Source organism: Dermacentor albipictus, chromosome 1, assembly GCF_038994185.2.
Source record: "Dermacentor albipictus isolate Rhodes 1998 colony chromosome 1, USDA_Dalb.pri_finalv2, whole genome shotgun sequence".
Classification (NCBI taxonomy): Eukaryota; Metazoa; Arthropoda; class Arachnida; order Ixodida; family Ixodidae; genus Dermacentor; species Dermacentor albipictus.
This window is the reverse complement of record NC_091821.1, coordinates 185,474,531-185,546,619: the sequence shown is the minus strand read 5'-3', so window position 1 is coordinate 185,546,619 and position 72,089 is coordinate 185,474,531. Positions and strand designations below refer to the sequence as shown.

The following is a 72,089-nucleotide window of genomic DNA, read 5'->3' as shown; positions in this document are numbered from 1 at the left end:
GCTACACTTTTAACGTATCAGTGTAAACATGGCTACTATCGTTGCCGCTCGCGATTTGTTGCGTGCCCACGAGTGCAGATGAGACGAACCGAAAGACGCCTTTTTTTTGTTGTTGTTGAACACAACCATTATAAAGCCTACACATAATAAAGGCAAGTTTGGTCGTACCTCTTTTTGTCATGGAAGTGCGGGAAGGGATGAAATGAGGCATCTACTTAAGTATGCTTGGTGCGTGCAGACCGCTTGGTTGAAGAGTCGTTCGCGTTGCATACGACAGATGATAAGCGCGATCATTATTAGCTAGACTTGGCACACGACATATCGCTGCGGCAAGTTCGGGGTGCGATCATTACACAGGAAGTAAAATAATCGAATTTTAACGATAAAATTCAGGGGTGCAATCATTATGCGAGTAAATACGGTAATATAAGATTGCTGTACGTAAGTCGGCTGTTATCAAGTACAGCATACTTATTGCTTAAAATTGCAGTTGTGTTATCAGATGCGTGCACCCTTTATTCTGTACGCATTACGGCACACGTATCCCACAATGCACAGCAGTGGACTAGCTGTTGTATGTGCGTGAGTTTGCAAGTAAGTACCCAGAGTTGTGTGGTCTCTCTGTCAGATAAAAAAATTCCATGAACTAGTGGTGCCTTAAATGGGTGCCAGCGCCCAAATATTAGCACCTCGCGTGGCGACAGCAACACGCTGTACCAATGTTCTTAGACACACTTCATTTCACGACCTGCTTCAGTTTCACAGCTCCACGCGGAAGTTGGCCGAAGTGGTGGTCACGCGAACTAGCAGCGCTGCGATCGCGTCTTTCGTCACTTTTTGTTTCGTTTCTGATAGAAGTTGCTCCATTTCTGGTAGCTTTCCGGTTTTTATTTTGAGAAGTAGTTATTTCACAGTTCTTAATTTTGAGCCTCTTTGTAAAAATTGGTCATATCTGAGCTAGGTATTGTAAATGCGTTTCAGGTAATGAACTTGAAACTTGACTTCTGCTTTCACTTCTGGTTTCATGTTGGTTGCGCTGCATCGTCTGCCGTTATCCTTCTCCGTTTTGCAGGTGTTGTGTGATGTGTCGTGATTTGCTCTCTTGAAAAGCTTCTTGAAGAAGCGTTTCCGCGTCACATGACAGCAAGAAGTTCCCTATGCCGTGCTGTTTTGCCCCCGGCTGCACCAGCGGCCTGAGACACGATGCCGCTGGTCACCATTTTTTCGCACCGCCGCATGCTACATCGAAAGGACAAACGTCTCACAAACAAATCAAAAGTGTGTGAACACCACTTTTGATTGCCACTTTTGATGGCCGAGGACGACGACATTTTGAAATACTACAGGCATGTTGTGGGTAACAAGGAAATATTGATTCCTCGTGGGAAATGGATGCTTGTTCCAGGCCCACTTATTCGGCTCTTTCCTGGGCTGCCTGAGCACATCTCAAAGCCAAAAAATGTGAAGCGAAAGCGTCGTCCACCAAAAGAACGAGCGCAAGTGCCGGCAAGTACATCGGGTGAAGCTTGTAGTGACGGCGCTTCAACTGCTAACTTGCTGTTGGGCTTGGAAGAAGGAACTTGAGAAATATGCGCTACACACTTGGTGCTCAACGAGCTCACAAACGTGACACTGCCCTCTGCGCTCTGGAAGTTTGACATTGAAGTTCGACATTGTTGAGGACGACGCAACACAGAAGTGATGCGGAGTATTTTATATGAGGCAACTGGTAGCCGGGCACCTGCGCTTGAAGAGGATGGTACTTACTGCGTAAACGGCTGCAGCAAAATTCACAAGAGGCTATTTCGAGCTGCGACTAGCATTGCAAGTGCGGAAAGAATTCTGAGAGAAGCAGACAGCTTGCACTTATGTGTGGGCGTGAAAGCAGGCCAGCGTGACACGGCGACATCAGATAATATGCACCACAAGCAGTGCAATGTACTTAGAAAGCAACTAGTCTGCGCGCGTTGTCTCCGTCTACAGAGGAAACTTCGACTGAGCATTAAATAACAGAATCGAGGAAGCGTTGGCCGAACTTCCGCCTTTACAGCGACTTGCATTTATGACATCGTTTAAACAGTTGAAAGCAAAGTCTCCGTGTGGCGCGCGGTACAATGCGGACTGGCTTTTGAATTGTTTAATGCTGAGGGTAGCGAGCCCTCCAGCATATAAGCTTCTTTCTGACATGAATATGCTGCCCTTGCCCTCCCTGAGCCGTCTCACACAAATTCTGAAAGGAATACCATGCAAGTATGGTTTCAATCCTCTCTGTATGGAAGCTATTGGAAAACAGCTGGGCAACAGAGCAGATGGGAAGAAATTCGGCACACTGATTTTGGATGAAATTAAGTTACGTCAGGCGTACAATTTCAACAAGTCAACCTTCAAACTTGATGGCTTTGTGGACTACGGTGGTATTTCAAATAAAGGAACTGACCAACTTGCAGATCATGCGCTCGTGCTGATCGTACCACTTCTGGAGAGCTGGGTGCAACCGATTGCCACCTTTGTCATGAAAGGTGCTGCGCCTGGCAGTATTTTAGCAGAGCTGGTGTTGCAAGCAGTAATGCAATTGCATAAACATGGTGCTATGGTGATCGCCGTAGTCAGTGACGGGGCTGGGAGCAATCGCTCGATGTGGCAGCAAATGGGAATCAGCGGCAGCGTAACCTCACCTTCTCACAAAATTCCACATCCATGCCTGCCTGAGCGCGCGTACCTTTATTTCCTGTGTGATGTGCCACATGCCCTGAAGTGTGTACGCAACCATTTGCTCAAGCACAAATATGGACAGGTGAGCTAGCGTAGTTTATTTCATATATAACCTGTGCTGATTGGCGTCGATAACTCAGTGACAGAGCAGGTACAAGCAGCCAGAAAGAGGGCAAAATTGCTTTGAGCAAAAGTAGCTCAAAATTACTTTTTTGTGCACAAAGTAAATAAAAAGTGCCACTGTGTTTGTTGTTTGTTTTGTTCGTCAAAAAGAAAATGAATTAAGCTTTGACATAAATATGTTCATAGTATTTAATTTCGCCCTTGTCACTGCTCACAGATTACTTCCAACTCATTTGCACGTCCCATAATATCCTGCTGTTAACAGCGCAAAATGTAGATGAGAGACGAGACAAGAAGACACCACAAGCGCTGCGGTGTCTTGTCTCGTCTCTCGTCTACATTTTGCGCTGTTAACAGCAGGATGGAAAACCAACAAGCCCAAGCTGCTATTCTACCGTAATATCCGCGGACGACTACAAAAAATACATGTGTAAATTAAATTTATTAGGCGAAGAAACGTTGACGAGGGGGGATCAATTCACCACAGCGTTGTCTCAAGCGACTGCTGGGCGTGATGCGTTAACGTCCCTACGTCTGCACAGGCGCTCGCCGTCTTTAATTAATACACATCTTAAGAATAAGCAGTAAAAAAGCCCCTGCTGAAGGGAGCACCGTGGCGCTTTTATAGGGATAAAGTTGGTTGAAAAGCGGAATCGCAGTGCACGACCGCTCATTTGCGGTGTAGTTGCAGCCTCTAAAGACTAGCTAGACATGCCATTCAAAGGTCCTTGGCATAAAATACTGTTCGGGCAGCCAAAACACAGTCGTCAAAGAGCGAACTGTACAGGCCAGTTGGGGAAAACGACCCACCGCAGAGATGACATCGCAGGAGTAGACGAAGCGCGCTGCGTGAGAGATACGTCACTACAGCGCCGATAGTGCACAGACTTACGCGCGCAGGTTACTTACGCGCGCAGGTTTGTCACAAAACTCAGACTGCGTATCTAAAGTACATTTACCGACGGATAAGGGCCTACAGGCCTGTTGGTGCAAACGACGCGTCGCAGCAGGAGCAGACGACGCGCGGCGCATGACGAAAGACGCGACTGCCGGTAGTTTCAGTGACACCCGTTGCGGCCACGTCGGCCAATGGGCTCGCATAGGGAGCTGCGAAACTGAAGTATGTCTAAGAACTACAGTGTGCTAGATATTCTAGTACACTACTAAGAACGTTGCGCTGTACTACGTGTAACTTGGCTTGGCTAAAAAAAAAAAAAAATCCCGACTAGATAATGACCAATGCAGTTGAATAGGAAACCACAAAAACATGCAGCTGTTATTGTAGAAATAATTCGGAAAACATGAATCGCAGGACGTCGGCTTGGTTAACAATATGGTTTCTCACAGCTACGGGAGCACTTGTGGTCTACTTCCCACCATGCTGGCGTATAATCGCTATCGCGCTCAGCTATCACTGTTTTCAGCATGCTTGCAGCGAAAGACTACATCCTCACTGTAGATCGAAAAATTGATAAAAAATTGAAATGTTCCACGGCATTTTTCGTATTACCACTTCATGATAAGACACTCGCCAGTAAGCTTTCTATTCACCATAAAAAAAAAGTACAGTGAAAAATGGTTGTCCGTCTCTAAAAATACAGTGCTCTTTTAACGATAAACAGTAAAGTAGATACTGCCAGAATAAATGACGTCATTGCAAGCTGGCCACCAGTCTCACTTTTATGCCTTTTTTAGGCTTACCAAGCCTCCTCTCACAGCATTAGTAGTGACTGTTCTGCTATTGCGGTTTAAATTATTCACACCATTTAATATTCCCGTTGATAGTTCATTTAGAAGAGTACTGACGTGTTCTCTTTTTATGCATCAAATGAAGCCCCAAACCGTTTTAGAAATGTAAAAAAGAAATACAAGTATCCATGCCATAAATGTTTTACTATAATACTTTTTTCTATCAACCTGTCTCAGGATTGGTATCCATTATGTAGATGCGTCATGATTTCAGAATAGTACACAGGCTTGCTTTGTTCCTGAAAGTGCTGTGGCTGCCATACGAGAGCAGTCAGAAGAAATGCACACAGGGCTCATTTATTTTTGAAAAGTACTGTCACAATACTAGGCATTACTGCTACAAGATATCGGCAAATTTTTGTGTGTCGCGACTTCACAAAAACGTTGATGACGGGCCTCATTTGGAGATCTATCAAATTAAAATATTTTGTCTGCCACCTTCATAATTCATGTCATCCTTATTCATGCAAGAAGAATGTGGTAGACTTTCTACAACTTTCAAAATGTGTCAGTGCTCTGCCTAGGGAGCTTTGGTAGTGCTTTGGCTTCATAGTGGAATATCATTCCTTCCTCCATGTGGAATATGGTGGTGGCCAGAGCTAGGTGCACCCGCTGGATAGAGATAAAGCACTTAATGAAAAGTGTCTGATGACTACAATAGTCTCTAAAGCGAAATTTGGGTGCAGCTCGACATCTGTTTTCATTTCGCGATCAATATATTGAGGCAACGAATTTCAGACCGAAATCACCACACCGACTGGCAGTAGGCCAGTGTCATCAACGCCTTCACAGGGGGAGCTGCAGTATGGGAACGCTGGCATGATGTGTGTCATCGGAGCCAGCTGTGGAAGACGTCAATGACAAACGCACGAGCAGTGGCACATGCGTGGTTACGCTGAGGGACGCCGACGCTCAACCCAGGCATGAGTGCCTAAGAGCTGCACTCTAAACATATTGGTTGGGTGAAAATACCCAGCGATACCACGCTGTTTACAATGTACGAATCGGACAAACCTAGAACCTCCTGTGCAGCACTACAGCAGGTCCTTTCGCTTGGTTCTATTTCTTTATCAGTTGGTCACGGTTAGCTGATCACTGTAATAATGTAAGCTGAGCTCCGCTTGTTGCTGCAAACATAGCACCCGTTGAGTAGCTGAGGTCGAAGAGACCACCATTTTGTAGTGTTTGTCGGCGGCAGACCTCTGGTATAATTGGCCAAAAGGTTCCAGAGAACAAGCACTTGCACACATGCAATAAGGAGATTGCGCAGCAGCCGCACAGCTATCACGTCCCTTGCACACACATCAAAAAGCCATTCCTTCCCTCTCCCCTCCCGTAAGTGAGACGTCTAAGACTATTGCCATCTCCTGACGGGACACTAAAAGAGCTCTCTAAATAAGTTTAGACAGATAAAATGTTTCTTCAGAACTCTCTCTGCACTTATTTGGCAAAAAGAACAGGCAGCAGTACCCATTTCATGATGACTGTCGCTGGTAATGCATTAGCCTTGAATAAATATAGCAACATGACATATTGCCACTGTCGAAACAAGTGATGTATGAAGCGTGCACTGCAGTGAACCTCCTCTTTTGCAATTCCCTGACACTGGGCGCCATCTACTGCCGCCACCGCAAAGCCTGCACATGGTCTGTGAAATTCATGGCGCACTGGTGCGTGCGAATGCTCACGTCATGGAGCAACTAGGCTCCTCTCTCGCGCTTCTTTCCGGACAAACTGCACCATCTAGCGGCACTGCCGAGAAGTCCACACGCGGCCTCCAAGATGAGAAGCGTGGCACACCGGTGTCTGCAAATGCTGAGAATTGTTCCCTCACTTGCCTGGACACTCAGTGGCACATACTCGGTGACCCAAGTTGGCGAGAGGTTTATTGAAGAGGGGCACATGCATTCATGATGCAGCTCGCTAAACTGTTCGCGTAAAAGGCGTTCACTGAAAGTGACATATGCCCAGTGCATTTGAGGCGCACTCTGCTAATGCATCATGTTGCCGTTTTTGAGGAATCCTTGCGATGTGGATTTGATACCGCTCAGCATCGGAGAATTTAAGGGATCTTTTTCGTCATTATAGAGCAGCGCATTCCCTGTGGCACATACTTAGTTACCCAAGTTGGCCTCAGCTTGTTCATTGAAGAGTGGCACACACCTCCCAACACATACCCAGTGACTCAAGTTGGCATCATTTTGAGAACCAGCATAATCAAGTGGCACACACCCATTGCGCCAAATCAACATCAAAGAGTTTCTTCACACAGCGGTCCTGTACAGTCCCGCATTTACAGCGACCCATGTGGGTGTGAAAGATGTTCATTGAAGAGTGGCACACATGTTCACATTGGCACATACTCATTGACCCAAGTTGATCCGATGGTTGGTTTTGAACACTGCTCAGCACAGCAGGCCAATGTGCTAACCATTTGACGACAGACAATTATGAAAAATTGACCCAGGTGGGCAGAAAAACGGTTAGATACATAGGTAGTCTTAGGAAGTGTGTGAAGTGCCCGAAGAATACTAACACATTAAAAAATCACGAGCAATAATGGAAGCCAAATGTCTGTCAAAGAGACGTGATGCGTAATACTGCCGCCACCAGCGTGCGGCTTCTGTAAGCAACATTGCATTGCAAGTGGTACATTACGTTTGACACAAGTTGCTGCTTGGTTTGGCATTGAGGTGGACCTTCAGACCACTGTAGCAGCGTTGACTAGAACAGTGTCTCCATCACTATGTTCACCAGGAAACACTAGCAGCAGAGCCCACTTACGACTTCAAGGTACTGCAAGTGCATGCAACAGACTACCACTACATCATGCTCAATAGCTCTGATGGTGAAGACATTGTGGTGTTCTGTGCTTGAGAATGTACCTTTGCCTGGGACGGATGTGAAACTACCGAAGATCCCATGCAGTGTTTTTAAAGAAGCCTTTAAGAGAGAGTCCGAGGAGACCGAATTGAAAATGCGTTCGGTGAACATTTTGCAGTCAGCCAACTGCATTTATCCTCAGCCTAAGTCTGCTCTCATTCATGGTCTACCAGAGCCAGCTTTGTAGCAGTCTGAAATGGAGAAATCGGCTCAAAACTTCACTCTAGACATCCCTTTATTCAATTTTATGTGAAACCACAACGTCGCGATATCTGTGGGACGTGGATTTCAAAGCGTATACTTGCATTTGGCCATTTCTGTGCAGAAAAAGTTTGAGCTTTCTCGGTGCAGTCTGGTTTCTTCAGAATGCAATGAAATCCTTCATCAATAAATAATTAACTATTATGGAGACGGTGCTGTCAAGTCATGGGTTGCTGCTGTGGAACTATGTCACCAGCCTCATTCTTCCATCTTCCTTAGGTTACCAAGCTCTTGTCCTCAGTACAATTCACATCCTCAGTGTTTGAGAAGTACACTTTACCAAGTTTTAAGGGACTGCGATTATCATGATACTCCCCCCCCCCCCCCTTTTGTTTAGTGCAATGGAAAGTTTACCCGTCAACAGTGCCTAACAATGATGTGCCAACTTTGGAAACACCGTGGAATGTTATCAGAATTTTTCTATCTGCAGTGAGGATGTAGTTGTTCACTGGAAGCATGCTGAAAACAGTAATAGGCGAGTGTGATAGCGATTATGTGCCTGCATTAGTGGGAGGCAGACAAGTGTGGCTGTAGCTGTGACAAAGTACGATTTTGTTTATCAAGCCGATGTTCCTGGGATTCATGTTTTCCGAATTGTGAAAGTATGTCTGCGATAATAGCCACGTGTTTTTGCATTATCTTGTCCAAATGCTTTAGTATTTAACTAGTCAAAACGAAACCAAACGTATCAAAAACAAACTGACACCTTTACACGTGATAGAGTCAGCGTGTTGCCGTAGCCACGCATACGTTTTTGAGTTCCAAAGCATAGAATAATGTGCGATTGTATAGTAATATACCACCTGCAATATTAAGCAATAATTATGCTGTACTTAATAATAGTCGACTTATGTACAGTAATTTCATAGACTACATCCGAAGTATCAAGATTTCACCACCAGGCCTCGCCAGTTACTGGCTTTTGATACTTTCTTTGCCAATTTAAAACTATCATTTCTACTTAAATTTCGAACAGCATGTTCGATTCTATCAGTATAAATCATGGTAATTTCATTTTCATGAACTTCTCACAACACATTCTGGCCAGTTGTCAGTCCCTTTAACTGTTCCTCTTTAGTGTCCATTTAAGCAATCAAGTCTGCGTCTAGGTGGAAAGAGGTGGGTTGCAGCATCTCTTGGAGAAACTATTGGGCAGAATTTGTGGACACAAAACTACCAAGCGACAAAACACTACACATTGTTTGATAGTGCAGCATGCGACGCTGTGCTTGAATGTGAAAATGTTGTCCGGAGTGCATTAAAGCATAAGCAATACGATGTGCATACACAGCCTACGTCGGCAATGTTGGTTTGTGCGATAGACGAAGCCAAACGTCTGCAACATTTTCTTCATGCCAGGCTTGTATCTTCAGTAAATATAGACATGGTACTAAAAAATTAAATTTGCATGAGCTCCTGTTTGTTGCTGGAAACCTACAACGCAAACAATGTAGACTTATTCAACTAATAGAAGGTTTAGTTACAGACGGTCGACAAATACTGTGATGAGCCCGTAAAGGCAGTTACAATAGAATGTCACGTTTGCCTGCAGCGCTGTCCAAGTCTTGCATGCAGATCGATCATCTTAACTTTCAGCTAAACAGTAATTCTTCAAAATTGTCTAATTACACCAAGTCATGTTAACATGTCTTCCATTGTGGCAAAAAAGCAATTGAGTAAATTGCTTATATAATCTCGCATATCTTAAAGGGACACTAAAGAGAAACATCGAATCAGTTTAGATTAATGCCCTGGAATAAATGTGCATAGATGGGCGACAGAGGACTTTGGGTGAATAATTTGAACCACCTAGATAGATGGAATGACAATGTAACGTCTATAGAGATTCCAAATCGTGTCCTTAAATAACGCACCCAGTATACTCTAACCCATTTCTTTGGTTTCACAACATGGATGACTATGGGAAACACGGTAACCAAATTCCACGCTGGCTATTTGCTGTTGCCATCTTCCCATCCATAGTGCCCCATAGCGAAAGCATGTATTATCGCAGACATCATGTACACACGATCCTCTGTGTGTTAGATTTAGTGCACTATGGTAACAACTGAGAACCTATTCTTACAAGTCACCACACTGCAGTCATCAAGGCATGCTGGAGTCTAGTAATTACCGAGCTGTTCGCCCATAGAATTAGGGCAGCAGCCAGTAAATTCAATGCGTACGCTCTTTGGACTTTGTGTCAACCATGGTAAACTAGACAGCCATATAAACTCCTACATCACTTTCACTACCGTGAATGTAGCTCATGCCTGGTACCCCAGTTACGATAAAAGCTTAATGTCAAGGTTACTTGCAATTATTAAAGGAACAAGCAAAAGTGAATAAATTTTGTAAGAAACATTGAAGGAAGCATGCATGCAATGTAGTCAAACCCACTTATAATGATATTGGTTTTAACAATATATCGGATATAACAATGAGCAGCTGATGCACTGTAAAATATAAGCACTTACTACAATGCTCCAATGCTACAATGCTATAATTAAATCTGGCTACTAGGTGTGTGTGTGTATCAAAAATGGCGAGTTGCTTCACCACAGACACCTTTGTGCTGCACTCAGAGCAGCACGCTTTAGTCGCATCACCAGCCCTCGTGCACCCCTCAGGCTTCCATCCTGTCGCTGACGTCCATGGGATGGACGGGAGAGGGGTGACAAACGAGTCATGCCGTGCAGGGTGCCTGGCACAAAAGTGGGAGTGGCAAAGTGGCTTTTTCCCCCCAGATTTGACTTCTTTTCGGTGCAGACACCTAGCAGTCAGATTCAATCGTAGCCAATAATGCGGCGGCATGGGAGCATTGTAGCGTAGTAAGCCGTTTATTTTATCGTAGAACACACAAGTTCATGGTGCCACAGCTGCTCCTCGTTACATCAGTGTTGTGAAAACTACTAATGCTACAAGTGGGTTCAATAGAAATAAAATGTTTGAATATGTGTCTATTCTACTTTTTTCATGCAATCTGGTTATAACAATTACAGGTCACAACAATGGGATTTTCTTGGCACTTAAATATCCTAGGCCCCAATTGCTGTTGCATCCTTTGCAAGAAATACGAACAAAAAATGACTCGTTACCATGTCCAGTTAGATTTACAGACAGATACATCTAAGCAAGGCTGGTGTGAAACATCTCTAGTGTCACTCTTCCTCTGGGAGCAGCTGCTGTTAAATCTTGGCATTTCTTGAACTTTCAGCAAAATGCTGAAATTGTGCTTTATGGGCGACTAGGGTTGCCACCTAGCCAGATTTCCACCGGCTTATCCAGTTTTTTCCTCGCGCAGCTGGCTACCAGTTCAACCTCCACACCATTCACCAGTTTTCCCTAAATCGGCACATAAGCAGCACTGCAAGCGCTCTGTCGAGTGTTTATACATAGCAGACAACTGAATTGCCATAAATGAATTCATTCCCAATTCCTTAAACTTTCCTTAACCCTTTGATGGCCAAGTTTTTTTCTCTTCTCAACTGCTCCACAGCCTCTGCCAATCATATTTTGTGTTCGTTGGTTTAGTGGACATTTTGTTACTTAAAGATGATATTTGACCCTTTCTTCCATTTCTATATTTGTGAATAGTTTATAAATTTCTTCATTCATCATATTCAGGAAGGGCGCTTGACATAGTTGCGATGGCCACGGCTGCCTCTCCACGCCTAAGCCGGCCATTTTTATTTTTCGTATGTTGGTTCAGTGGACATTTCATGCCACATAGAAACTACTTTTATGTTGTCTGTTTCTTCCAATTTACAATTCATCAACAGTTCATAAATATTTTCGCCTGTCAAAATCTTGATCGACCTGCCACACTAGTTCGCCATGCCTGCCCTGCCGGGACAGAGCAGACACATTTGGTCCCCTGCAGTCAGAAATTTAGTAGTTTTTTTTGTGAAAGGGAAAACTTTCATTCGCCCAAATGTAGCACAAAGCTACAAAGGAAACCACACAAAAAATAAAAATTTGTCCTGGTCCAGGATTTGCCATATTCGTAGATTTTTTGTGTTTAAGTTACCTCTCCCTAAATGATATTGTAAGCACTATTAACATACTTCGCCATTTTCATTTGTACATAGCCATCATCATCTTCCCTGTTCTACTTCTTCATGCATGAGCTGGGGCGTTCCCTTTTTTGGAATAAAAAGCGCTTGACAGCTTGGTCGGTCTCAGTCTTATCAGGTACACAATGGTGATTTTAGCACGGGTTGCTTGTGGAGATGCAAGGTTTGTGCAAGGACGGGTGCCCAGAGTTGTCTCTGGAGTGGCAGTCAAAGAGTTAATTTCTCAAACTTCATGTATTTTGTTGTCATCTGGATTTCCATGTGTTGTTTGTAGGTAGGGGTGTGCGAATATTTTGAAACTTTCAAATAGCAAATCGAATAGTGTCATATTTGATTTTCTCTTCAAATCAAAGCCAATATTTGTAAATGCTAATATTTTTCTAATACTTTTCAAGCATTTCCAAACATCAACTGTGCCCAAATAACACAAATGGAGAAAATGACAGCAAATTTTCACTCCTGCGGGCATATAATAGACAAAAACATGAGAACTTGTGTAGCGGAGCAGGCCATGTCACTTGGGTTGTAGGTTGTCACTTAGGCTTACAGGCTGTACAGCAATTGTTTGCACTCTCATGAAGAGTCCTGTGCATGCAAAGAAACTACTCGTTTGCTCCTCATGCTCCATTTGTGCTCTTAATAAACAATTCTTTATAACGCACTATGTAATTACAGAAACTTGCTAACATTAAGGATACTGGAATGTGAACATCATTTTATATAAATTGCTATAACGGCTATTTTTTTATTTTAAAGCTACTCAATATTCAATTCTGGCACTATTTGGGTCGGCCTCAAAATTAGCTTTTGCACACCCCGTTTGTAGGCCATTAATGCGCCTTATGAATTTTTTCCAACAGCACAAAACATAAAACTTAAAAGTGCATTAAATTGTATGTAAAGCCTTTCACTAAATTTCAATCGTGGAATGTTTAGACTCGGCATATCAACACTTTATTTGGTTTTAAGTTTTTGTATTTTTGCATACAGTACATTTTACAATTCCTTTCTCGTTGCCGTCTTTTTTTTTTTTCTCTGCTGAGGTGGCAACCCTACAGGTGACCAGACGAGACTTCTCTCGTGCACACAATGCCCATATGGCACCGTACAGTGGCGAAGTCTTGTTAGCTGCATAATTTCATGCTGCAGTGCTCCACAAAGACTCTTCTGCCTCGCTCACATTTACAGAAATGAACCGTTCGACAGTTACAAAAATGTGCATGTGCTGAATCCAGCAAAAGTAGCAGTGCTAAATGTATGCACGCTGTTGTACTTGTTCAAAAGACCATGCATGCCATTTTCGGTATCACAGTATCAACAGCTTGAACGTCTTCCTTAAGCCAACATCGAAGAAACTGCCATTGGCAACTCACCATCAGCCTGCATACATTTTCAGGGACTGTGACCCTAACTTGATTTCTACTACTCAATGACCACATACAATGTGTTTATCATATTAAATAAAGTCAGTGATCAACATGAAAACATAGCATGTCTGAGCAGTTCAGAAAAAGGAAGTTTGCTACTGAAAATACAATTTCTAAAGAAATAGTAAATTGTACTGCTACAAAACACTGCTTCAAAATGATAGTGTATTTACACACTTGGACAAGAAACCTGTGCATGGTGTAGTTGACTGCACAGCATAAACATAATGTTGGCCAATATAACTTCCAAAACCATTTGTACATCAAGTTCATATACAACATAGATTATTAAATTGTATGTGACATAAGGCAGAGGCACAATGGCCAAGCTAATGTGAAAAGTGCAAAAATTTTCAGTCTGAAATCTTATTCACGTATTGTACAGATCAGGGCACCAGAGTTTTGAAAGCAACATTAAATGCAAGTTTTGACTTTTATGAATGGGCAAGAGTGAGAGAAAAAAAAAAACTTGAATCATGCATCATGGTGAAGCCAAAGAAATAAAATGCAAAAGACTACTGCTGCCTCATGTCAGAGAAAGAGGGCGAGGTCTATTAATTAATGGAATGCAAGGGCACTTGCAGCCATAAACCCCCACATTCACACATACCATTTACACAATCTTCATTTACATGGAGATGCAGCAATCGGAGGACCTGCTTGCATGTTCACACCCTCTCATGCAAAAATCTGCTCAAACACAATGACCACACACATGCATAAATTGCTCTGTTCATATGCTAGAACAGAAATAATCAAGCTAACAATGCTTGCACAATCATTCAAGGCTATTTCCCAAAAGCTTAATTCAATCTTGTTTACAATGTGCAAACAATTGTGCTACATGGCATATTTGCTGCTTAAAATGCACAACTGCTCCCTTCAGCAGATTTTTATTTTGAAGTACTTGACTGTTTCAACCAAGTTATATTAATGTGAAATAGTAAAGCTAAAGGGTGAGAATTCCATGTTTAAAAGATAACCAACCACAAATGCACTTTACAGATTTAATAGCCGTGTATGTAACAAGGTTAACAGCGGTCCCAATAGGAACTCACGCCACATCACTTTGTTTAAATTCACTGCTATGTACAGAAAAAAAGGGGGGGGGGATGTGGTTGTTTTGTCACTCAGTAAAGCTGAGTGTATGGGGTACAGACGGCAGAAAGGCATGCCTAACATCTCATGAGTATTACTATAAAAAAAAAAGAAAAAAAATAAGGAGGTGGGAGGTGCATGCATACAGTGAAGAAAGAGCACACTAAATTGTAAACATGACATTTTCTTTAAAATAAGGTATATTAAAATAAAAAGTACATTAGGCATAGCTAACAATGGTAAATATAGCATACCCACGAAGGAGATCCAACTAATATAAAGCTGTAAGAGGCAGGCAAAAAAAAAACTTATAAATATAAATAACATCTGAAAAATAAAGGTGCCGCACACCAGTTTTTTTTTTTTTTTTTCACGTGAGAAGATAACCACTCCAGAGAAGCTGGTCTTCTGCAGCCAGTCCTTGTGCAATTCTGAGGAAAGGACTGAGGATAAAGCAATCACCCAGTTACTCCTATAGTGAGTGTCCTTCCTTTTAAAGAAGAAATTAAGAGCAGGGGAAGTAAGGGAGAGGCCAGTTTAGCAGCCATACATGGCAGCTACTGTAGCAGGAAAAAGTGCAGGAGCAAAGGTGCTGATGAACACCACATGCGTGTTCATTTCTCCTGTGCTTCCCCACAGTCACTTGGTGCTACCACTGCACTCAGGAGACCTCTTGCTGGCCAAAGCACACACGTGGCAAATTTCAAGACATACTTCTAAGCACTTGGGGCAAGGTCACTCCCCATCAGCCTGCTGGCCATCTACATCTGGCTTTTTCATGTCTAGTCCACCAGCATCCTTAGGGCAGCGGGGCCCATCCACATCCATGGGCTCCGGCCGAGCAGCATCCTCCTCATCCTCGTCGTCATCCTCCTCTGAACTGTCCTCGTCACCAGAGTCTGATGTGTGCAGCACAATCATGCCGTCAAAGGAGCACAAGCACCGATCACACTTTTCAATGTGGCAAACACGAACATGGCAACGCCGCATGTGCTTTTCTTTCAGGTGTTCTGCTAAGTCCTCCACATTCTCCTTACAAGTCACGCATCGAGTGCCGATTGGAGGCTCAGCTGGCTCAACTGGAGCAACAGGAGTGGCCACCTTAATGGGGGCTGCCTCTTCTACCTTGATACTCCCAGAGATGGCGGGCTTCGGTGCAGGTTTTGCTGTCACAGTGGCAATTTCCTTGGGCTCAGGCTTGGGCTCTGCCTTTGCAGAAACAGCAGCTACTTTTGCCGGGGCTGTTGGAACAGAGGGTGAGGCCACAGCTGGTCGCTTTGCAGGTCGGTCATCTGATGCAGCAGCAGAACGCTTCATGGCTCCACTGTGCACTGTGTAAACATGTGTTTCGAAAAGCTTGTAAAGGTTGAATGTCGCTGTGCACACTGTGCACTTGTAGGAGAGGTGGGCTGGCTTCAACACCACACGGTGCACCTGCACAGGCAGAAAAGTAATGCATTTACACTTAAAACTGCAGTACAGCTATGACAAGGAAACAAAGAGTCGCAGCTTCGCCTGAAAGGCGAAGCATTGATTGGGATAGCAAATTAGCAGACAGCGATATAAAGTAAGGATAGCACTTTTATCGGCACTTACCAATTTGTAAGCATTCACTTGCTAACTAAATTAACAAGCATGGTGTCAGGGCGCACAGCAAACATGAACACATCACACTCGATGACCGCGGACACTCGCTGTCGAAACGCTGGCGCAAGGAAGCGCGGCACCAGCAGCAAGCGAAGTGACCTTCATGCAGTCTATCAGTTCAACGCAAACTCAGTGCCGAGAACACACAGCACGCACAAAGCTACAAGCCACTAACGCACAGAGACTCTGCCCTCAACACAGATCGCTCTCAAGATACAGCCACGTGACCACGCACAGCCACTGTATGCGCAGTTGCAGTTAAAGTAGAATGCCACCCCCCCTCCCTCCCCTCTCCCTTCCAACGTTGCATTCCTCGCGCACCACGGAAGACAGCGTGCTTCCTCTCTGCTTCCGTCCCTTTCACGTGGGCGAGATCGAGCTGCTATGGTCGTCTCTCCTAGCACTCTTTCACTCACACATACAGCATAGGGTGTGCAGTGACAGTATTATCGCCCTTGTACATTATACAGAACCTCACAGCGACAGCAGAAATGCGCTTGGAATGTCTGTGTAATTGCTACTAAATAAAAAAAAAAGCACTGAACTGCAACTGCAAAGAGAGCTTCTCACCTGGCTCATGTGGGCAACCAGCTTGGAAGCATAGATGCGGCCACAAACAGTGCAACGACCACCATCTTGGCCAGAGTTGGCCAGATCCTGCATGTTGGATGTGACCAGGCCATGGGCACCAAGTAGGTGGCGCTCCAGCCCTTGATCCGTGAAGAAACGCCACTGGCACTTCTGACAGTTGAGTGGGGGGCGGGAAGCGAGCATCTTGGGGTGGATCTTCACCTTGTGTATCCATTGCATGTGTGTACGCAGCTGCTCCAGGTCTTTGATGTAACCATCACAGATTTCACAAATGACAAAGGCTGCACCTGAACCACTGGATTCAAGGATCACAGGTGTTCGTGGTCGCTGGCCTGGTGGGGTCTGTTGTTGGGCTTGCAAAGGAGCCGCGGCGCGAGGACCTGGTCTTGTATTGCCATTGTTGGCAGGTGTCGGTGCACGGGCAAGGGTCACAGTCAGCTGCGGGCTTCCATTGAGCAGCGGAATCACTTCTGAGCCACTGCCGACAACTTGGAACACTTGGTTAGATACAGGAGCTGGTTGAATCAAAGCTAGCCTAGGACGTCCACGTCCACGGTTCTGATTCAGCGATGCAGTTGATGCCAGCTGCTGGTACAGCGGTGGTGCTGTTCCTCGAGGCCCTGCAAGTGTAGGGGCTCCATTCCGGCTCAGCGCAGTATATGTGCGATTTTGGGCACCTTTAGCTGGAGCTGCAGCATTGTTGCCTAATGCCAGAAAGAACTTTTCGTAAGTTTTAATGTCTTCTATGGTAATTGGCTTGGCTGTCACTCCTGGAGGCTGAAAGTCACCAGATGGCAGCTGATTCATGCCATTGTTGAAATATTTCTGGCAACGATTCACATGACCACTGGCCTTAGTTTTAAGATTGGTCTCAAAAGGACAAAAAGGGCATTCATAGAACTGTGGCGGGGGCTCCATGGTTGGCAGTTTGTTGTGGATAGCTTCCATGTGGAACACAATGGCCTTGGCATCCCGTGTCACGAAGTTGCAGAAACTGCACTGAAGTTCCCTACGTGACGTAAAGTGGGGCGTCAGTAGGTGGCCTTCTAGGACAAGACTTGATTCAGTTTTGAAGTCACACACTCTGCAAGGCTTCACCTTGAAAGTGTACGGGGCATTGGCAATTTTCGCTTGCTGGTGTGCTTCAGACAGCCTACGGTGCTCCTCTATCATCTCTTGTGTACGGCCACCTGCCTTCTTCATTTCACGTTCCTTAAGCCGTATTAAATCTCTATTGAACACTTCAAGTGCCCGACTCAGCCCCAGACCAATAAGAAACTCCCCAGCTGTGCTCTGGAAAAAGTCAGTCACAGAGTTGCCTCCTTTTCCCAAAGGAGACACTTTCTTCTTTTCAGGTTTTTTCTCACGAGCTGCACCATTTTCAGTAAAAAACTGGTCCGGTTTCTTAATAAGTAAGGGAGTCACCAACGATGGAGCTTCTAGCAAAGCTTCCACTTCTTCCATGCGAAAGTCTCCACTCTTTGGCATAGACATCGGTACATACTTGCCAATTTTTACATAACGACGCAGGAACTTGGGAAGGCGAGGCCGCACTTTTTCTTCCTCGTCCTCTTCCTCTTCTTCACTATCCTCTTCCTCTGGCTGTTCCAACATTTCTTTGCTAGGCTTAACGTCAGACGAGTTCTGAGACTCCTTTGTAGGCATGGAGCTGTCTTCAGCAACTCCATTGCGACCTGGCTCAGAACTAGTCGAATCCTTATCATTGCTGTCATCTTGTCGAGATGCAAGGCTGTCATCTTCTTCTGTCTTTACATTCACTGTTGCGCCTTCCATATTTTCAGTGCTGGAAAAAAAATGTAGCGCTCCAATAAGTATAATTTGCTGGATTAGCTGGAAATACAGAACCATTGATTATTCACAAATTAAGTCAACTACTTGTGGGGAAAAAAAAATCTCACGCTTTCAAGTTTTGGTAGTTTCTGTAGTGCTGCGCTTGTTTTGGTCTCGTGAAGCTCACACTAAAGAGTCAAAGCACATGCACATGATATTCAAGCGACAGCGACACGACAGACTCTATAGTGCCTCGCTGTGGGACTATATACATGGGCAGGGCAGCACAAAATAAAATAGTAACAAACTTTCATTGTTGTCTGAATAAATAAATACAATCGTACACCAGTAAGAAAATTCTGACAAGCTGCAAGGCCGCTTTAACCACAGGGCTCTAAGGGGGATCTAAGTTTATCATGCTGTCTTTGCCAGTAAATATGCATTCCATACCACCAAGGGTAAATGCTGCAGCCGATAGAGTTTGTAATGGCAAAGCAGCAGTTTTTAATGATTCATCATTAGAACGCTCATGCAAACGAAAACCAATTGGTTACCTCATGGCATGGGAGAGGAGCAAAGTGTAGAGGAGAGAGGGTGTGTGGTGTCGCACCTTAGGAGCCAATAAGAATACAGGAGGCGCATGACATGCTTCAGCGCTCACACTTGGCAGATTGCCAGAGGAGAAGAGAAAATTATGATGTCGCGCGCTGCAGTGGACCTGGCAAATTGCCTGTGGCATTGGACAGGTTCAGACAGGTCTTTTGAGAGCGCGTCTGAGCACAGCGTTAAGTGACGTGTGTTAGGCATTGTTAAGGGGCCTTTTGGCACTCTTCAGGCATCTTGTTGGTTGCTTATGCGTTGCAATGTGTTAATGCTAAACATTTCTGCCAGAACACAGGCTTAAGTCACCCCTTTTCTTATATAACGGTCTTTAACAGAACGTCTTTCGTCACCTGGGAACTTGAGGCGCGCATGTTGGCAAACATCATTTTAACTACAGACAGCATCGTAGTTAAGAACAACCTTGCAGTACACCATTATCTTGTTGAAAAGTGCATGAAAAGACTGTGCTTTTCATGCACTTTCAAATTTAAGCATTTCACATCCTATTGCAGATTCCTAAGTCAACTAGATACCACCAAATACAAAATGACCAGGTAATGTTGTAAGCCTTCACTAAATCAAAGACTGCAAGAGTGTCATTTGTATAGAAATGCTTTGTGGACTGTGTGTTCTAGCCTAACAAGGTGGTGGGCTGTTGAACAACCTATCTTGTAACCAGATTGATGAGCGTCAAATAATTTTTGTTTCAAGTATAAATGTTAATCTGGTATTTATTATGTTTTGATAGGATCTTCCAAGGCAACTTGTAGGGGCCATGGAATGTGGGCGGTTTTTCAGCTTTGGAAGAGTGGCACTATTGCGTTTTCCAATTCTCCTTGATTCCCATATCTTGTTTAAGCATTTTAACATAGCTTCCATTGCAGCTTCAGAAAGATGAGCTGCCATAGAATATGCCTGCCACCACTATGTTTTTCTACCAGAAAGCCCATTGCTCAATTCTTAAAGTGTAAGTGGGTGGTTCTATATTTTTGTGCCTCCAGAAATTGGTAATAATTGTTGCTCTGCTAAAATTTGGTACCTCAAGAATGTTTTTGTTTAGTGTGCAGAGCTGAATATGCCATAGAAATGTTCTCATCTTAGCTCGTTTCTTTGAGAGAAGTTTGTGTTCTTACACTTGACAGCAAAGGAAATATACAAGCTGAGTAATCTCCATTAAGCTTTCTGATCTTTTCACTCACAGTTTTTGAAGCTACAGAACTGTTAATTGACAACACTTATTACTGCTATGATAAGATTTTCTGCATTCCTTCATATGTATAGCGCTTCGGCCTTGGCCTGTTTGAAGCCTAGGACTCTATCCCAGATGTCTAAACAGAACTTCCCAGGCCTTAGTACGCAGGGTTCCCCCCTCCCCCTTGAATGCATTATTTTGCCCACTATGGATCTAAGCCTTTCAATGTTTGGTTCTTACAAAGTACCCCTGTGTCTTACTCTTTTTTTTTGGATGTAATAAAACGAACACAACAGTTTATTTTTCGTTATGCAGAAAATAAAAAAATAACACAGATAATAGCAAATGGTCTCTCTGTATGGTCCTCACATGTGTATCTGACAAAAGGAATAGAATGCGCTGCTGTCTAAAAAAATACGCATCATTCTCGGCATGTTTTCATGTTGTCAGGGTCACAATTTGACGCAGTTGAAGTTGCCTTCTAGGACAACAAGCTGTCATTGTTTGAGTCGCGAGCTTGGCTCCTATTGAAATCCAGAAGAGCTGCTGCTCCCATCAACAGGTTAAGGTACCAAGCAAGCAACCATGCTTAAGAACGGAGCACATTCATTTATTTGAACTTAACCAGACAAAGCAATGAGCAACAGTTGAAAGAGATACGACAAAGGGCAGCGCTATCTTGGAGAAAGCACACCGACAAAAGGAGGGCCCTCGTCGCTGCAAAGGAGGCACGCCATAATGAAGGTAGCGGAAAGAACTTATAAGCATACGATAGTTGGTAGAAACAGGCAAGAGTGACGACCGTACTGGTGCACAAAGTCCGGGAGCCACCCTACCATCTGCAGACATGTGCACAACCATGCCCACAAGGGGTGTGTTCCGCAGCGACTAACACACACCCAGACTGAGCAAACCCAGAGAGAGGAGCAAATATGCTTGTAGAAATACACAACAGATGATGGAACCACTTCAAAGCTTGCGAATTCCATTATACAACACACATGCAAGTGGAGAAAGTGGAGAATGTAAGGGTACATCTATGACATGGCAGGACAGAAATGCGGCAATATACTGGTATGTCAGTGACACTAAAAGGGTTAACTTTTGTGCACGAACCCAGAAGATTGGGGAATAGCCTTTTCAGCTGTTGCCATTATAAACAAAGTAAACTTGCAATTAATGACATTGACGCTTAGTTCTGCTAAAAACATGTCTTTGACGCTGCCATTTTCCATAAAGAGCAACAAATCTACAAGCTGCAGTTTCCAACGACATGGTTTAGAACATTTGAAGGGCAGGGTTGACGAGTGATTGCAGGCTAATAACCACTGCCATACGAGGCGTCAACAACTTCCATTCAATATCGACAAAGAATGGCAAGCAAAAGGCTAAATCCAGGTGGCTAAATTTACATGAGCTTTGTGAAAAATATGTTGCTATGCCGGAGTTCAAAAGACAAATATTGTCTGACAAAGCAAAATTTTCAATGAGCTGTCCTCTTTGATCAGTTTTTTGCTACCCCACAGGGGGCTGTTAACATCAACTCTTTCCCTACTGCGCCCACTGGGCAATGTTAGCCCACTAAAGATGGTTTCAAGTGCCCTTTTTACGTTCCGCATCACAAGCACACTGTGCCATCTAACTTATAATAAAAGAAGCACAGTTTCGTATTCTATACAGTTCTCCTCTCTTTTTTTCTCTCTCTCTCTTTTGCGGCGTTTTCTGAATGGGATTAAAAAATGCAGGAGGTTGAAAATGACAATGGCGGCCTCCACAAGTGTTGGGTGCGCCAGATACTGCAAATTCCACAATTCTGCTGTGTGTGCATTTTTTTAAATTTTTAACTGACTGCTTGAGCAGCAGCGAGTCAGACAGAGGGTGTTGCCTTTCTGTCCGAATTTAATTTGGAGGGCAAAGACGGGGGATGGACCCGAAGTTTGGGCTCCTTCATTATCTCAAGGCATTCAGCACCAGCCAGTTAATGAACACATGCCTACCAGAATTTCAAGAAATACAATGTTATATGTTACAATGTTATATATATATATATATATATATATATATATATATATATATATATATATATATATATATATATATATATATATATATATATATATATATATGCAAAACTGAGCAAAAGACCAACGATGTACTGCAAGACTTGCAACATTCTCCTGTGCTTTACACTAAGGAACTGATTTGCCACATGGCATGCACATCTATAGGGCTTCCAGCTAAGTTTTTGTAGAGGAAGCACTGACAAAATTTTGATTTCTTAACAGATAGTGGCCATTCGACGGTGAAATATGTCAAATACTGTGCAATTTTTTCAGCATTTTGTTCGTTTTAGGTACAAGCATGTTACGACAGGTTTTGTTTAACTTTATTCTACAATCTTGTTATTGGCAATTAAGATTCTGTGTTACCACATAGAACTCGTCAACAAAGCTTCTATGCCTGAAAAGCACAATTATTCTACTTTCTTTTCGTGCATTGCAAAAAATAAAATTTGATTGCAACAGTTCCTTGAGAAAAAGAAATCAAGGGTAACAAACAAAAAGCATCCATTTTTAATACAGTAGGGAAAGAGTTAAAATGCCCAAATAAAAGAAAAGGTTTTGGTGGCTGTTCTATACTTTTTGGGGGGCAAAGGTACAATTGTGGATTTTCAGTCTCATCCTCTCAACAGATGCAAGTGTTCACGCCTTTGCATCACAAGCTTCTCCACCCACTGAGCTTTCACAAGCATCAACACAAAGCTACTGACAGTGCAGTCATCTTTTTAATGTCACCACACTTTTTATGCAATGTTCTCTGTTGGTTATCTAAAGTAGCAGTTATCTTTATTTTTAGTGGCAATGCCACATGGTATTACTTATTTGTCGCATTACATTTCTTAACAGCAGTTGCAGCTTGTTTGAGAATCCTGAACACTAACTAGTGTAAGAAATGAAAATTCATGGTAATTATGAGAAATCAGGAGACCTGATTAAGCTGTAGCAATTTTAGTTCCTGCTTCAAGCAGCAACCTTGCAATGTGTGAAAATCATCACAAAAATTAGCACAAAAGGCACTGGCTTCGGTCAGTTGGCTAGGTACCATACCAAAAACAGCACTAAAGACAAGGATGACCAAGAAGACAACACAGATGCTGGTGTTGTATCATTAGCACGTGTGTTGTTTTATTTGTAGGTGCCTTCTGTAGTTCCCATAACAAAAAAGGAAAAAGATACAAACATCATCACCAATGACATTGCTCCACGCCACAGGGATAATGGTTCATTGCACTTTGAATGTTTCATTGACACTACATTTAGTATCTCATTTGCATGTCTTGATTTTGTAAACGAGCAAGCAGTTGTGCAGTTGGCAGGCTTTTTATGTTCAAGGTTCACAGAAGTAAATTCATGAACTGCTGAAGTTCTAACACCACAGCAAAACATACTGATTATGCTGTGCAACCTGCATTTTATTTAAGGGCAGTCATCTGCTTCATAAGCCAAGATAGAAGCCTTTGCCATGCCACTGTTTACCAAAAGTGCAAGTGATCCTGTAGGTTGGGCACGTAGCCCCTTAGGAAAAAAGAACCATGCCGCACTTGGTCTTAACAAACCTTTTATATTTGCTTTCTCCTGGAAGGTGTACTGTGCTGCTTGGCATTGACTCATTAGTGTTTTCCCCCTTAGTGGACACCATTTTTGCTGATGGAGCCTGCCTGGAAGAAGCACATAAATTAAGTCACACATATTTAATTGAGCAAAGGCGAAAACACAGCCACCTATTGTCATTGCTCAAAATACAAAATCATTCATCTAGGTTAATCAGCCAGCTCATGGCTCCAACAATATATAACAAATTCTGGTTTGATACTCAATGTTACAATGCTTGCGAGACCGGCCATCGGTCTGCAATGCAACTGAAATACTTTAGTCTCAGATATCTCGCTCTACTAATATTCATGCATTATTTTGTACTGAACTAAATAAATATCAGTAAGCCAGCATATAACCTCGTACTTTCACAACTACTGCTAAGAAATATTGCAATTTCAAGTAGATATCAGCATTCTACATATCTCGAAGTTTATATATGCCAAATTTCGTTAGTATTGGACAATTGTAAGTGCCCAAAGTTATTCTCATAGGATTGTTAAAAAAATTTGTTGAAGTGTACTAACATTTTTTTTTTGCGTATTTTCACCAACTCTACATGCTGTTTGAATATCAGCCCTTTGCAGACTACAAAGGGCTAAATAAGCTACAGCACAATGCTTTGAGAAAATGTAATACACAAGAAAGTGCCTGCAAAGATCACTATATTTTGTCGTCGTATAGTACATAAGTGCTTGAAGATGTCTCCAATTGGCTCAATTTTCAAACCTATAATCCAAAAATTTAAATAACTTTTTTTTTTTAGTAGCAACTCCCCGTAACTTCTTTAAATCCCCAGTTAAAGACAATTTCATAGTGACGACTTGCCAAGCAGCCAGTTTACCACCGGCGCAGAAGACAATTGTTCCAATGCGCAGCTTTTTTTTTTTTTTCGTTTCACAGTACTGGATGGTATAGGAAAAGACAAACTGCATTATTTTCAGAATCAGTGGTACCTTTCGGCCAATATCGTAGGCAACAGCATGGGAATAATTTTGCAAAAGTGATAGCTATATGGCAAAACAAAAGGTGCTACTTCATCTCCATATCTGTTGAGGCTGCATCAGTTTGTTAAGAGCAGAACTTCACTGAACAGGCCTTACATTTCCACGAACTAGCAGTATGTTTGGCTCAAGCAAAAATAAAACACTACTGTGGCTTCGTACATAACCATCAGCTAAATGCATCAGGCTGGTACATTTAGCTGATGGTTATGTGGTGTTATCAGGCAGACATAGAGAACGTAGGCTCAAAAAGAGTTCAGTCACAAGTTGTGGCTGTGGCAGCTCGTAGCGCAATCAGTCATGAAGAGTCATTATACGAAGCAATTAGAAATTGCGTCTGGTTTGGTTTTATCTCACTTTCGAGAAAAAAATGTTTCAAATCAGAACAGCTACTTGAATTCAGATATTCCTGAAAGCTGTAGGGCATGTCACTCGCTCATCCAGTTCGCACTAAGCACTGTTATGTTTGGTAAAATTATCACCAAGGCAAGCAGATACAGAAAAAGAATGGACCTAAATTGACATAAAAACGGTGAGGCTGCATTTCTAGGCTATTTTCTGCTTCAGCTTCAATCATCGTCTCCACGATGGGATTGTTGTGCATATCCAAAGGCCTCACTTAAGTGATCACATCCTCACTGTGGATAACGCGACACTGTTCTAGAAGGGAAACATGGACAGGTTGATGGTAATTAATGTTTTGGAAAGTAACAGGGACTTGGACTTGGGCACTTAACAGGGACAAGGACGTGGGCAAAGCAGCGCCCATGTCCTATTCTTCTTTCCCTAAGTCCTTGTCCGCTTAGCGCTGTTACTTTCCAAAACATGACACTGTTCAATACATGATCTCTTCATGCAAGCGCTGATTGGGCAGGCAAGCTTGTTATGTTTAAAAATTATCTGAATGATACTGAGTAAGCTGCTGGTTATGACCAACGTAATTGCCAACAAGCAATGCGACAGAGTATTTGAATTCTAAAATTTCCCAATCTAATTAGAATATTTGAGAAAAATGACCTCCAAATACGGAATAGAATATTTTTAAATGTCTAAACAAAGTGAAATCTTTCGTGGAGTCCGATAAAAAAGATTAGGCTTATTTATTTAACACATGCATGTAATGCTGTTCACAACTTGTAAATGAGAAGCATATCTTTCACTTATCTGAAGCACCTGAACAATGATGCCAAGTAAAACAAGGCAGCAGCATGTCATGAGATACATGAAGACGTGTTCATCGAAGAGAAATTTGATACTAAACTACAGCACTTCACTTTGTCTTAAAGGTCTGCAAACATAGCGAGATTAGCTAAATAATAAATTCCTTTGCCTATATCAAGACAACATATTTGTATACACACTGCTTAAAGGGCCCCTGAAACGGTTCAGACAAATTTTGTAGGCGCGTAGGGTACAGCTTAAGTAGAACATTCGCACCACAATTTAAGTGAAGCGTTACGTATTAATGGAGCTGCAAGCAATTAGAAGTTACCCTCCTCCCTAGCTATGCTTTTCCTCCTCAACTCGCTCGCCGAGCGAGCGGCGCTAAGCTCCGCCTTCACTGGTTCAGCGTCACGATGCAACGTCACATCGTTCACTTCCAGTTGTTTAGGAGCACGCCCCCTCCCGCTAGCCGCTTGGCCGTCGACCGAGAGCTATCGAAACAGCGTGCGTTGCGAGCATTCTGTCGTAGCGCCGAACGTGTCCGGTACTCCGCTAAAAACAGGCAAGCTGGTCATTTCGGCAAATGACTGGAGGCATAAACTCAAGCTGATGAAGGAACTTTAGCGTAGACGTACGTGAGCAGCCTGATCGGTCTGCACGGTCCAGACACTTGCTGGCGCAGCGCTTAACCAGTCAAACAAAGCGCTAATATTGCTCTAACCAAGTGTAAAGCATTTTAAACATTTATAAATCAACGTGTTGATGATTACACTCCTGCGAAAAATACACACCAGCAGCAAAGAATACACTTCGTTGCTGCTACTGTGTATGGTTGAGCTCTGTGCCACCAGGTGGCTGCACCGTGCAGACCGTTCACATTTGCCCTTCTGCTCATCTCGCGGCTCATCCCGGCACAGTCAAGCGGCCAGACCCTGTCCCCTTGCGCTTGCGTTTGCCCTAATACTGGACTCACGGTTTGCAGGTCGCTAGGTTTGCAGTCCACAAGGCAACAAAGTCGAATCATAGTGCTCGCGAAAAGACTGAGACCGACTCTGACCGCGGAGCTCTCGTCAAAATGGAGTACGTTGTAACACAAGCAGACGACACTTGCTGTGTGCCGGAAGTGCTGAAGTGTACTAAAAAACTATTCTTGTGTATTCTCTTTAAGTTATTTTCTTTTTACAAAAACAAAGTAACTAACATTCCAACTATTACGAGCATCATTTGTTCCACATAAAGTTGGAAAAATTATCGACCACGCGCCCTGGTCAGCCAATCAGATAGCTCGCCCATGTGACGTAATATGGGTTATTTGCATCATATGGGTAGGGGCGGCTTAAAATTCCGCCGAGCAGTGCGCTGTGATCGGCAGCGATGTGTCTTTTTAAAGCCTTATAATAAATTACACGCTTTACGCAGAGCACTTAGATGCATCAATTAATGATCAGAAGAACCTACTCTAACGACTCAGTACGTTTGTAGAAAATCGCCAAAATCGTTTCAGGGTCCCTTTAAAGGCGAGGCATTGTTATTGAATGTTTGCTGCAAATTATTCAGCAGATCTTACTTGCCGGGAACAGATACGATGCCTCTGTGCAACAACCGTGGCTCTTTTGCAGCAGAATCATTTAGAACAGTCCTGACTTACATTACTTTCTCTCCCTCGAAACTCCGATAAACGATGTTATACCGTGCTCCTTAAAGAGCTACAGAAAACAGTGCCGGCTCGTCTACACACTCTCTCTCTCACAATTTCAAGTGAAATTTCAAACCATGCACCCCTAGTTTATAAGTGAAAATTGGTGTCCTATGTCTCAGTCTTCCTTGTGTGTGTTTCAGGCATGTTCTTTTTTTGATCTATGAACCAACTACGAGGGTAATTCCAGATGTTTTCGGCCTGACATCTAAAACTTACAGCGATTTCAAAACGGCCGCTTCAGACACACAGCGCCATCTCTTAGGAGGCCTGCATATGAATTTCAACTCAGCGTGCGTGTTCATCAGTAGCAGACACTCGCCTGACAAACACAAGGCACGATAAGTGACGGTAATGCTAATGATAGAGTGTCGAGACATCATTAAGTTCCTCACCAAACAAGGGGTTTCTGCAAGTGTTATCAAACAACACTTGGATGGTGTGTTCGCAGAAGCTTCCCCTTCTTATTCCGCCGTGAAGAGAGAGCATTGAGGATGAGCCCCGCAGTGATCGGCCTGTGGGGGTGATGAGTGAAGGAATTGTATCTCTCGTTGAGGAGGAAGTACTCAACGACAGGAGGCTGGTTGAAAGAAACTGCGGCACGGGTGGGACTCACTATAACGACTGTGTTCCGCATAATTCATGAGAAGCTTCACATTACAAAGGTCAGCGCAAAGTGGCTGTCCGGAATTCTTTCTTCTGTGCAGGAGGAGCATGATGTGACCTCTGAAGTTTTTTTAGAGCTTTGCCGTAGGAATGAAAGAGAGGTGCTGGAGTCAATTGTCACTGAGGATGAAACCATGGTCCTTTACTATGATTCCCTTTCCAAAAGAGAATTGATGCAATGGCATAAACCAGGAGAAGCACCACCGAGAAAAACCAAGGCGACTCACATACCCAGGAATTATGGACATGCGTTTAGTTTCTTTTTTCGCCACCACGTGGCGTATCAACCTTAAAGATTTGAAATTCGTGCCGTGACATTTGCCATGATGCACAACTAAAGAAAACAATAAAAAGAAGCACACCCTGAGACTGTTGCTTCCCCTCGGCACTTGGAAGCGAGTGCACTTATGTATCAGCGTTAACTTGATGACAACCTGCTACTTGCTCGACTTGCAATGAATCGACAATTTCGCTAGACACCCTGCCAGACAGCTCGTCGGCATTCCGGGTGAGATGTCTGGCCGAGATAACAGCTCCCGCAAAGCTTGCGTTGGGTTCCCTTTCTTCGTTGTTTTTTCTGTTTATTTGTGCACAACTGCGGCCGCGGGCTTTGGTATAGTCAGCGTTATTTTGCGTGTGTTTTCTAAGAACCAGTGTGATTCAATAGGAGGAAGCTTTAGCTCGCGCCCTTCTTCGATGCCGGCTGCTCAAATACATGTAAAACGCATAAATGATTTTATGAGAAAATCGCTCGGCCGATATGAATGAGAATTGTTGCATTCAAGAGAGAACGTTAGATCACAGTGATTGCCCCAATAATAATTTTGATCTAGGCCATGGCATTACTGACAATAATTATCGGAAATTGGCAAATTTGAAAAAGAAGTATGAAGTTTACAAATCCGCTAGTTCGGATGAAAACTGATATCGCATCCCATTAAACTGCATCCCTTGGAGCATCTCAATCGGACAAATTCGATGTATGAATTCATAACTTATCTGAAGTTACAATTCCTGATGAAGATTTTGCGGATACCATATTCAGGAGTTAGTGGTGTATTTCAGGGTGGCATATGATATATCATTTTTGTATGCATTAAATGAAATATTAGGTGCAGCTTAGAGAATTCGGATATCGTTTTTAGTTGCCGAGGTACAGAGTCGTATACTTTAGGTATTGTTTCTTGAAATTTCGCATTTTTTTAGACTTTAGAAAAGTGAAAGCTAAATAAAAATTGGCTTTCTGAAATCTAATTTTAACTGTTTCTTTTAAGTTCAGCATAACTCATGAGTTGCGGTGCAGTGGTTGTAAGAAGAAAGGATTGATGATTTCCCAGGTAGGAGCTAAAGCTTCCCGTTAAGTTAGGTTTAGACTAATACTTTTTCTGAGAGAAGAAGCAAGACGAGTAGCGCATATACATTATGGCGGCCGCAATTCGATGGGGGTGAAATGCGAAGACACACGTGTACTTAGATTTAGGTGTACGTTAAAGATGCCCAGGTGGCCGAAATTTTCCAGATTCCCCAACTACGCAATGCCTCGTAATCAGATTGTGGTCTTTATTTATTTATTTATTTACACAATACTGCAGGCCAGTAATATGGCCCTAGCAGGAGGGGCTACAAAGGATACAGTCAATGTAATGATGATCAACAACAACAAAAATCAACAGAACACGAAGACCGTAGCAATGTTCATCCATCGGAGTTTACAATATGAGACTCGAGTACCTTCATAAAGTTGGCGGATTCAAAAATCTGTCGGGGCAAGTAATTCCATTCGGACACTGTTCGAGGGAAAAAAGTGTACTTGTAAGCGTTGGTTCTAGCGAAAATTGGCGTTAAAGAGTATTCATGGCTGTGTCTACTTGTCCTAGTAGTTAAAGGTTTTATGCAATTTGGAAGTATTAATTTTTAAATATTTTTTTATTTACAGAATGTACAGTAAATTACAGTAATTGACAAAGCCAAGCCTACAGTAGGCTAGTCAAACCGCTCACTTCTTCAGACCTAAGCTCGTGCTCATCTTCCTCAGCTTTGTGCAGAGCTGCGCAACATATTTCCACTTGGCGTGGAAGCGCCGTCCCGCTACTTTTTAGGCAGAAAAGGACTGGTAGCGTTTTGGGCAGCTGACCTGAACGACGTCATGGGAAGTCTGGATGGAGCAAGTAGTAGGTGTGACCGGAGACATATCGTAGGTTACGTAGGTGACAGAGGACGTGGTAAGTGCCGGAGTAGCGAGATGTCAGTTTTTTCCGAGAGGCCAAAACGGCGGATGGGAGATCGAAGAGGGACAAGATCCCCGAGAATATAATCGGCGTCCCGGTGACTACTGTCACAAATGCTTTTACTCTTGTTCTGAGAAGCACAAAGGCGACGGTGAGCAACTTGGCGTGTTTCTTGGGCTCGAGCAATGACATCGCTTGTATACTGAGACACGGACTCTTGAGGGGTAGGCAGTATTGTATTAAAAAGCAATACTGAATCTCGGCCGCACAACAAATAAAATGGCGAGTAACGTGCAGTGCCGTGCCGTGATGAATTGTACGCGAAATATGTAAAACGGCAGAGCAGTATCCCAGTCACGATGGTCATCAGAAACATATATGAAGAGCATGTCTGTTAATATTCGATGAAGCCGCTCCGTAAGACCATTGGTCTGCGGATGACACGCATTAGTAAATTTGGGTTTGGTAGAATAAGGACGGAGGAAGTCGCCCACAACTGGATGTATAGCTGGATGTTATGAGCATCCCCTTTGGAACGGGGCGGTGGGTTTCGCCACCAAGCTCTTGCTATTATACTGCCTAATGTCCTACCTAGGTTAAACAATAAAAAAACACTATGGACTACCACACCCAAATTTTCTGATCGCCTACTGCGAATTGTGCTTTTGTACGTCTCCGTTTTTTTGTCGTTTCCCTACTTTTCTTCCACCAATCCTCCAATCGCCTCTTACTAATGCATATTGCGGACATGTTTACTTTTCCACTGCTCCCGCTTAACCCAAGGGCTTCAAGCAGGCCAGTGGTGCTTAAATCGACTGCTGGGTAGACGTCTTCACATTCTAATAAACCATGCTCCATAGTTTCCCTAGCTTTACTGCAGCAAGCACATGCTTCTTCCTTCTTATATCAGACTTTATAGTAACGTGTTCTAAGGCATCCCTATATCGCTTCGAAAAGTAATTAGCTTCCGTTTGAGTTATCATAAATGGTCTCTTTCCTGATTTCATTTTTTCCTCTTAAGTAGTTACTCATGGCAGGTTTCTTTTCCATTGCCGCCACCCATGAGATAATTTTAGCCTCTCTGGCTTCTTTCAACTTGACGTTCTTTGTTGCTGTGTTGGCCACCCTACAGGCCGCATACTTGCTGGTAAGTTTCCTAGTTCTTTTCCTCCACTGTGAATCAATGTTTTACCTGAACACTGAACACCTGAACACTCTCCCAGCCCATTTACTTTCTTCCATATTCCTCAGACGTTCTTCATACCCAATTTTACTGCAAACTTCCCTCACTTCAAAACTAGTCCAGCCCATATCACCCTGCACAGCTTCATTTGTAGTCTTCCCGTGAGCGCCCAATGCGAGGCGACCCACTGACCTTTGGTTGCCATCAAGTCCTGATTGTAACCCTGATTTAGAGCAAACAACCACCTTTCCAAAAGTAAGCCCTGAAACCATTACACCTCCCCACATACCTCGGATGACCTCGTCATCCGAGGTATGTGGGGAGAAGTTGACGAGTGCCGGGGCGAACAATGACGTTGTGCGTTACAACAGTAAGTAGGCTACACCAGTTGGAAGTTTACCCGCCGTGGTTGCTCAGTGACTATGGTGTTGGGCTGTTGAGCACGAGGTAGCGGGAACGAATCCCGGCCGCGGCGGCCGCATTTCGATGGGGGCGAAATGCGAAAACACCTGTGTACTTAGATTTAGGTGCACGTTAAAGATACCCAAGTGGTCGAAATTTCCGGAGTGCTCCACTACGGCGTGCCTCATAATCAGAAAGGGGTTTTGGTACACTAAACCCCATAATTAAATTACGTCAGTTGGAAGGGCTTTGGTGAACGCAAACCAAGTTGTATAATGTGTTGCAACGGCAATACACTTGTTGCATCAGTCAGATCTGGGGAAAGGTACCAAGAGATCTACACCAACGCGATAGAAGGGTTCGGTAGGAACACCAAGAGGTAGGAGTAAACGGACAGTGAGTTCAGATGGTTTCTTCTGGCATTGACATAACTCACAAGAAGCGACGTTGTGGCAGCCACATCGGTGCATACCAGGCCAAAAAAATCGTCGCCGGACACGGTCGTACGTACCGATTCCCCGAGGTGACCAAAAGTTGGTAGATCGTGCAGCTTAGACAGAATAGCAGTGCGAACATGCCACGTAATAACCAGCACCATCTAATCCACTGGGGCACATGCTAGGCCGATATAACATGCCGTCCTTGAGTAGGAACATACCAAGACAAAGGTCGCATGACCTAGACGTGAACTTTTCCATGATACCACGTATGCTTGGATCTCAGCGCTGTTCAGTAGCAAGGTCAGCTAAGCAGATAGAGAAAATACAGAGCAGAAGCATAGGTCGCACGAACATCGTCTGGGTGGTGGTACAAGCAGTCGGCATCTTGGTATAAACGATCGGACTTGTAAGCAACTGTGTACGAGTATTCCTGTAATCGTAGCGATCGGTAACCTAGGCGATCGGTAGGGTCTTTGAGGGACGAAAGCCAGCAGAGCGCATGGTGGTCTGTCTGTGTTGAATGTAAAGGGCCGACCATATAGGTAAGGGCGCGATTTCGCCACTGCCTAGAGAACTGCAAGGCACTCATGTTCAGTAATGAAATAATTCCGCTCAGCTGGAGAAAGCAGACGGCTGGCGTAGGCAATGATGCGGTTGTGGCATCGTTGACATTGGCAAAAAGTGGCACCGATTCCATGACCACTGGCATCAGTGCTGACTTCTCTTGAAGCAGTCTGGTCGAAGTGTGCAAGAAGAAATGGAGATGCAAGGAGAGAGATAAGCTTCGAGAAGGCAGTTGCTTGTTCAGGCCCCCAAGAAAATGAAGCATCTGCCTTTAGAAGAGCAGAGGACGAGTGACCTCCGAAAAATTGTGCATGAAGCGGTGGAAGTACGGGAACAGGCCCATGAAGCTCCGGACATATTTAGCACATGTTGGAACGGGAAACTTCTCTACGGCACGAGCTTTTCCCGGGTCTGCGCGCACAGCAGATGAATGAACAATATGAGCAAGGATAGTAATTTAGCGCCATTCGAAGTGACATTTAGACGAATTACGTTGAAGGCCAGCATTGGGAAAAGCAGAAAGAACGAGCGAGAGGCATTCCAGGTGCACTGCAAATGTAGGAACAAAAACGACGGCGTCATCTAAGTAACAAATACAGATGAACCACTTGAGGTTATGAAGGAGTGTGGCCATCATACATTAAAAAGTAGATGGAGCATTACATAAGCCGAATGATATAAACTTGAACTTGTATAGGTCATCGGGTATTATAAAGGCGGTTTTCTTTCGGTCCATGTCGTCGACGCAGTCTGCCAGTAAACGGAACCAAGGTCGATGGAAGAAAAGTACTTCGCACCATGGAGGCAGTCGAGGGCGGGATCAACGCGTGATAGGGAATAAACGTCTTTATTGGTGATCTTGTTGAGGTGCCGGTAATCCACGCAGAAACACCAGCTGGCGTCCTTTTTAACTATAGAACGACAGGGGACGCCCAAGGACTGGATGATGGTTCAACGATTCATCGAGAGAGAATCTTCTCGACCTCCGTTTCAATAACTTGTCGTTCGTGCAAGGACCGACGGTATGGTCGCCTGTGAATAGGGTGTGCGTCACCCATTTCAGTATGGTGTGTCGTGTGAGAGGTCTGGCCGAAAGGGCGGCCCAGGTCAGAAATGTCGCAGAACGCGGAGAGCAGCTAGTTCGTGTGGTGAGGCGGAAGTCCGGGAGCAATAACAGTTGTGAGCTGAGGAAGAACAGCCAGCAAAGAAGAAAAGACAACGGGAGACGACGTAATATAAGCAGCCGAGGCTGAAAATAGGAAAACTTGGGAAGAAGACAGCGTACCTAAGGCTATGCCTTGTGGTAGGACGTGGTCACCGATTCCCAAGTTGACGAGCTGAAGGTTGGTAGAGTTGTTGGTGATACTGACGACGGTTTGCTGAAGAGCAACGTGATGAACAAGGAGGACTTCCGCGAGAGGAGACACAACACATTCACCATAAGGCACAGGTGCAGATGTAAAAAGTGGGACTCTGGTCATGGCTTGTGGGGCGACTCGATAGTGCTCAGCGAAGCAGAGCCTGCTGGGAACTTCCTCAGGAGCGTCAGGACAGGTAGGTAGGCGGAGCTAAACTATTCTATGCCAAGTAAAAAATGGCGACTTCCTGCACTAACTACACTCTTGTAGTCAGTATAGATAAAAACATAGCCCTATTGACTTCATGAAGCACGAAATTTAAACCGTAAGGTGATTTATTAGAGCTGGCGTTGGAACTGTAATTGCAGTGCAAGTGCGATTTACTCTGCACGAAGTAGCGTCTTGAGAGGCAGCCGGGAGGGAGAGGGAGTGTATATGCGTGCGCACGTCTTGAGTGTGCATGCGCGTTTACTTGAGTTTGTGTTCGCCCGTGCTTGTGTCTCCGTATTTGAATCTGCGTGCGAACGAGCGCGTTTATGCGTCCGCGTGCATACGCGCGTTTGTGTATGCGTGCATTTCAGTGCGTGTGCATGCGTGGGCCCGTGTAAATGTGCGTGGAGGTGAAGATACCAGTTATCTTTACGTCTGTGTGCTTGAGACAGAGAGAGTGTGTCGTGCAAATATGTTTGTGTGTATAGGTGTGTGAGAAGCTAGCATTTCCTTACTTGTACCTATTCTCGCATGCAAATGAAATATAGACGTTAAAATTATGGGATTTTTACGTGTCAAGCTCACAATCTGATTATGAGGCTCATCGTAATGGGAGACTCCGGAATAATTTCGACTCTTTAACTTGCACCTAAATCTAAGTACACGGGTGTTTTTGCATTCCGTCCCCATCGAAATGCTGCCGCCGTGGCTGGGATTTGATCCCGCGACCTCGTGCTTAGCAGCCCAACACCACAGACACTAAGCAAGCACGGCGCGGATATAGAGTTTACTTGAATCTTATTTACGAGTATATCCACAGAGACAAGATTGAATGGCACTGTCTTTATACCATTATCACTTTCTGAAAGCGAAACCGACACAAAAAGAAAAAAATATGTTAGGAGCCATTCCACTCTGTGAAGATGGATTACCAGCTAAGCTGTAGCCCATCACACAGGATTACACAAGGGGTCATGTATTTATTTTCACCATTTGGTAATGGTAGTGACGATAGCCTTGTGATTACTGTGATATATACGGGTTGGCCCGGGTAAAACCTTAGACAGAATCTTGGCCAAAGTAGAATCTATGCACGACCGTTGTTACTTAATTGAGTTACTTCGATTGCTGTAGCCCTTCAAACCAAATTCTTTTTGCACAAGCTCAGTGAACCATTTCTTTTCTGGTTTTGAAATGCCCACATTGAAGCCTCCAATGGTGATCACAAGGGTAGTGTCATCGCGGCTAACCAATGCAAGGTGCATGGTCATGAACTTCTTAATACCACAGTTGGGTGTGCCTGAATATATATAGACAGTGGATATCATAATTCCGTCTTTCGTTTGCACAGCACACACAACCCCACAGTCGCTGCCCCTCTCCTCTTACGAGTTAAGGTTGTATGGTAGTGCACATACATTTCCTCCTCTGCATATATGGCAATGCCTTCTGCACGTGAGGCCATGTGCGATTCCAGCATACCCATCGACGGGAAACAATGCATCTTCATTATTATTATTATTATTATTATTATTATTATTATTGGCGGAGCACTCGAAGCTCGCTTCACCTCCGCCGCATGACAGTCCGATACACCGCAACCTCCGGGATCCGCCGGAATTTTTGCTCCCTGATAGGACAAATGCATTTCGGGCCAGAGGTACACAGCTTCGCTGTGAAAGCGCCTGTGCAGTCCGTATTGCCGCCCTGTATTTTGTCTCGACGGCACTATCACCATCGGCACGGTCCCGCGAGGAGCTGCTAGCGGTTCGCGTTCGTTATCTCCCTTGCCTCTTGACAGCGAAGACGTGCTAAATCTGCACCATCATTGCATCGTACATCCCTCCTTCGACCAAGAAAGTTTTCGGCGGCACACGTTCGCTTTTGTATTGACATTAAAGCTTTACACTGCTTGATTTCGAAGAAAACGAATGTACATCAAAAGCGGACTGGCCGCAAGGAATGTACAGTACTCACGTAGCGATGCCATTGATCACATTATCACAAAAGACGGGGCTCGGTCAGGTCGCCCTTATAAACATTCTTTTTCAGCATCAGTTATACTTTCAAAGAGGTTACTCGAAAAACATTTGTGCAATACAGAAGCATGTTTAATAATTATTCGCTCAGCTAGATAATCTCGAGGAATGGCTCCAAGCTAATCATGTCCGTTAGCTGCCTAAGATTAATTATTGACAATTTAATTAACATACCTTTGTTTATTACGCAAACAACTAATCAACTTACTCTGTATCTAGAGGCTAGCAATTTCAACACTCGAATAATAACAATAATGTCAGCAAGATTTATATTGCTCTATTAAAGTTTGGCGGTGTTAAAAAATAACTGCCTGGATATTCATGGTGCAGTAGGCTTCTTAAAAAGCAGGTGCAATTGCTTAGACGGGTTTTCTTGGCGCAATTCAAGTTCATTAACTTAAGCACATGTGCCCAACAGTGCACTTCTGCTTTTACGACGGACTCTCCTACGCTATACAAGAAACACTTCAGCGCTATGGTATATCGCACAAGGTGTGCGAGAACATTGTGTGCGCTCCCGATTACTATATGAGCGTTGGTGGCATCAGAGTCGGTTTCCTGGCGTCATTAAGAATAAAAACAGCTGCCGGGCGGAAAGCAATGGATAATTTTTTTAGTACATTGTATCAAATAGAGTGGCGCGCACGTGTGTGTTAGAACAAGAAGTACTGAAGTATTGGGGTGAGTTCTTCGCTGAATATATTTTAACTGTCTATTGTTAACACACAAAGAAAAAAATACCGGATTGTTTTTAGAAATAATGTTGATATACGTATGCAGTCAAGGAAAACATGAGTTCCGACCTAGGGCCCGAGGTGAAAGCAGCCCCAAACCGCATGGCTACATTGGCACACGGTTTATTAAGGCGAAGGGCTCAAGTGGCTCTTAACAATGGCTCATATCCCCCCACCCCCCCAATAAGCGGTGTCTAGTCCAGTGATACAAAGTAGAAGAGTGATACAAGAAGTAGAGGAATGGTACAAAAAATACCAGCAGCAATGGCTCCTTCCCAAATAAAGAACGACATAATCAGGAATGGCTCATACCCTCGTAAGCAAGCAAAGATGCAATGGCTGAATATGAATGAAGAAACCAAAGGAAAAAAGAACGAAAGAGAGAACAAAGAAAGAAAGAAAGAAAACGAAGAAAGACTGAGAGAAAGTAAAAAAAAAATCATGAGCCATTCCACTATAATACTGAACAAAAGGTACAAACTCATTTATTGTCTTGAGCCATTCCACTCCGGGAAGGTGGTTGACCAGCGAAGCTGTTTAGAACGACTCGGAGGTGACACATAATTTTGAACAAAAGGTACAAACTGATTTATTGTCTTGAGGGTCGTCATTATTTCACCCGCAACTGCAATCACATTCTTTGAGAATGTCAAATCGGTGCACGTACGCCGCTGGATGGACTGTTGGGCCGGATCAGTGTGGCATCGCAAGGGATATGTCCGCAACACAGAACGCGTAAACCGCTCCCTTTTCGATACCCACACATACACATTGAAATCACCGACAACGACAACAGAGGTAATGTCATCGCAGCTAATTCACGCAAAGTGAGTAGCCATGAAACTTACGGGACTATGAGTCATTGCATTTTTTTGCTTGCTTATTGGGGTAAGAATGGGCTGGGGTGCGTTTGGCAGGCATTCTCAGATCATGAACAGCAGGTTGCCATTATCCCTCAAGAGAAAAGTATATAACAGCTGTGTCTTACCAGTACTCACCTACGGGGCAGAAACCAGGAGGCTTACGAAAAGAGTTCTACTCAAATTGAGGACGACGCAACGAGCTATGGAAAGAAGAATGATAAGTGTAACGTTAAGGGATAAGAAAAGAGCAGATTGGGTCAGGGAACAAACGCGAGTTAATGACATCTTAGTTGAAATCAAGAAAAAGAAATGGGCATGGGCAGGACATGTAATGAGGAGGGAAGATAACCGATGGTCATTAAGGGTTACGGACTGGATTCCAAGGGAAGGGAAGCGTAGCAGGGGGCGGCAGAAAGTTAGGTGGGCGGATGAGATTAAGAAATTTGCAGGGACGGCGTGGCCACAATTAGTACATGACCGGGGTTGTTGGAGAAATATGGGAGAGGCCTTTGCCCTGCAGTGGGCGTAACCAGGCTGATGATGATGATGATGATGGGGTATGAGCCATTGATGATAACATTCTTCGACATGCTGTTTTGTATGTTGTATGCGTGATTAGAACGAATTTAAGCACTGTTCGCTTGACATTTCTGAGGGCATGTAGCCTCTGTCTTACGGGACTATGAGGCATTGTATTTTTTGTTTGATTGGGAGTTTTTTTGGCTTGCTATACAATTTTCTCATTGACACTTTTCCCCGAATTATAATATTTGATAAATTGATTAAATAATTAGGGCTAGTTATATAATGAAGCCAAATAAAAAATTAATCCGAGTATCTCCAAGCGATGGCAAACAACATTACCTTGAGTCTGTTCAGCCACGTTGCATTTGCATATTTTTAATGTTTGGCTCAAGTTACGTGGAACACCCTGTATATACGCATCGGTATATAGATTGTTGGGCTATGCGTATGACTTGCTGTTGAATTGACACCATGTAATTATTCGTCCTTTCATTAAAGATCGTCAGTCCCGATTTCTCTGTACTAAACTTAAGGTCTAGGTTTGTTGCTGCCTTGCCACAAATATTCGCAAGTGTCTAAATCAGATGCGTTGTCCGCTACTGGCAGAATGTTGTCATCATACATCAGTCCGGGGACCTTCTGTTGCGCGATTTTTCTATTACTCATGCAAGATAAATCAGACCCTAATTAACTGTTTTCCAGTTAATTGTCTCTCTGTCTGTCTGTGTCTGTATGTATGTATGTGCTCCTTTCAGTTCTGATGACGCAAAGAAACCAAGCCTGATGCCAAGAATGCTCAGAAATCTGTTAGAGCAAATAATGCTCTCGCACACCTTTTTTGATGTACCGTGGCGCTGAGGCGTTTCTTGTACAATGTAGGAAAATACATTGTAAAGACAGAGGTGTACGGTTGGGTGCATCTGTTCCAAGTTCATCAACTTGAATTGCGTCAAGAAAACCTGTCCGAGTATTCGCACCTGCTTTATTAGGCGCCTACTACACCATCACTATACAGGCGGTCTTCTTTAACGGCCAAATATTAAGGAATAGATCAATGTAAATCTTCCTGACATTATTGTTATCATTCGAGTGTTCAGATGGTAACCTCCGGATACGGAGCAAGTTGAGCAGTTGTGTGCGCAATTTACGAATGTATGTTAATTATCATTTAAATAATTGTTTTCCAGTGGCTAAAGCAAATTAGCAGTCTGGAGCCTGTCTTCGACATATTGTAGATGAGCGAATATATGCTTATTAATCATGCTTCTGTAAGAGCTAAGACCAAATATTTTGTAATTAAGCGTTCTCTGAAAGCCTAACTGACGTGGAAAAAGATCGTGGGTAACATGAACCTGACCGCTTCCAGCCTTTCGAGATTTTGCGATGAATGGCAAGGCTCCGTGAGCATGCTCCTTGCGGCCTGATGACTGCCGATATTTATTCCCATCGTTTTATTAAGGCAAGCAGTTTAAAGTTGAAATGTCAATGTAGCAACGAACGTGAGCTGCCGAAAGCGTGCTTGGTCACAGAAACAATGCACGGTTGAATGATAGCGCAGATTTAGCGCGTCATTGCTCTCAAGGCATTGCGCTGCCGCCAACGGAAGCAAGATAACAGACAGTTTTAGTACAGCGTACGCTATACCATAGCGTACGCTAAAAAATAGCGGGTCGTCACTGCGCATGCGCTGAACGCTAAACGAAATAGCGGGTATAGTGGGCGTACGCAACGCAAACGAGTTAGCGTTAGCGTTTTTTCGGGGTTTGCGGGAAACATGGCGGAGGTTCCGGCTGCCCGCTTCGAATTGAATTTGCCATTGCTTTTGCAAAATGCACTTCGTTCGTAGCAAATTACTGTGTAAACGGCTTTCGCTTAGTCTCAGGCCGCTTCGACGACACAGTATTATGGATAACTTCGTGGTGTTTTCGAGATCGCTTCTCGTTTCGAACGAGTCGAAGCCTGACGAAAGAAACGTTCGAGATGTCAGCACCACCTATCGCTACAGGCGAGAAATAGCCGCAACGACGGCATATGGCCTCTGAGATCCGAAGATATTGCCGGCCAACTAAAACTGTCGAAAACGTGCGCTGCTTAGCGTACGCTATATTATAGCGTATAGCGTACGCTATAGTTACGTACGCTAAACTAAAACTGTCTGACGAAGTTGAACTGCTTGGCAGCTTCTTACGGGGCCGTGACAGCCAAGGGCGGCAATACTGACGTCACAGGCGCATTTTTTTGTGGGTTTCGCTTTAAGAAAGAGATAATGCTACAAATGCAGTGTCATTCGTTCTTGTCTCGAGGATTTAAACACTGGTTTTAATGCTCTCCACACCACGTTTGTTTCCAAGAGTAGGTGTAAGCGGGAAAATGTTCACTCACACCCGAAAACACACAAACACCCTCGCACGCATACATACGCACTCTCTCTCCCTCGCATGAGCACACTCTCTCTTCCTCAGAAGCACTCACATGCTCTCTCCATCGCACGCACCTATATCCATGCGCACACAAACGCACACTTTTGTCCGCAGGCATGCATGCTGAAAGACAAATACGCACGGTCGCACACGTGCAGATTCATATGCCGCCATGCATGCGCCGCAAACACGCAAGCGCACACACACATGCACTAACACGCAGATGCAGGCATGCACACACACCGCGAACGCTCACACACGCATACAGGCACTCGCGTGCAAGCATATACAAATATGGAGGCACTAGCACGCGCACACACTCTCCCCTCGCATGCACACACACGCACGCAGTCTCTCTCCCTCGCACATACACACACTCTTTCTCCCTCGCACACACACACACTTTGTCTCCATCGCACACAAACGTACTCTCCCTCACACGCACGTACTCTCTCTCCATCTGTCATACGCACGCGCACACACACACACGCACTATACGCATGCACAGGCATCCATGCGCACACAAACACGCACACATTTGTTCGTAATCGTGCATGCTGAAATTCGAAAACACGTTGGCACGCGTACACATTCACACACGGCCACGCATGCACCGCAAGCACGCGCACATGCCAACGCACGCACACCCGAACGCTCACACACGCATACACGCATTCGCGCGCATGCAAATGCAAATACGGAGGCACACGCCCGCACAATCATACACTGAGCGCACAGGCACATACAACCATACCCAGGCGTGTTCAAGACATGCACATGCATAACCACTCTGTACCATCTCAGCTGCTTCTCAAAAACCTGCGCGTGCTAACAGGCTGCATAACACTCCCTCTACCATTACCTTGGCCACGGCGGCCGCATTTCAATGGGGGTGAAATGCGAAAACACCCGTGTACTTAGATTTAGGTACACGTTAAAGCACCCCAGGTGGTCCAAATCTCCGGAGTCACCCACTATGGCGTGCCTAATAATCAGAAAGTGGTTTTGGAATGTAAAACCCCATAACTGAATTACCATTACCTTCTCAATGCCAACTGTAATAAACCGCTTTATGGTTTAAATTTTGGCGCTTCTTCAAGTCATTGTGCCCTCTGGCGGGAGGGTGCAAAACGATTTCCTCCTGTAGTGGGACTTCACCGCCCCTGTCTGACCTGTTTTAACTGCTTTAATGCACCGCCAATGTTCTAAGTGCCAAAGTACATATATTGTTAGAAGGGGCTACCCTCTTGTTGTAGTCAGTTGAAACTTTCTGACCCTCAGCCGATATTCTGAAATATAATTTTGAAAAAACAATTTCCCATTGAATTACACTTATGCGTTGCTGTGAAGTTCCGAAGGAGAATGTCCAGAATTCCTGGACATGATCAACCAAGACGATCATGGCAACAATCTCGGGATTGCCATAAGATTATCTTGATTGACTTTAAGAAAATAAATACTACCAAAAAATGTGCAGTATTACACATCACTTGTACACAAACTGCATGATGCAATAAACGAGAACAGGCTAGGCATTTTCCATCATGGTGTCTGCCTGCCTCATGACAACGCTTCAGTTCACATGGCGAGAGTTCCAAAGGCTGCAGCGAAGGACTGTGGCTTCGGGGAAATTGATCACTCGCCCTACAGCCCAGACCTGACGTTCAGTGACTACTGCTTCTTCTTAAAGACCTTCAAGGCAAAAAATTTGCTGCTTATGATGAAGTGAAGAGTGCTGTCCGTGGACATCTTGAAGACACTAGTTCAAGGGTGTAGAAATGTTGGTGCAGAGGTGTGAAAAATGCGTTCAAGTGAAGGGAGATCATATTGAAAAGTGATACTGATGTTTGATTTCTATCTCCATTAAAGGTTGGTCAGGCCAGAAACATGGCATTACCCTCGTAGTGCAACAAGATCTGCTAACTGTCCTCTGCACCAAGGGCAAACTAGTCGCTTGGTCATGACAATGAAATGGCTTGTTTACTGTCTAAGTGCTGTCTGGATAATAAAGAGGTTACATGCATAAAAAGACATCAAAAACAAAGCACCAGGATATGCAGGTTACCTTTGCTGGCCCACTGGAACCATCACGCTTGTGTTTATTTAACATATAACCGATTCTTTTCTTTTTTGTTATTAGCAGATTTCAGCGTCTATGCTTAACAAAGGCTGAATATAATGATGGTATTTTCATTACGAATGTGGCCTCATTATAACAAGGTTAGACAATAATACGTAAACTACAGCTAGTGTGGTCATTGTTAACTACAGTGCGACAGAAAAACAAAGGACAAGAACAAAGTGAACACAGCATTGTGTGTTCGCTTCATTCTTGTCCTTTACTTTATGTCGCACTGCAGTTAATGAATCCATACCAACTCACCCGGCTTTCAGTTCTTGTACTAATGTGGTCAGCCTCGGTTTCTGATCGCCTTTCACAATTGGCCATTACATGAAAAATACAAAGCCGAGAGGAGAAATGGCACCGACCGCATCGAGGGGGACACAGTGTCAGCCTGGTGATGTTCGCCCAGCAGAGATATTGACAGCAGTGCTTACATGCCTCCGCAATGAACAGTGGGCTCCAGTAGCAACTAGGGTGTCGAACCAAACCCAAACAGGAATTCTAGCTGCAACTTAACCTGAACCCGAATCGATATTCTTAGAATGTGCCTGAATCCAAACCAAACCTAAACTGGGGGTGGGGAAGAAAAATTTTAAATAATGGTTACCGATTCGGTACGAAGCGGTTCAAGTGCAAAGGGTGCAAACGGGTGCTAACAGATAAGTAATTTTTCGAAATTATTACTTCCTCAGTCAGTTCTCAATAGTTGCATTATGTTGCTCTGTGTGTAAATGTGTGCTGGTAACTGTACGGCCAGCTGGGCAAAGATGCTTGCACTTCTGAACTCTGCCATGCCAGTTGTGTTCCACTCCAGAAACACTCATTTAAGGGCACTGCAGAATCACTATTTCTGTTGAAGCTCTCAATTTGGTCGATAAACAAGCTTGCTTTAAATGCATTTAATTCAGCCACGAAATCGGAAAATATTGTTACATAGAAAGACGCAGACGAAAAGCTATGTACAAGTATATTTACAGATTCCAGATTCATAGGTGACAGTATACGAATATTCTTGGAGGGCGTAAGGCCCAACGACCAAGTCTTCCTGTAGGATCTTTCAGTGAGCATAACCAGCAAAGCGCGTGATGGTCTGTGACAACGGAAAAGGGTCGGGCAATAAGTATGGGCGGAATTTCGCAACTACCCAAACTAGGGCCAGACACTCACGCTCAGTGATAGAATAGTTGCGCTCCGCGGGTGAGAGGAGCCTGCTGGCGTAAGCGATAACACGGTCGTGGCCACGCTGGCGTGATGCCAGTACTACGCCAATTCCGTGACCGCTGGCATCAGTACTAACTTCGGTAGGCGCAGAAGGATCGAAATGGGCCAAAACGGGAGGCGTTGTGAGAATGTCGATTAGATGTGAGAATGCAGAGGCCTCATTATCGCCCCACTGGAAAGGGGCGTCTTTTTTCACAAAGCTCGGTTAGTGGCCGTGCTATGGCGGCGAAATTTCTCACGAAACGGCAGAAGAACGAACAAAGGCCGGTGGAGCTGCGCACATCCTTGACACACTTCGGAACAGGGAAGTGCGCAACAGCATGGATCTTGCCTGGGTCCCGTTGCACTCCGTTCGCGTCAATGAGATGTCCAAGGACGGTAATCTGGCGACGGCCGAATTAGCACTTCGATGCTTTGAGTTGCTGACCGGCTCGACGAAAAACGTCCAGGACTGCTGAGAGGCGCTTGAGGTGCGTAGCGAACGTAGGGGAGAATACGATGTCGTCGTCCAAGTAGCACAGGCACGTGGACCATTTGAAACCATGAAGAAGGGAGTCCATCATGCGTTCAAAGTGGCAGGGGCGTTAGTTACATAGACCGAACGGCATCACTTTGAATTGATAAAGACTGTCGGGTGTTACAAAAGCAGTCTTCTCGCGGTCGAGATCGTCCACGGCAATCTGCCAGCAGCCGGAACGAAGGTCAATAGAGGAGAAATAGCGAGCACCGTGGAGGCAGTCAAGGGCGTCATCAATCCGAGGTAGGGGATACACGTCCTTTTTGGTAACCCTGCTAAGGTGCCGATAGTCCACGCAAAAGCGCCATGAGCCATCCTTCTTTTTGACCAGGACTACAGGTGACGCCCACGGACTATATGATGATTCAATAATGTTCTTGGCAAGCATTTTGCGAACTTCTGCGTGAATAACTTGACGCTCAGCTGGTGACACTCGATACGGGCGGCGATGAATAGGAGGGGCATCGCCGGTATTAATGCGATGTTTGACAGCTGTAGTTTGGGCCAAAGGACGATTGTTAAAGTAAAAAATATCGTGGTAGGAACAAAGAGTGCGGTAGAGCTCACGAGCGTGCTCGGACGGCATGTCGGGTGCAATCATTTTCTGTAAGTCAGCGATGGTACAATCTGCCGACTGCGGCGGTAGAGGAGTATCGGATGAAGTGTCGTCTACTGCAATGAATGCTACTGAGTGATCCTCGAATGAGCAAAGCTGGGCCAGAGACATCCCGCATGGCAGCACTTGTGTCGTCAAGCCAAAGTTGACCACTGGCAGGCAGACGCAATTCGCCGTAATAGATAAAACTGTATGAGGTACTGTGATCCCGTGTGTAAGGAGGAAGTCTTGCATAGGAGCCACGATGTAGTGACCGTCGGGGACTGGTGGGGATGACACTAGATCAACGTAGGTCAGTGCCGAAGGTGGCAAGCGAACGAAGTCAACGGAACTGAGGCGAGTGGGGCGTGGTTCAGCAGGATCCAGAACAGGCAGGTCAAGGCGGAGAGTACTGGCGGAAAAATCGATGAGAGCAGAATGTGCGGAGAGGAAGTCTAAGCCGAGGATGATGTCATGGGGACAGTGGGCGATGACTGTGAATAGCACGATTGTTGAGCGATCGGCGGAGGAGACGCGGGCGGTACACATACCAATTACGGGGGCTCTTCCGCCATGGGCGACACGGACGACAGGCGTCGTGGCGGGCGTGATAATTTTCTTGAGCCGGTTACGAAGCTCAGCGCTCATTACGGACAAATGCACCCCAGTGTCTATGAGTGCAGACACAGAAACACCGTCGACTTGCACGTCAAGAAGGTTCAGATGAGCGGACAACGTCAGTAGAGGATTTGGCGGCATAGGGAGCAGTGCAGCGTCACCTCGAGGCGCTGCATCGTCTAGTTTTCCGGCTGGGAGCGGTGTCCAAAGGGAGTCGGCGAATAGGAGCGACGGGGCTGGGGAGAGCGAGATTGTCGTCGTTGGGGCGAAGGCGAACGAGAATAGGAGCGGTTCGGTGCAGGAGAATCAGCGGTGGCATTATCGGAGCGTGCGGCATAGGGACGAGAAGGGCCACCTGGGGGGCGAGAGTAGGCAGTATATGTAGATCGGGTCGGGGAACTCCAGCGACTGCGACACAGCCGAGAAATGTGCCCGATTCGATGGCAGTGGAAACAAATGGGCTTGTCGTCAGCAGTGCGCCATTCAGATGGGTTGCGGAAACGTGGTGGGTAAGAAGATGCGGGACGGGGCGAAATCGAAGAAGCCGAGCGGGTATCAGGGCGATGGGCCAAGCAGATGGTGTGAAGACCCATGTTTTCGAACTCCTGGCGGACAACTGCCTGGATCAGTGAGACCGTGACTGCAGATGTGTTGGTGGGACTGGAGTCGAAGGCAGCCGGATAGGCGGCCTCGATCTCACGCCGGACGATCCTGGATACATCGGCAGTGTTGTTGGGACGAGGAGCGTCGGCACAGGAAGATGTCGCTGGGGTGTTGGGCAGACGGGCAAACTGCTGGTCAATACGTTCGGCTTTTAGCGAGTTCCAGGCGGCGGCACTCTTTTATAACAGCATCCACCGTCGCTACGTTGTTGCAAACGAGCAAGTTGAAGGCGTCATCGGCAATGCCTTTGAGGATGTGGGAAACCTTGTCTGACTCAGTCATGTGAGTGTCAACTTTGCGGCACAGAGCCAAGACGTCCTGAATGTACGTGACATAGGGCTCTGTTGACCTCTGCACACGGCCGGAAAGCGCCTTCTGCGCGGCAAGTTGGTGACCGTAGGGGTTGCCGAACAAGTCTCAAAGCTGTGTCTTAAGTGAACCCCAACTGGTGAGCTCACCTTCGTGCATGCGATACCAAACTCGAGGTGTGCCACCGAGGTAAAAGACTACGTTGGCGAGCATAATAGTAGGGTCCCACCGGTTATTGCGGCTGACGTGTTCTTACAGGCTGATCCAGTCATCGACGTCTTCCCCATCTTTGCCCGAGAATACGCCAGGATCACGGGGAGCGGGGAGAGTGATGTAGGTCGTCGAAGTGGCAACAGGTGTCGGAGCCGGCGGAGTCGGGTTGTCGTCGCCGGAAGCCATGAAGGAAGGCTCAACGTACCGTCCACTGCGAAGCTCCGTGACGAGGTACAGGCAACGTCCACCTCCACCAGATATGTTACATAGAAAGACGCAGACGAAAAGCTATGTACAAGTATATTTACAAGAAAATACACTGCGCTTGGCCAAGAGGCAACAGCCCGCGCTAGCTTCTAATCGTCGTCGTCGTCTTCACACCGCTCGCCTTTTCATGATTGCACATATTGTTCAGTAGCACTATTGTGGTGAGCAATAGAAGGACGCTCGTGCCGCCACCATCAAATATTTTTTTGGCTTGCTGGGAACGCTTTTCGGAAATAAAATTTTCGGTGCCGTGCAGTCTGGAATTTTTACATGACATGTACAAAAAAACAGACAAAATAAAAATGTCAAGCAGACATGGATATTTGATCTCTCGTGGAATCACCCAGGTTTGGCACCTCCATGCAGAACATACAATGCTCTTCAATTCCTGCAAATCATTCCTGGAGCACGATATGCATGATCTGGGGCGCGATCGAAGATGGTTGTTCAGAAACGCGCATTTAGTTTGTGTTCAGTTTCGCCTCGCGTGACTGGCCTAGGCCACCCCCGTCAGCATCGCCTACGTCAGTCGCGTGAGGCTTAACGCAAATTGAATGCATGTTTTGAACAATGATCTTCGATTGTGCCTTTGGACTTTGCTTAGTAAGCGCAAGACTCTGCGCTATGTGCAATTGCCTAAGAAAGATTGTTGCCGTGTTTATCACAAACTTTACTTGTTTACGGTTCAGAAAGCATCAATGTCTTCACCTGCTCTAATTTGAAGAGAGTAGAAAACTGAGCAATATGTCACTTGCTGGCTTCTTTCTTTGCTGCAGACTAGAAGTTTGGAGTTCTAATTTATGTAATACAATGCGATTCTGTGCTGTTATCACATGTCACAGTTCGCTCACTACCAGGTCCAGTAGCAATTACTTGAAGCAAAAAAAAATTTTAACAGACCATGTTGCTGTCGAGGTGTGGAAACTCAGCCCGTGCAGACCGAGGCTATCTCACCATTTAAATATGTGTTTGATAAGTACATGAAAATTTCCACGAATCTGCACTGTTGAATCATAACGCAAGTCGTGGAGACGAAACGTTTTTACTCATTCCTATCAATGTGCCTCAGCTGCTTTCCAATAAGTAAATTTTAAAAAGCCATTGCTGAAATCACAGTGATGGCAGCAACGTCACCTAGACAGCGCGGCCACTATTCATGTTGTTGGTATCTCAACGTATGGATCTATGCTGCATCCTCAAGGCCAATGCAATTCCACCACCCACAGAATACATACCAGCTTTATGTCCGCTCTTGTAGCGTCAGCTCTAAGCACTGAAGTCATATTGAAGTGCAACTTAATTAGATGCCGCTAGGCATATGGCGCCACAGAACTGGAACACACTTTCACCCAACCTCCATTTCTCCAGTGCTTCTACTTCTCCAAGCTGCGTCCACTCTTCATGCCACCGCGGCACGACACGATGGAGTGGCTTTCAATGGAAAGAGGGGGCTTGCAAGTGCGGAGCATTTTTGCAATGCGAGTAGTGTATGCTTAAATTTTAAACATTTGCTTTCACTCTTGTGATATAGATCAGACATGTTCAGACCCTACTAGATCAGCAGCCGCATGAAATGCGAAGGAGATAGGTGCCGAATCAAGTGCGAAGCTTCGTCTGTTCAATTACCAGTTATCACTCCTGCTCAGTGCTTGGTCAACCCTACATTCCCTTCTCTTGTTTCTCTTTAATGTATGTGCTGCTCTGACTGAGCGTCGGTGCTATTGCTTTCAGCTCAATATCATGCCTCTGTGCACTAGTTGTGCAGCGTACTTATATCTTGTTGCAATTTGCACCCAGACTGGTCCACCTTTTGCATCTGCGAAGCATCCTATCCTTCGAGATGCTCAAGAACAGCAAGCTGAGCAGGACTTCCAGCAGTACTTTCGCGCATCATAGTTAAGTTACGAGCTAGATAACAAATATGGGCAAGTTCCATAGGTGTGCCCTATTCTTAATTGACAAAAGACATCAGTTCACTGTGCTTTTGTTATGTATGGACGATTTTCTAATGCTGCTCATGAGCTTACTATGTCTCATATACCTTAACAATATTTCTTCAGTTTTTTTTACAGGAAAGACTTCAAGTCTATAGCAAGGCCAACTGTGAGAAGGTCACTGGCTTTCGTTGTTACAGACGTCGCTATTTCATCTACAAGTATACTACCCTTGATGCTTTGGTGCCCACGCACCCAACATATTCACCATGCTTGTTAGATTAATTAAATTAAAATTAAGTTCTGGCGTTTGATGTGTAAAAACCAAAATCTGTTTTACGAGGCACGCCGCAGTGGAGGACTGCAAATTTTGATCACCTGGGGCAACCCTTTACCCCTCGAATTATTTTCGGAACAATGTTCCCAAAATACCGTTTTTTTTTCTTTAATGCTTGATGTAATAGGCACATTAAATAAATGTCAGAAATACATTCAGAACTATATATTTATAGAGAGAACACAACCACAAAAAAAAAATTAACCCTGAAGTTGGCTTCACTGCACTACATGGAGTTGGCTTTTTTTTAGCGACTAAAAAACAACATCCCAGACACGACTTCTGTGCACTGTGTGGGCTGTGGTGCAGCTGACTGCCATGTGAATTCATATTTAGTGATGCGGAAAGGCCTCAGTGCGCCACCCGACGAAGATGATGCACCACCATTTTTTTGGTTGCCAGCAAGATATTTTTTTTTCAGCACCACCTGCACCTGAAAAACAACTATGTGCAAAAAAATACTCAGACTGTCTTTGGTGAGATAAGCTGGCACTTTTTACCATGGACTAGTTCAGCTTGTCCACTGTAGCCAGTGTGCAAAACATGTGGAAGTGCCTAGATCGTCTATGGGAGGTAAAGGGTTAATGTACACCCAATTTACGATACATGAAAAGTTTTTGCATTTCGCCACCCATCAAAATATGACCACCATGGTCAGGAATCGAACCAGCGGCCTTGCACTTCGCAGTGCAACGCCATAACCGCTAATCCACTGTGGCGAGTAAGTTATATGCATATGCAGTGCAAAGGAGCGAATATAGACAATTGACTACAGAATTATACTACAGGACTACGGCCAATAATACTGTGCAGGCCTCTATTTAAAGATGCCGTTCCTGGGTGTAGAACATTCAACCCTGAAGGATAGACCAAGTGCTGCACAGCATATGCCAGAACAAGACTGACACATCATTATAAAATTCCTGACACAAGTACTTTGAAGTTCTAGGGCGGGAATATGCACGTGTATCTCTCAAGTGTGCTTGATGACTTCAACAAACGTGTCACATTCTACAAGCAGCCACTGCCAAGCAGCAGCAGCAGCTTTGCTTGAGCCATTAGACAACATTCCTAGGAATGTGACACCCACTTTGTTGCAGTCCTCGCAAGCAGTGAAATGGGCTCTCTTGCTGCAGGTCTGTTGTGGTGAATAAGTGTGGCACATGTGGTATTGTTTATCATAGAATAATATGGATACTCACGTATGAATGCACTTCAAAAAAAAATATGTGAAACTGCAGCATGGCCTTTGTAGATGGAGTGGTTACTCATCCGACTCTACATAGAGCTTTTCTACAGGACTTGATGTAGGAACATTGATAAATTGACACCATTGTCTAAACGTGATCATATAAGGCTCATGTACAGGTTTATGAGTGATGGAACTTTCAATATGTTCCTTGTTTTTAGGCACTTGGCCTTGAGGTATTTCATGCGGGGATGTTTAGTTCTGAATCAACTATGATGCCTAAAGAAAGGATAGAAGTGCTACGCCAATTGCGCCATACTGCGTCAAACCATCAAGCTGCGCCAACCTGCATCAAAAAACTAATTTCAAATGGAGTTGCCAAATTTAGCAGGATGTACTAGTTCAGTGGCAACCACACAGCCCGTACACATGCGTTGGCTAGCGCTTAGCCCTGCAATCCGCCTAGGCCTAAGCAATCCATTTCAGCATCAGTATCTCTGGAGTGTAGGTGTTTTTGGTGGCATAACTAACTAAGCCACCATAAAATGAAAACCATTTTCTGCTAAACAATGTATTACAAATGTTTTACAAAACTGTTACGCATTTGCATATATGCGGATCAGCTAAAGATGATTTGAACTGGTGCTCGTTTGATGGGGCGGTCGGCAAGGAAAGCTGCGCTGAGTGAATAAGGTGGTACAGTCTGCTCAGTGTGTAGCTCATCAGTATCGTTATACATATTAGCACTCAATGTTGCGCCCTCGTGGTACATCTACGTCTATTCATGGGTGAACGCCATGCGTGTGACGTTTTATATCTATTTCGCACGTGCACCACGTCTGCTTACTGGGATGATAGCGCCGCACGCCAACAAATGACCTGCTTACTTTTATGAAACTTTCTGGTCACACATATACAATGGCAACTGCAATCGTCACTGAAATTCTCACTCAGTATACACTATTTTCTGCCCGGCCACACCAAACAAAATCACACTCCTGCCACTGCAAAATGCAAGCCAAGGATTGAATGTTTCATATTTAGTCAGCCTTAGCAACCAAATTGATGTCGTAATTAAATGCTCGACGAAACCACAGGCCTCCGAAATTGCGTTTGTGGCAACAATGTTCTTGACGTGACTTGCGCAGATAGAGTCCAAAAAAGTTAAACTATCGTTCAATGCATGAAATATTGGTTACCTTTCTACACTGGCTTTATGACGCCTGTGGCAGAACCACGAATAAGCCCGAATAATCAAGCTTATTCAAAATATTGGTCGACGGCACAGACCAGAATGCCAGTGAACATTTTTTATCACTTTGTTGTTTTCAAAAATATCTTGGGGCTTTTTCTCAGCAAGCGATGCGAAATACTGGCAAACGTGCAGTGACCAGCACGTCACTTTACGTTTATTCGGCAGCACTCTATCTTGACTGAATGTCACAGTGAATTAAATGTTACTAACGGGCACTACACGAACGGCGGCCACTATGCCTTGATGGGTGTTGTTCATGGCAGCCACTGTGAATATTTCTCGTTGATTGTGCACGAATATATTTAATTAGCTGAATTTATAAGTTTACCTAATCGATTTGATGTCAATGAAAAAGTTATGGATGACATTGCTAACAGCGTTCAAAGCAACTTAAGATTTGTGAATACTTTCTTCAGCAGGAAAGAAAGCCCGTGAAATAAATAAATTTAAAAAAAAAAATGCTGTGACCGTGACAACGCTTCTGTGCACCAGATATTTCATCAATATTCACGCGAACCTCATCAACCAGTGGTGCTAGGAAGGAGCAGCCCAGCTTTTTTTCTCATTACACATCAGCAGTCTTTTGGTGCAAATCTTCAGTCCCTATCACAAGCGAAGTAGCGCTATCTTGTAACAGTTTGCTTTCCGAACTGTTACAAGACCATGACCCAGGCTTGCACGTTCATAAGATATGCAATGCACTGGTAACATTTACCAGTGCACTTATATTATTGGTGCGGGGATGCGTTGTCACTTGGAATTAAAAAAAATTGGAGGCTTTTCCTTGCTTTTCTTTTTTTCTTGTTGGAAAAAAGGACCACGCAAGTCCAAGGTTGCTATATACGTTATCAGTCATTTTTTGACTTATTCCACAACCTTTGCATTGGCACCTTATTGAATAAGTAAGGTAATGAATGTTAGTTCACGAAAATGAAATATTTGTTGCTTGTTCACAATGAAAAACAAAAATGCGCGACTAGCATAACACACGCCTGTGAACGGAAAGCCTTCGGTTCTTTTTTCTTGGCCACATTTAGTTGGCACATCCAGTATGTAATTTTATGGTGGTTTCTGAGAAACCTGTATGGGTTTCCTTATAGGTTCATGCTGCAGTCATGTGGATGACAATTTTTCCCTGTCATAAATTTCACTCCCCTTGCAGGCTTCCGCAGAACTGATCTGCCGTAACCTAGCAGTGTTCTGCAAAGGAACTACTTTTCTTCGTGTGCCTGTATTTCATTCATATTGTCCTTTACCAAGCTGCTTCAAAACGGACAATTCATGCTCCAAATCAGTTCCAAAGCACAAAATCTGCTTCTCCCAGAGCTGCTACAATTCCTTAGACACTTCCATCCCTGCTAAAAGCTTATGTTCGCTGAAAAGGGCGCAGGAGCTTTTATGGGGTAAAGTTCGAATCCATTTTTATCTGCTCATTTAGACACTTTCTTCAGATCAAGCTACTTTATCACTTAAAGACTGTAAGGTTACAGTAACCATATCTATATGTCAACTACGCAGACAGAATAAAAAATGGCTGCAGGTAATGATGCAGAGAGCAAGTTTATCTTCCCAATGAACAACATTCAGCTCAGCACACATTCCTGAAGTGTGCCCAGTTTCTTGTGTAAATGAATGTGACAGTGCATAGCCAATTGTGGAACAGAAAGTAGAAAAAGATTATGTGGTCTTATGTGCCAAAACCACAACCTGATTATGAGGCACACGATACAGCAGCTACAGTTTGACAAGTACGTTTATATATTGTTTCACACGTCTTCCCAGATACCAATTTCTGACAAGTCACAAGATCTTATCACATAGTGTCGTAGAATGCCTTTTCCATATCGATCAATACAGAGAACTGTTTGTGGACAAATACATCACAAATATTAGCCTTGACGTGCACAAGATGGTCAGCTGTCAACTAGCATCCTCTAAAGCCACACTGATACGGATAATGTAATTCTTTAGATTCAAGAAAATGTATCGGAAGACAGTTCACCCTTTTGATGCATTAGCATTCTTAAAGGGCCCCTGAAACGGTTCGAACAAATTTTGCAGACGCGTAGGGTAAAGCTAAAATTAATCATTCGAACCACAATTTGTGTGACACGTCTCATGTTAAGAGAGCTACGGATGATTACAAGTTACCTTCCTCCATAGTCATGCATTTTCTCCTCAACTCGTTTGCCGAGTGATCGGGGCTAAGCTCCGCTTTCACTGGCTCTGCATCATGACGGCACGTTGTGTCGTCAACTTCCGGTTCTCTAGGAGCGAGCGCGCTAAGCCTCTCCAAACTCTCCGCCAGCTGCTTGGCAGTCGACCTCAAGCGAGAGCTATCAAAGCAGCGTGCGTTGCGAGCATTCTGTCAAAACGCCGAACGTGTCTAGTATTCTGGTAACCACAGGAAAGCTGGGCGTTTCGGCAGATGGCTGGAGGCATAAACTCAAGCTGATGAAGGAACTTTAGCGTAGACGTACGTGAGCGGCCCGATTGGTCTGCACGGTCCAGCCATTTGTCGGCGCAGAGCTTAACCAGCCAAACAAAGTGCTAATAACAATCTAACCAAGTGTAAAACATTTTAAACATTTACAAAAACAATCTGTTGATTACACTTCTGCGAAAAATTTACACCAGCAGCAAAGAATACATTTCAATACTGCTACTGTGTATGGTGGAGCTCTGTGCCACCAGGTGGCTGCACCGTGCAGACCATTGACATTTACGCTTCTGCTCTTCCCGTTAAACGGCACAGTCAAGTGGCCAGGCCCTGTCCCCTTGCGCTTGCCTTAATACCAGACACAGGAAACACTATTATGTTAGTAATCTTCCATTGTAAAGTGACGGCCGCAAGCGCGCAAATCCTGGCGCCGATTTGATAATGGCAGTACGATGCGCTGCAGCCATTCCGCTCGTCTGCTGCCTTGCAGAGAGACACGATGTCACCGCTTGACATATTGCCAGTCGCTATGTTTGCAGTCCACAACGCAACAAAGTCGAATCATGGTGCTCGCGAAAAGACTGAGACCGACTCTGACCGCGGAGCTCTCGTCAAAATGGAGCGTGTTGTAACACAAGCAGACGACGCTTGCTGTGTGCCGGAAGTGCTTAAGTGTAGTGAGAAATTGTTTTTGTGCATTCTCTTTCTGTTACTTTCTTTTTATAGGAAAAATTAACTAACATTCCAACTATTACAAACATAATTTGTTCACCATAAAGGTGGAAAAAATTATCCATGACACGCCCTGGGCAGCCAAATGGATAGCTTGCCCCACTGACATCAATTGGGTGATCTACGTCATATGGGTAGGGTCGGCTGAAAATTCCGCCGAGCAGTGTGCGGCGATCGGCAGCGATGTACATTTTTAAAACCTTGCAATAAAATACATGCTTTATGCGGAGCACTTAGATGCGTCAATTATTGATCAGAAGGACCTCCTCTAACGACTCAATACGTTTGTACAAAATCATCAAAATCATTTCAGGGTCCCTTTAACATTCTTAAAGTACTTCATGCACTTTCTGAGGCTATGTATTTACGTTTGTACCTAACTGCTTTCCCGTCTACTTGGGTCACTTAGTAGTCACTTAATAGTGGTCGAATGGGTACAGGTAACAAGGTTCAAAACCAACTATCGAACCAACTTGGATCACTGAGTATGTGACAATGTTGTGACAATGTGTACATATGTGCTGCTCTTCAACAAACCTCTTTCAGGCCAACTTGGATCACTGTAAGATGCGGGACTGAGTAGGTACTGCTGTTCAAAAACTGCCGACTTGGAGCACTGGGCATGTGCCATTCAGTCTGTGTTAGTGTTCGATGAACCTATTTGATGCCAATTTGGGTAGCTGGGTGTATGCCGCTCTTCAATGGACATTTTTGATGCCAACTTGGTTAACTAGGCAGTGCCACTGGGTATGTGCCGCTCTACATTAATGAAAAAGATCCCTTCAATTTGTCCTATGTTGTATGGAGTTGAGCCCAGGTCACAAGGGTTCCTCAAGGACAGCAATGTGACACATTAGCAGGCTGAGCCATGAATGCACCGAGTGTGTGCTGCTCTTCAATGAACCTATAGCCAACTTGAGTTACCAAGTATGTACCACCGAGTGTGCGACAAGCAAGGAAGCAATTTTAAGCGTTCACAGGCACAGGCATGCCACGTTTCAAGTCTCGGAAGCCATGCGTGGACTTCTCGGCAGTGCGACTAAATGGCGCAGCGTGTCGAGAAAGAAGTGTGAGAGGCACACAATTGCCCCATCAGGTATTTCTCGGCGTTCGCACGCACTGGCGCTAAATGGTGCCAAGTGTTCTTAGGGAAGCGTGATAGAATCGTCTCGCTGCAGTACATGCCTCATACATAACTCGTTTCGATGGTAGCAATACGTTGTGCATTATAATGATTTAATGCTAGCACATAACCGTCGACAGTCATTGTGAGATGGGTTCTGCGGCAATCATGTATTTTCTTCTAATAGCTTACAAGGTAACGTGTGAGCTCCATCCGGCAATAACCTCTTACTGAGGAGAGGTCTTTGCCCTGTTCCAAAACCGGAACGACAATAGCGTCTTTCCATGTAGATGGTAGGTATCAGCAAAGTACCGTCAAGAACCTGACACAAGCCAGGACTACAAATAAAGAACAGGGTTTATTTCAGACACATCTGGTCGTTGTCGTCTTCAGTAAGAGAGCTCATGGGTGCACATGCCGGGATGCACGCGCCATGCCGATGCACATATGTACAGTTCAGCAGTGGGCACGATACGGCACTTCCTACTTCTAAAATCTGTCCGGGGGGGGGGGGGGGGGGGGGGGGGGGCTTTACTTTTCCAAGTTGATCCTCTGGGTAGGCTCTGGTGTTCCCCAGTACTTGCAGCTTGACCTGTACTTGACCCTATGTTGGTTTGCTAGCAGACGTCATCTGTCGACGGTTCATCAGGTTGCGAACCTTGGCCACTATTCTCCATTTCACTCTCCCTTTGTTGTGTTATGGCAATTTCCTACTGAACTTTCGCACTTGGTCCACATGTCTTCGCTGTTCTCCGCCTTCCGTATCCACCGTAATCAAGCGTCTACCACTGGCGACAGTCAATATGCCAGGCAGCCATCTCAGTCCCGTGCGGTTATACTGTTGCGACCAGACTCGTGTTCAGGGAGGAAACGAGGTAGGTGGTGCTGAGACCCGACACCTGACTGAAACACTTCTGCCCTATTGATCTGGGAAGAGAGCACTTAGTCTGGTCCTTGGTTGGGTGCGCAGCAACATCTCTGCAGGCGATCTGTCATTCTTTGTCGGCGTTATCCTGTAGCAAAGCAAGAATTTAGCGAGTTGACATTGCAGCGACCCCGATTTATTTTTCTTTAGTGGTTCTTTGGCGGTGCGCACCTAACACTCAGCTGGCCCGCTTGAATGTAGATAATAAGGTGCAGATGTAACGTGACGCACATGGTTATCTCGGAAGAACATCTTTATGTCACCGTGCTGATAAATTGGGATTCATTATCGGACACGACCGTGCGAGGCAGGCCGAAGGGGCAAAAATTATCCGAAGCACTTCCACTGTGGTATCAGCCGTCGCAGTTTTGAGCAGCACCGCCTCTATCCATTTTGTCACTTTGTCCACCAAGACAGGGTTCATATGCCCTTTCACCAGACCAGCAAAGTCGACATGCAGTCAAGACCAACGCTTGTCGGCTTCTGGCCAACTTGAAGAAACCGGAGCTGCAGGTAGTGGCCAACACTGCACACATTGCAGGCAACTTTTTAACAGGCTCTCTATATCACGGTCCAGCCCAGGATACCAAAAGACCGTGCAACGCTTGGAGCATGAAGGCAAAATAATGCAGTGCCCCAAATAAACTAATCCGTCACTGTCAGCTTGTGCCTTCAAGTGAAAAAGGTTGAAAACACTATTGTTCTGCACTTAATTCTCCTGGCCAGCCATGCAGGATCCATGTGTTTACCCGATGAAGCAGTCTGTTTTTGGCAATGTTGGCTGCTAGCTTCTGGGGACACAGAAAAACTCCTTCAGTGCTTGTGCGTGCAGCACATATTCCACGGACATATTTTCTCCTGCGTTTTCTAGATTATGCAACGGTAAGCAGCTCAAGGCATCAGCATTAGTGTTAAGCTGTCCTTTCCAATACTCCTGTCCTTTCCAATACTCAAATTCATATTGATATGCGGAAAAGAGTAACACCCAGTGTTGGATCCTTGCTGCGTCCATTTGCAGAATGGGCTCATCGAGGTGAAAAAGCCCGGCTAAGGGCTTGCGATCGGTTACCAGTGTGAAACAGTTGCCAAAAGATAATCACGGAACTTGGTCACACCAACTACTAAGGCAAGCCCTTCCTTCTCCAACGGCATGTAGTTTCTCTCTGCTGCCGTCACATTCTCAAACAGAAACCTATCGGGTTTCCCAACACCTGCATAGGGCACACCCCAGCCAGGTGTCCCTTCTGGCGGCACTGACGGCATTTGGTGCTTCGATGTCAGCACACGTTGGTATCGTGCAGCCCATTGCAATGTTTGCACAGAAGGCAACTGCTTTCCAAGCTGCTGATTGGTGTCCGTGGCTTCCAACGCAACTGTGGATGCAGGACATTAATGGTGCTGTTTCCATTCCCCATGCTATTCTCCTGCATGTCTTGGACGTCGTCTTGCGCCTTCTCGGAAACCCTAGAAAACTCTTCAACCTCTTCCAGTCAGCTCGTGCCGCATCAACAAGGAACGCCATGCGTCATCGTCCCAGATACCGCAAACAGTGCGGCCTCATAGCATACAGTTCATCATGCTACCGAAGTTGCAACTTTCGGGAAGCCTTCCAAGTTTGCCGATGAAGTCTCGAGCACTCTCCCCTTCCTTCTGCTTCCGCATTAAAAAATGCATAACTGGCTGAAATTTCATTACTACGCAGGTTGTACTGATCTTCCAAACATTTCACAACATCGTCATAGCTTAAGCTGTTGACCGAGGTAGTGGGATGATGTCCTTGCAGTACATGCATGACGCTGCTGCTCAGCGAAAATATTAGCAAGGCACGGCTTTATGGGATCCATTACTTCGTGTCCTTCGAAGTAAGCTTCCAGGCGTGTTACGTACCCCAGCTTCCCGGTGTTCCATCGAAAATTGGTGGCTGAGATGCCATGCCTTGGTGCGTCCGTCTTCTGCAGAAGGTTATGCTGGAGTAGTATCCTATCTTCATCGCCACTGAAGTATCGTCCAGAACCCAACACATGCCAGGACTACAAGTAAAGAACAGGGTTTATTTCAGACACATCTGGTCGTCGTGTTCTTGTCAGAGCTCATAGATGCACTCGCCGGGATGAATGCCCCGTGCCGATGCGCGTATGCACAGTTCCGCAGGGGCATGAGACAAAGCACTTCTAGAGCTTGTCTGACATGATAAGGCAGCCTGGCAGCCTATATAGCATGGAAAAGTGCGAGTAGTGCCATTTGCATGTCTTCATGAAGATTCTTGATCATCTTATACACTATTTTGTCAAGTCTCGGTGCAGAGCTCTTGCATTTTTTCTATGTTCTCAGCTCGGCAATTTAAAAAGGACAGTTGTGCATCGCGTCCAGGTCACCATTTGTAGGAAATGGAGCAATGCACTCAGTCATGGCACATAGTTGATACTATATTAAGAATATGTACAATCGTTCACAAAAACTTCATTCACTCACAAATTGTGGGCTCTCGCTGCCTAACAAGGCAACCAAGAAAGGGCACACCAAGCATGCGCACTGTCTTTGTCGCTGAAGCCATCACACCTAAAAAATAGACATCAGCTACAGTTCATTCTGTCTGCATTTACAGTCCAGTGTCTTATATTCTGCAATTTCTTTGTGTTTGAGGAATGACTCTGAATAGTGATGGCTAAAAACGAACTTAGTTTTCCTCAAGGGTGCCAGTCAAGGGTGCCAGTCTGGTCTGAGGGATGGCTGTACTGTCCTTTCAGCCTTCTTAGCCCATTCCATTTTGTCATCTAATTTATGCTCGAGAATCCACTCCCAGTTTGCCGTTATGTCCGCCTTCACTGCGATTTAATGCGTTGAAATTCAATAAGATTTTCTGCATTTGGAGATCAACACAGTTGACCATGCTTTGTTTTGCATCTTTCGCACCTGTTTGCAGTCATCTTTCCACCGTGTGACCTGTCTTTTATATGAGCGATCAACCTGTCAAGAACAAGCATGTGCAGACCCCGTACGTGGCGGTGGCACTAGTGCATCACATTTCTTGCTTTGCAATTCTACAACCAAAGAAATAATCGAACGCGCTTTTCTATATTGTGCTAGAGCATGTCAGCACAGTTTTTGCAGTAAATTTTGAAAATATTCGATGCAGGACTCTCCCGTTAACAGGGGCAAAGATACTGCATCAATATTCAAATACTTTCATCACAACAGGCTGGCAAAATTTAAAAAATGCTTTGTATCGATGCAAACCACAACCAAAAAAGATATCTGGATTTTGGCCAATATTGTGTGATGTTCCATTCTTGCTATTATTTTTTGCCTCAATATCTAAGTGACATTCAGTGGTAATTAAGCAGAAATCAATGCTACTGAATCGTGCTCTTCATTTTTAAACCGGTAGCCACAACATGTTTTTTTCTTGGGAGCTAGCAAAAGTGCACACCTTGTGGCCAAATCTACAGAAAGTGCTTCTGACTGACCAAACGCTGCTATATTTTTCTGCTACAATAAAAAATTTTTCTCACAGAACTAAAATCGATTTCCTTGTCTTCAACACTCAGGCAGCAAAATGGATATTTTCCCACAAGATTGTATATTGTCAGTGGACATGTTTGGTCGAAGTTATCTGAACAATGAGGATGACAAACCAGTTCTGCAGAAGCCCGCAAGGTGGAGGAATAATCATGAAAGCAAAAAATTCCAGACCAGCACAATTTTTTTCAACTGCTAAGCTTTCAGAGAAACTCATACAGGTTTCCTTTATAGCTTCAGGCTACATTCAAGTGGATGACAATTTTTCCCCTTCATTAGCTGAACACACCTACATCAACATTGCTTTCAAGGCTGGTGCTCCAACATAGATGGTGTAACATTTTCCCTTTATTAAGACCATGATTAAACCAGGCATTTGCACAGTCATAGCTTGCTTACAGCCACTGGGCAACTAACTTATAGTCATATGGTGTGATCATTCAGTGTTGGCCATTTTTAAGCACTGGGGCAGAAACATGTGAGACTTCACTTTGTGTGGAATTTGTTGCCACATAACATCATGCTCAACCTACAAGGCAAAGTTCAGACTACAAGAAAAGAAAATAAGCACACTGTGTGACTAAGTGCTTCAACAAGTTGTGTTGATAATATATAACACGCAATCATTAAGGGGCTGATTTGTAACAAACTGTTAACACACAAACATTTTGCTGTAACCTATGGCTACTGACCGCTTTTTCACAATAGACAGCTTTCCCACAAAGTCACAGACACAGCTCTTGCTGGTACACCAACGTGGTGGCCAGGATTACATCAGTGCAGCATATTCACAGCTACAGGTAACCTGCTCCATTGTGATAGAGACGCGACTGGAACTATGCTGGCATCTGTGTTAGAATTGCCTCTCTAGGAGAACATGTCCTCTCATGCTCTCACATTTCTTTTTGCTTACACAGGTGCTCACCATGCTGGCAGATAAATGTGGCGGCTACAATGAAGTTAATACAAGCCATCTAATTTATTAGTCGTCAGAAGTCTGAATACATCAAGCTCTCTACAGTTGTGAGCAAAGTATTCACATGTTAGAGTATCAACAATTCTAATTAACTGTTATGTTGCATTCTGAAGTATTTACCCCATACATACACCAATTTCACAAGAGTGTGCTAAAGGGTTTATGGTTGCCTCAACAAAACTTAAAAGCAATTGGAACTCAATGAGAAGCCTTCAGATGACACACTGATGAAAACGGCAAGTTCAATATCACAACACAGCAGCGTTGCATTCTCTAGTAAACAGCTTCTAAGTTTGTGCATTAATTACACTAAACATTTTCCTGTTTATAAAATTAATTCCACATAGTTTAGGTGCTTCCTGACCTTCCTCCAAATGTTGCACCGTGCCTTCTAACCAAGCAGCGGAAAAGCTTGATGACAAAAGTGTACAGAAACCTGTTTTCATCATCAATAAACCATAACATGCATTCCAGAAATACTTCAAGTTGCATTTAATTACCAATAAAGAAGCAAACATTCTGCTGTGGCAAATGCTTCAAGAATTTCTGCACTTTGCCAAAGTGGTAAACAAAAGGCACCAGCACAAAGTTGTCTGCGCCATACTTCATACTAACCAATATTCAACTCGGACACATTAGAGAATGGATAGCAGTAATGCCAGGAACTGTCCATGCCTTTTACTACCTGCACAGTTGGCTGATACATGTGTATGTGTTAACACAATGTTCCAGTGCGTGCTGTGCAGTATTGCAATTACGAATACTTTACTGCAGTTCTGAAACTGCTGACTATTTGCACCAGGAAAGTTTAAGTACATCTTGGTACATGTGCACCATAGGGCAGTAGAATGCAAGTGCAGTTTCATTATCAACACCGCATATCACAAATACAGTTCTGCTTTTATTCATTCCATCCTGGATCACATTACCAAAAAACAGCTCCATGAGTACTAAGTTCCTTCTGCACAATGCACGTAAATTTCTAAAAAATTATAGCTGCACACAATGCCACAATTTGTCAGGCTTGCAGCAGATAGCTAAAGAATATAGCAAACATACAGCTTACCTTACCCTCAATATTGAGGTCATAATACTTCAGGCAAGGTAACCCATCCCACATGTCCACAAAGGAGAAACCAGAATTCATAAAACTGGAGAACAAAAAGTTCATTTATAGAAAAGTGAGAATACCATTTGCGGATCCTTTTCTTGAAGTTGATGTTGTCTTTGAAGAAGAATTAATGCATCATTTGCGTGCCGACTTTAAGCTGTAAACCTAGGAATGAACAAAAAAGCAATGGAGAAGGTAGTGAATAGAGGGCACGCAAGTATTTACGTTTACATGTACGCCATTGACAAATTTAAGTTATTTGTGTGTACGGCTGGTCATAATACGGGGGCAGAACGTGGTACGGGTGCTGGTGCAGCTCGAAAAAAAAAAAAACGCAGCGAAATAAGTGCAATGTAGCAGCGCTGTCTTCTCAAATGTTCACTTCAATAACGTGGATATTGCACCGTATAGGCTTATAAAATGAACCATTTGGAAAACAAGCCTTCAAAATCCTTGGAATGGTTCAGCTTATTCAAAAACACGATCTAAACAGGCCTCGCCATCAGGCCACACAATGACAAGCGAACAGCACCGACGAATCGTCTGAAGAAGTCGATTCAGCGTACCGTACTAAGCGCCAGATAAATGAAATTCGATATTTTTATGCCTCAGCCGCTCGTTTTAAGTTTAAATAATCGTTAACATGCGAGTACAAAACGGTATTTCCTTTAACTAAACGACTGACGACCGCTTCGTGCCTTGTTCATGTGCGAAAACATTGCCTTGACCAGGCTTGACAATACCAGCGTACAATAGCTTCACACATGTTGTTTTGACTTCTCATATAAAGAATGCCACGCGATGCCGCCTTTGTACTAAATTAGCGCGCGAAACATTATGTTGCTCGGCGAGAGAAGAAAAAGAAGTGTAGATCCACACAAGTACGAAATGGTAGGATAATCACACATTCTCCATCGCCGGTGCTTTTCTTTTGGCGGGCCGTATTGGCGCTAAGGAGAACAGCAGGTGTGAAATGGAGAAAAGCACCGGACACTCTGACAGGGTGTCAATTGGGCAGTAGCGGGGTCACGTACTGAAAAAAAGCGCTAATTCTGATGCGCGAACGAGCAGCCGACAGAGCGAGATGTATCCGGCAGACGAACCCGGCGACAGGCGCTTGTTACGCGAGAGGGCGTCCGCACTCGTAGTCGCGACTTCTCGCGGCATCAAAATCACTCCATTAATATGTATTCAAAAATTGCTGAACATCACTTTAACCAACGTTGTTAACTTTGAAACGAAGCGTCGCTAATATCAAGGGGCATATACCTGAGACGAGCCATCGCTCAAGAGGCACCGAAATAGCCAGTCTATTAGAAAACGGGCCACCTAGGCCTAGTCCGCCCTGTAAGCCGCGTCTAACAAACGATGCCGGTAAATGATTGTTTACCCAGTATTTCCTTGCATCAAAAAGCGTTGAAACCCCAAAAAATAGCGTTCCCTGACCATAGAAAGGCTCGTAATGCTTACTTTTTCGTGAAACCTGCGGGCAGCAGTGCACGACGGCGCGCTGCGGCGGCGACGGCTCCTGCGTACGCGAACTAGCCAAAGCGAATACCAAAATGGCGCTCGCAGGTCACGTGACGTGGCAAGTTAATTTGCGTTATTTTCAGTTTATTTGCCGTGTAGCATGCTTGGAAACAGTTGGAGACGAGCTTTCGAGGTTGGCATTGACTTTGAGCTTTATTCATTGGATTTATTATGATCCAGCGCAGCGGACCAGAAAACAGGCTTCCACCCCTCGGTCCCGAAGCAGATGGACTCGCCCAATGGCGAAGAACGTTTCTCCATGGAGGGCCCTGACACTTCCGGAAGTACTGGGAGCAATCTCACTGGCGAGTGCGCTCTGGCGCTCTTGGCGTACTGGGCGCTCTGGGGCCCTCGGGACGCGCTCCGCAAGCCCGCTCCGTATCTACTGCTGTGCACATGCTTCTGGAACAAGGCGTCCCATAAGAGTCCTCTTTCGATGCCTTTCTCAAAGAATTTCACCTTGGTCCATGGTCTGTCAAAGGACCTTGTTGGGACGCACTGGTCATCAGGCAGGCTTTGTTGGCTATGGCAGTTTCAGAAAGTCTCCCCTGGACGCAGGTCTAGAAATGCTGCAGTCGGTCTTGGATACCTGTGTCCTAAGTCGGACACAAGGTGTTTCTTTGTCATTTTCATGCCCCGAGGAAGGTCGCTATGCATTGGACCTTCCAAAATGGTAACGAGCTAACAATATATATTGCCTAAAGGTGGCTCCACAACTCTCCAGTTTCTGCGTTGCACGGCTTTTGAGCTTTCGAATAGAAAATTTCCATATGTATGCTCAAACGTGTCATGTTTCAAGCACTGAAGATGACAGCTTAAATCCACATTTGCCTCGTCCAGCAACACTAACCAAGTGCACATATAGACTCAAGAGCAATTCCATAACACTGTGAGCGAACACCTACTATACCAGGCACGATGTGCACGCAAAGGCATTAACAACCACCTGTGCGAATTCGACTCAGGGGCACGCTTCTGTAGGTGCCTTAGGTGCACAAATTCTCAGTGTATTATTTGTGGGAAACGGGCAGCAGCTTTTTTTTTTTTTTCGCGCACCCATTGTAGAAAATGAATTTATTCAAGCGATGTTGGCCAAGCGACCAGATCCCCCTGGAGCCGAAAAGGGAAAAGTAAGCGAATACCAAAGGGCAGGGCGAAATATGACTGCCCTACCTGAAGTGTGCAACTAGCGCGACATGCTACATTTACTGAACTAATGCAAAGACCACACCATTGTATGTATCTGTACCTAAACTATAGGCAAGAGTTTTGCTACGTAGAGGTGCATATAGCCTCCCTTCCCCCGAGTTAGTGTACCTACATTTTGGTAAAACGCTACAACCAGACGAAGATACTTCGGGTGGCCACCGACTACTCTCGTATCTAAGCGCCGCAAGGTGTATGAGTCCCATCCTCCCCATCCCCTCGACAACGCCTCTAGCTGAATGAATCGTGGAGAGGTATTTTGTTACCAGCGCGTCATCGTGAAAAGGCTCCATGTGCGACATGTATGAACGACAAGTAGTAATTGGTAGCTTCAAGTTACGTAGTAAAGGCTACAGAAGAAAGCTGCTCGAGCCTACCACGATATTTATTACAACCGAGATGACTTTAGGCCGTTTATTTGTGTTTCAGTGAAATATAATTCGATTTTTTGCTCGAACATCGCGATGCTGTCCTACATATATACATATGCTTCAATTCTAAGTATTGACCTTTTTTTTCGATCACCTTGGGCGCGATGAAGACAGAAAGAGAAAAAGGTGGAGTGCTTGAGAGCTGAAGATGCTTAAATAAGTAATCATCGTCATAATCGTGTTCAGATGCAACAACAATGTTCGCCACCAGAAAATGGAAACCGAACCAGAGCTGACGAGCTGTGCGCGGTTATTAGGCAGACGGCAGTATGACAAGGAAGAACATAGCCTGTCCCTCGAAACTGTAGATACCGGTAGTTACATTTGCGAATCCATAGGAAATGATCAGGCCCACATCGGTAGTATTACTCTGAAGAAGAAGCAAAAAAATCACTGTGATACAAGTTATTCCGTCACATCAAGTTTGATTCTCAGATGGACTCTAGCTTGGTGTACTTTATTCCAGTTGCATGCAGGCCGTCGTACAAGCGTCAGGCGAAGTGCTCCGTTTGGTGTTTTCCACTAGACGCACATATGAGTCCATGATTAGACATCAGGGGAATCGCAGGCAACCACAAGAGGTCCTATTTGATTTGATAAGAAGGACGCGAGCTGGATTTATCTGGCCATGAGCCATGCTCAGACTTGCACTTACACGTCATATTTGCATCTTGGTGTTGAGACATAGCTCTAGTATAGCATACGGCCTGTGTGTGCGCGCGCGCGCCATGCTCAGACTTGCACTTAAATGTCATATTTGCAACTTGTGTGCGCGTGCGTGCGTGCGTGCGTGCGTGCGTGCGTGCGTGCGTGCGTGCGTGTGTGCGTGCGTGCGTGCGTGCGTGCTTGCGTGCATGTGTGTGTGTGTGTGTTCATACTTTTGATTTTCCTTGCGCTGAGAAAGTTTCAGTACTATCTGTCGTCACGAACGACAATTCTGTGTACACGCGTAGACAGCAACCACTAAAGAAGCGATGGTAATATTTAGTCCATAGTGTACTTCAGCATTTACATGACATTGTTGTTTCTTCTGCAGAAGTGCTACGTCCCCACCATGGCAGAAAGGCCAAGAATTGAACGGCTTGTACAAAATATGTTCTCCTAAAATATAAAAATATTACATTACACGGAAAGACGTATTATTCAACACTGAGACTTGTTACATATATCATAGTGCAGTGACAAAAACGTATATATAAAATAAAAATTTTCGCAGCTTTACAGCAAGCAAAAAGAAAAGAGAGAACGACAAGGATGGACAAGACATGGTCAATCCGCCCCTCGTGGGTATGTGCCGCGAGGGGGGTTTGCGTCAGTATTTGTTGTTGAAGGTGTCAACAACAAATACTGGCGCATACTCACTATAGGGGATTTGCCAAGAAGCATGCGGTTTCAAATGGTGTGATAGTAATACTTGCTCCGAGAGTGCGTATTCTTCGCATTGGTACTACCAAAAAGTATTAAAGGACTCGCCCTTTTGTTATTTTAGCATCATTCATTGCTGAGCAGTTGCCTTTATTTTCCAGGTATATCAGGGAGAGAGAGAGAGAGAAAGCAAGCAGAAAAATGGTCAACCAGACGAGGCCCGGGCTCGTGATACCAAGCCCGGGCCCACCCCAGGCCCGGGCGTTCATTACTAAGCTTAGACAGGGGACGCGTAAGCATGACCAGACCCGGCCTGTAAGCAAATATATACCTATATATATATATATATATATATATATATATATATATATATATATATATATATATATATATATATATATATATATATATATATATATATATATATATATATATATATATTTGTTTACTTACAGATTGTACTGTATGTGTCAGCCTCACTTACTCGAGGTCTAATCAGCTGAGGTGTATCATAAAAAACCGAAATCTTTGTTTCTCCCATGGGAACATCAGTGATCTGGCCCATTGCCTGTGCTGTTGTTTTTCCGCTGGCGCGCGTGTATTTATTTACCTTGATGGTACGAACAAGATAATTCACGAGCAACAGCATAGATTAAACGCACATGTAAAAAGATACACCCCCAAAATTATATAATAGTGTCAAGAGTTGTAATACTACAAATGTAAAAGCAGTTAGAGGGAAATGGTTTGAAGAGCGCTTCATTGCACAATTTATTTTTCTGGACGCGGAAACAATGCTCGTTCTTCTGGAAAAGAACGAACATCATCTGTTTTCCTCTTTTCTGTGCTAAGGTACACTAAGAGCCAGCCCTTTGCACGTGTCACTTCAGCTTGGCACAGAATGCCTCGAACTTTGCAATGCATAACGTTCGCGTGTGCTCAAGGCCCGACTTAGGTCCTTTAATGAGCGGGCCCGAGTCCAGCCCGGGCCCATGACTTCAAGCCCGAGTCCGGCCCAGGCCCGCGGCCTCATGCCCGAGCCCGCCGGAAAACGCTTCGGTCGGCCTGGCCAACGGCCAGGGCCCGGGCTTTCGGGTCGGCCCAGGCCCATGCAGTGCTCTATTTCATCACACTTCACCAATGAATTCATCTCTACTGGCGAGTCAGTGACGGTGAACCGATTCACAGTTCACATGCTCACTATGGTCGGTGCTTTTTTTTTTTTTCAAACAAAATAAACTACGGAACAATTGGAGTCACTGAAAAACATGTGGGAAAAGAGTATCAACACTCTCGTCAACTGCCACCGCCTATATTTCGATTTATTTATTTATTTATTTATTTATTTATTTATTTATTTATTTATTTATTTATTTATTTGAGTGACCGACTAAAAGTATAACCGACGAGCACTGGTACATTGCAGCAGCAAAACATATACCAGGAAACTCGCCGTGGTTGCTTATATAGTGGCTATGGTGTTAGGCTGCTAATCACGAGGTCGCGGGATCGAATCCCGGCTGCGGCTGCTGCATTTCGATAGGGGGCGGAAGGCGAAAACACCGGTGTACTTAGATTTAGGTGCCCGGTAAAGAACCCCAGGTGCTCAAAATTATTCCGGAGTCCCCCACTATAAGGCCTGCATCATAATCAGATTGTGGTTTTGGCACGTAAAAGCCCATAATTTGAACATATATTAGGGCCCGAGAAATGAGTGATCCGATTGCACGACAACAATCAGAGATTCACAAATCCCGGTTGGGCTCACCTTTCGCGCACCCAGCCAATACCTTGTTGTGTGGATAAACGAGGGCAATATATATATCGAAACACAGGAAAAACAATAATAGCAAGGGGGACGAGAAACGCGGCCATAATGAAAGACAGCGTTATGAGGATACAATAGGTACGAGGTGCTCCGGTATATGTGGAAAGGTGTAATGATTCGGGACTTACATTTGGAAATGCGGTTGTTCGCTTGAAGTCCGAGGCACAATCAGGAATCGATGGAACCAAACATCAGTAAGACGGCTTGCATCGGGCGCTTACGGGAGGTAAAACTACGAATGAATCCGTACAGGGTGGTATGGACTGGACAAGTTTGGAAGCAAGGGAAGCGTTGAATTGATTTCGAAGAACGACTGAGGAATATGAAAGAAAGTAAATGAGTTGCTAGGGGAATGATAGAACTTGTTTTATTATAATGTGAAGATCTCTACCGAGCTGTCGGTTTAGGCTCCCCTGGCCGCCTTGATGCCCTTGGGCTCAGGCATAGCAAGTGGAATGTAAACATGTCCGCAGCAGCTATGAGTAAAAGGCGGTGGGAGGTTCGGTGGCAGAAAAGTAGGGAGACCACAAAGGGAGGCGCAGAAAGTTCCCACTAAGGGTTCAGAAAGTTTAGTTTGATGCTGGGACTTCTTTTCTTTTTTTCATAAAAAGAAAAATAGGCAAGGCATTAAGCCAGATAAGAAAAAGAGCTTGGTAGCGCAACTCACCGCCCAGTTTCCAAGGGGACGCTCATAGCACCCACCCATCCACCTATCCTGAGACAATCTATGGGCATAGTGTACTTGAATATAAAGGTAGTGTGCTCACTGCGCACCAGCGGCAAAGGGGAAACCGTCGATGTCAACGACGGGTGCTTTCACCGTCGATTTCAATGTATAACTGTCTCCAAGTTGACATGACATCGGCGGCTTCCCACGCCCGGCGCCGCTGAGCCCACTACCTTTATATTTTAGTACACTGTACTATAGGCTTGGCCTTTGTTCTACAGTGCACTTATTTAGGATGCAGGTGATGGTGATGACGACATGGAATGTGTTCTAATTCGTTCCAGCAAGCAAAGCCGTTTCACTTGTAATCTAAGACAGCTTCTTTGCGTCAGAGAAAGAGAGAGAGAGAGAGAATAAACATGTTTATTGGGTGAATACAGCTTTGGAAAGGCGTCCTCATTCCAGAATGCCTTGAGCTCGGGCGGCGTCCTGGGCCCTCGCAATCAGCCGTTGCTGATCCTCGAGGCCGGAGCTGGCCAGGGCTCTCTCCCAAACCTCGTTGGTGTGGTAAGGGTTCGGAGGATTAAATGGTGCCGCTCTGCAACCCCCTACTATGTGTCTGAGGGACCCGGGCTCTGCGCAGAAGCGGCATTGCGGAGAGAATTGTGAAGGGGCTGTGAGGTGATTTCTGGTTGGGTGGGAGACTCTATTAACCTGTAGAGCTCGGAGGAGTCGCTCCTGCTCTCTAGGTAGTGACTTGTGTGGAGGTGCATATGTTCTCCCGGTTAGCTTGTAGTGTTGTATGATGTCTTGTCTGCGTATTGGAACGCAAACACACCTGGACCACGGACATTGTTCACTCCCCTGCGCCCAATTTTTTATGCCAAGGCAAACTATTAAAAAAAGTTTAATGTTCTTCAAAATACCTAGAAATAAAGAATCGCCTAACTCACATGTTCTTTGAGGCTGTGGCTCTACTTAATCTGCGCCATTACAGATGACTGTTGACACAGGCCTCTACAGTTTGACAACTTGCGCATGTCGCTTTTCGGAAGCTGCGTTTCGACGCTCCAGACACGTCTACGAGCCTTCTTCAGCATGATTGTAGAGCCTCGTCCACCGCGCTAGCTTGACTCCACACCATCCTGCGGCTACCCGTTGTAGCACTGGCCTGTATGTGTCGTCTGCTCGCTAGAAAGCAAAATGGCCTGAATTGTTGCCGACTTCGATGCTGTCTCGTCGATGTCTTCTTTGCCGTCAAATACAGGTTTGGAACAAGATGGCGACAATCCGACGAAATCTGCAATGCAGCTGTTGACGCCGCGATTGCAGAAGATGGCATCTACATCAGAGAATTCGATGCAAACCTTCCAAAACGGAACATGAGTATTTGTGTCATTTTCTTGTTGTCGTCGTTTAGTGTGCGCAAAACTTTCCACAATCAAGTCAAACCATCTAGCCCGCCTTTCAGTCTTGTTGGAACAGGGACCCACAACCATGCTATCGTGTCGCGCAACATCTTAGCTGCGCTGGTCATGGGAGGCAAAGCGTCGCTGTGCGCAGCAATATTTGACGCAATCACACGCTTCGCCGCTGTACATCGCTGTAACAATGAACTTCAAAAGAGAGGACATGTAGAGATAAAAGACAGAGCCATATGCGCATGCGCGGTCCTTTTCCTGCTTCCGCTC

The 72,089-nt window shown here is 44.7% G+C and overlaps 1 protein-coding gene across 10 annotated transcripts; it reads right to left on the bottom strand.

Annotated features, from left to right (window-relative positions):
- Window positions 1-12,733: 12,733 nt before the first annotated feature.
- Window positions 12,734-64,957, bottom strand: LOC135921937 (MOG interacting and ectopic P-granules protein 1-like). 10 transcript variants are annotated; one of them, XM_065456354.1, is made up of 6 exons: window positions 64,842-64,957; window positions 63,452-63,536; window positions 28,066-28,185; window positions 23,770-23,871; window positions 16,547-18,371; window positions 12,734-15,763 (listed from the first exon to the last, which is right to left on the bottom strand). In XM_065456354.1, exons 4-6 carry the CDS (start codon window positions 23,850-23,852, stop codon window positions 15,065-15,067), a joined length of 2,607 nt encoding a protein of 868 aa, XP_065312426.1. In that variant the 5' UTR covers window positions 23,853-23,871; window positions 28,066-28,185; window positions 63,452-63,536; window positions 64,842-64,957; the 3' UTR covers window positions 12,734-15,064. The 10 variants fall into 10 exon arrangements, with proteins under 10 accessions (XP_065312426.1, XP_065312427.1, XP_070386666.1 ...); XM_065456355.2 differs by lacking the exon at window positions 64,842-64,957 and adding an exon at window positions 64,406-64,452; XM_070530565.1 differs by lacking the exon at window positions 64,842-64,957 and adding an exon at window positions 64,276-64,291.
- Window positions 64,958-72,089: the final 7,132 nt, after the last annotated feature.

Bases quoted from the DNA above. Each gene is read 5' to 3' on its own strand.
- LOC135921937 (XM_065456349.1), bottom strand. The intron at 18,372-23,769 runs GTTTGTTAAGAC...TTTTTTTTCCAG, and splicing joins GGAGAAAGCAAATATAAAAG to CACTGAAAATATGGAAGGCG. The intron at 15,764-16,546 runs GTGAGAAGCTCT...CTGCCTGTGCAG, and splicing joins TGGTTGCCCACATGAGCCAG to GTGCACCGTGTGGTGTTGAA.